The sequence below is a fragment of the Chamaea fasciata genome, unplaced genomic scaffold, assembly GCF_029207755.1.
Source record: "Chamaea fasciata isolate MVZ Bird 193981 ecotype frontalis unplaced genomic scaffold, bChaFas1.0.hap1 SCAF_63, whole genome shotgun sequence".
NCBI classification, from domain to species: domain Eukaryota; kingdom Metazoa; phylum Chordata; class Aves; order Passeriformes; family Sylviidae; genus Chamaea; species Chamaea fasciata.
In genome coordinates, this window is record NW_027094148.1 from 133,328 (window position 1) to 205,157 (window position 71,830).

At 47.1% G+C, this 71,830-nt stretch overlaps 2 long non-coding RNA genes across 2 annotated transcripts in view; both read right to left on the reverse strand.

Moving 5' to 3' along the window:
- Positions 1 to 8,781: 8,781 nt before the first annotated feature.
- On the reverse strand, positions 8,782 to 29,217 carry LOC136304245 (uncharacterized). The gene is made up of 4 exons (XR_010724446.1): positions 29,024 to 29,217; positions 10,062 to 10,386; positions 9,650 to 9,838; positions 8,782 to 8,873 (listed from the first exon to the last, which is right to left on the reverse strand). It is a non-coding gene; the product is annotated as an uncharacterized lncRNA (long non-coding RNA).
- A 41,141-nt stretch (positions 29,218 to 70,358) lies between these two features.
- LOC136304246 (uncharacterized) overlaps positions 70,359 to 71,830 on the reverse strand; it is a 20,436-nt gene continuing 18,964 nt past the window's right edge. Inside the window, exons 2-4 of the long non-coding RNA XR_010724447.1 lie at positions 71,639 to 71,830; positions 71,227 to 71,415; positions 70,359 to 70,450 (exon numbers count right to left, since the gene is read on the reverse strand). The exon at positions 71,639 to 71,830 is cut by the window's right edge and continues 133 nt beyond it. This is a non-coding gene — a long non-coding RNA (uncharacterized lncRNA). The remainder of the gene's footprint in view (positions 70,451 to 71,226; positions 71,416 to 71,638) is intronic.

A 71,830-nucleotide genomic window follows, 5' to 3' on the forward strand; every position in this document is an offset into this window, starting at 1 on the left:
AGTGTCCAAAGTGGGGTTTTAACCTTGCATACTTTTACTATGTAAACAAACCTTCATGGGATGAGACCATGACCACTCACCCGTCTAAATAATGGACAAGATGGGGACTCATATTCCTCTTCATGACCGTGATTTCAGTAACAATATCGTCCATCTCGCTCGGTCCCCGAAGATAGATTTTCTTGATAGCCACCTAGAATGACATTGAAAATCAGTAACTTTAGAAGTTGGAGGAATGAGACCAAAACACACATGGGGAGAGAGATTTTGCAATGACACCGCCAAGCCGTGCCAAAGTGCCTTGTAATTAGACAAAGGAGTAATTAGGAAGTGACATTCCTACAGCCCATTTCTCTGCTCCTTTGGGGGCCAGATCCAGGACACGTGGCCACTGACCACATTTTGCCTTGTCCACTTGTTAGCAATGGTGTGTCAACTCTCACCCCCCCAAAGCTCTGAGCACACTCTCTGTCTGTCTGTACTTGAGAAGAAGTAATGCGTGACTTGGTACTCTGTGGATACATCTCGGGCTATAGGCAGGGCTTAGGGCTTTTAGGGACACCTTGCAGATCTCTCCCTACGTGCAGTTCCCAAGTGCAGCACTGCAGGTGGCTAAGGAACTGCCAGGAACATTCAGATGTATTTGCTGGCAGCCAGAAATGAGAATTCAGGACTCTGAAGCCGTAGCCCCAGAGAGCAGTGAGATGCTCCTTTGTTGGAGCATCTGAGAGCCAGGGAGAGCATCCTTCTCTGAAAGGAACCGCTGCCCTCCTTGCCTTCCTTCTGGCAGCTGAGCAGGACAAAGACTGCCCCAAATGCAGTTGGCAGGCTGGCACCAGTCTGTGCTTCTTGTGCCTTTGCAGCACAGCTCTAGCCACAGCTGCAGCCGCAGCTGACACGAGACAGGAAAGCCCTGGAGAGCAGCAGAATCTGCAGGGGCTCTTGACATTTACCTCTCCGCCCGTGGCAGTGTCGATGGCTCTGCAAACCTCTCCAAAAGCCCTAGAAACAAAACAGCAGCAAAGAAAGGAGAAGCCATTTAGACCTTGGAGTGAAAGCCAGCCCAGACAGGAGATGTCTGCTGGAAATGCCTCCAACCTGCAGCATGCAGGAGGGCACTGCCAGAAGGCAGATGATGCATGTTCCTCTCCAGTGCATGGGCACTGGGCCTGTTTCTGAAGCATTGGGGTTTAGTGCCTCAGCTCCAAAGGCCAGGTGATTCTTTCATCGTGGATTTCAGTTTCTAAACTGGGCGGTTTTTATCCTCACCACAGACTATTTCCTTCAGCAAACTCTTGGGAAGAAATGCTCCTGAGAAGTGTTATCTGACTGCTATGATAGGGGGTAGGTTGCTGTTTCTGGCAATGAAATAGAAGTGTCTTTGATAATGCCTTCTGACCACACTTCCAAATTCTGGCCGGTACTGAGAGATGGGGCAGACTAACCCGCGTGTCTGAATATGTTTGCAGCTTGCCTGACTTCACACTTGACAGATATTCCAGCAGCAAATCAGCTGCCCCATGACTGTGTAGAAGCAACTGTGGTTGGACTCACCCTCTGCCAACAATTTCCTTTTCGGTGTATTTCCTCCGGGGATTTTCTGTGCTCACCATTTGCCCTGAGGGAAACAAAATGCAAAATGCTCACTTGAAAGCAGACATCCCACTATCCAAGAGATACAAAAGGCAGCCCTGCTGGGGCTCTACAGTCTGGCCTTCTGAGTCCTTTGTGGCCAGCTGGGTAACAACAACAACAACAACAACAATTGCAACAAGACAGGCAGCTCTGCAGTACAAGCAGGTCAGCACAGAGAATGATTTTCTACAGTCCTTTGAAGAGATGCCTTGGCAGAAAACAAAGCACAGGGAGATGCATTCCCAGGAGAGGAGGGCATCTTCCCCACCTTGCAGCAGTTTCCCAAAGGAATGCCTTTCCCTTTGTAAACCCAAGCAGCTCATGCTCTAACCAACCCCAAGGGGCCTTCAGCAGCAGGACCCTCACCCTTGATGAGCAGGCTGAGCTGGAAGACGCCCTTGCCCGTGGCCCACGTGAAGAACCACACTGCTTCTCCTCCCCCTGACAGCAGGGATCAGTCCCTGCCATTGCACTCGCCCTCTCAGCCCCGCACACGTGCCCACCTTCCCGCAGCGGGCAAGGGCAGCAAGGACAGCAGTGCTCCTCAGGTGCCGGCGGGACACGGACAGCTGCCCAGAGGAGATGCTGACCCTCTGTGAGCCCAGCCCAGGCCGTGCAGGAGCCGGCCCAGAGCAGGGGCTGCTGCCTCGGGGCAGCTCCGCGCTGCAGCGGCCGGCCGGCAGCGGCACTCTCCCAGCTAAGGAAGGCTCCAGCCTCGGCGCTCACACCAGCCCTCAGGGCCAGGGCAGCCACCGCCACAAAGCTGCCAAAGCCCAGGCACCAGCACTGACAAGCAATGGCAAGAAGGCACGGCCACACCCAGCCCCTTCCAAGCTGCTGCCCCCACTGAGGACACAGCAGGATTGGCTTGGAGAGCAGACACACCCAGGTGCACGTCAGTGCCCTTTTGTGCCAACAGGTGATGGGAGGCAGAGAGTCCGCTGGGCTCTCTTCTCAGCCCCACCAGGTCTTATCTGAGGGCACAGGACGGGCAGCTGCTCTGGGCAAGAAGCAGCTTCAATGACTTGTGCTGTACAATCACAAAGGGCACTGAGATGAGGAGGATCAATGGGTCCAGCTATGCTGACACGTGCTCACAATACACTGTCCCTCAGAGAAGAAAGACACAAGACGTACTCATGAACCCCAGGAAGTCATCCTCATCATACTCCATCTCCTGTTGCTGAGCAGCAGCTTTGTCAGTGCTGGAGATGAAGGAACTGCCCAGGCTCCACTGCTCAGCTGGGGCAGGCCAGGCCCCTTCAGGTGACACTGCTGCTCCTGCTGCTGCAGCTTCAATAGAAGAGCCTGTGGAGATCTGAGACAACAAAAGAGTTTGTGTCAGAAAAGTGGCTGGCAGAGATTAGCCCCAGATCCCATTTTAAATGCAAGCCCTTAGGAAGGTGCTGTCAGCCAGTGACTGGGAGCTGCTGTCAAGCTCAGCTTTTTCACCTTTCTGCCCACAATTCACATTAATTCAGCCACTTCTTTCTGCTTCCCTGCCCACCTCTGCTTCCATTTTACCAAAAGAACAACCTGGCAACCAAGGCACCAAAATCCCTGACTTGAAGCAGAAACTCCACGTCCCCAGTGTGTCTCTGAAATGCTCCCAGGTAAGCACAGCCAAGAAGCTCGTGGGGACAAACCGCCCCAAAAAGCTTGTGTTGTCACATCAATACTTTTTGTGCCTGTGGGTACTTGGCGAGTCTGTGGAGGGGGACAGGTGTCCCCAGACCACAGCGTCCCCTACGTATCCACCAAGGCTGAGCACAGTGCCTTTGACATGCTCCCTCCTCTGCAGACAGGGAGCCTTCCTGCTCCAGGCTGGCCTCTATCAGAATCCCAGCAAGCTGGGGCCTAAACATGGCAGCTCAAAGCCCATTTTCCAGCTGTCACTGGCTGAGGGGAATGGCTAGGTCTGGCAGGACTGCAGCACTCGGCATCCTCAGCCACCAACAGCAAGAGCTGGCTGCTCAGAAACTTGCAGCTCTGCCTCGCACTAAAGACAGCGCCCTCCAGAAGTGGCACTTACCGTCTTGGAAAGTTGCGGCTGTGGTGTGACCACAGCTGGAGCCCTGTGGTCATTTGGCTCCTCGTTGGCTTCTTGTCCAGGAGCAGAGGAAGCCGGAGGGGAGTCTGTTCTTCCTTCAGTGATCTGTGGACAGACAGGAGCGTGAGATACAGGCTCATTTAGAACCTTCCTTCTCTTCAGCTCTAGAACCAGCTCTACTAAGCACAAATCATCAACTTGGAGAGCAAGGATATTCTAAGTCCCTCAGACTAAATTCTAATGGGCTGATTCAACTGGACTTGGCAAATTGCTCTGAATTAGATATTCCCCCCTGGCTACTATCAGGAAGCAACGTTCTCTCAGCAAAACTGGACTTTTAGTTCTTTTAAAGCTCTGGAATGGAAAATTAGGAAATAGCCGGTGATGCCTTTGCTCTTGCTGCTGTAGACATGGAAATGGATTTTCTTGCAGCCTACTCAGCTGGCCCTCTACACTCTACTGCCACAGGCCAAGCTCACAGCTTGCTGCACAATTTTAAACACCAGGAACATCAAATGTGCCTTTCTTACTCACCTCAGCATCAGCACCTCTGAATACCCGGCTCAGGTGACCTGCAGTGGGCAAGGGAAAATTAAGCAGATGCTTTGAGAAAACTGGAGACAACCAGAGCATTTTTAGAAGATCTTCCAAGAAGGCCTCCCAGTCTACATTTTCAGAGTTGTCCTGCTTGACCCAGCAAATGGAGGAAATGACAGACTCTGCTGCCACAGACTCTCCCATGGAGGGAACGCAACCCCTGCAGGTTCCCTTGCAAATGCTGCCCGCACGGCCGTGGCTACAGACAGCCCGTTTTGAGCTGAACGTGTTGACAGCACCTTTACCCAAGTGGCATCCAAAAGGTCTTTCTCTTTCCAAATCAACTCAATGCCCAAGAAAGAGCAGGAAGACATACAAAAGGCAAGTTAGGTGACACCCAGGGAAAACCTCTACTTACGTGCCAGGTGAGTCAGGAAATAGGTGGAATATCCAACTCCATAAACGGAGCAAACTACAGCAGCCAGTTGCCCAATCATTGTGGCAACTGCTGTGCAAGTTTGCCAACTGTTCTCTAACACTATCAAAAAGCAAGTCTCCTGTCAGTGTTCACGTGCCCACTGACAGTCGCCTCAAGTTGCAAGACGCTCCTGCACTGAGCAAGCTCAAGAGCTGCTCTGACACCCCTGAGGCCTTCCATGCAGCAAGGCAACCTTGTGATGTCACCACGTCCACGTGGCAACCGTGCCCTGACATCACAAAGCAAACGCTCTGCCTTGGTCTGTGAGTTGATACAGATGGAGAGACTGATGTTTGTGTAGGCCTAGGCTGCATTTTTACCTCTTTCCCCGCTCAGCTGCCTGTTTCAGCTCTTGTTTCTCCCCCTGTGCCCCCTGTGTCCCCTGTCGCTGTGCTGGGTCCGAGCTGGCGGCCGGGCCGGGCGGAGCAGCAGTTCCAGCCCCGGGTGTCCCTGGAGCGCTGGGAGCTGCCGGTGGCCCCAGGCACTGTCCCCTGAGCCAGTGCCATCTGCTGTCCTTGTCCAGGGGTGCTGCTCTGCAGGGGGGAAAGCAAGGATGGAGTGAAAGGTTTTGAAGATGGGGCGGCTGGAATCCCTCTGCTTAGAGTTCTTTTTAAAGATATATGGACTTGAACATAGAGAGGGATAATTATATGGATATTTATACATGTGGGTATGTGCTATTTGTATGGGAATATTTCTATCTATATGTTGTTATATTTATAAATGTATGCTATGTATTTTTGTGTCTGTATATATGCATACGTCTTTGTAATAACATATGTATATATGGATGTAAGTATATGTATATGTAAGTACACTGTTCTATGTGTGTTTAATTCTATTTCCTATGAATACAGTGGTGTAGGTATTTCTATTTATGCAGTTGGAGTTATATGGCTCTTTAAATAGGTATATTGGTATTCCTAGAAGTAAATATGTTGAGGAATGGCTACATGACCAAGGCCACGTAGACATGAGAGAGCTTTGCTGAAATCACTTGCACAGAAGCCTGCGAGGTCAGCATGACCCTGAATGCAGCTGTGTTACCATAACAAAGCCTTGGAGTTGAGAAGTTTGAGGGAGAAGCTTAGTGATAACAAGTATATAGTTTTCTTTTACTGTAACCAATCAAATGTTAACAAGTGTGCATAATAAGAAGTAGCCTCAATATAATGTGTGCCTTTTGATCAAGAAAGTGAGGCTTGCTTATAAATCATATTGATTATGTGCGATCTTCCCACGTACGAGAAAGAGCAATATAAATATATCTAGCTTTATATTTACACATGTGCATTTACTTCTGTATTTTGAGGTGGGTGTATCTGGGTGTATCTTTTTATTTCAGCAGGTATGGAGATGTATAGTTGCATCATTGTATCGATTGAGATCTTCCTAGAGGACTGTTTAGATAGAAATACTGATATTTTTGTATTCCTAGATGGGCTTTAGGCTTGCAGTAATATGTAATAAATTAAGTTGCTAAACACCTAATTGATCTTTGTGTCTAAGTGAGTTGTTGTAGATGTTGGCAATAAATTAAGGTTTTCTTAACTGAAGTGGATATTTGTATATTTTTACATAGCATTGTTGTAAAAATCTAATAAATCCCTTTTTTAACTTAAATTGAGATATATAGTTAAATTAAATATATCGTTGTATATTGTCAGCACAGTAGAAGCAATTTGTAATAAATGACATTTTTCATGTGAAATCAATTCTTGTGCATTTGTCGATCAGCAGTGCAGCTGTAGGAATCTGCAAGAAATTACAATTGTCAACTGCGATGGGTGTTTTGTGATTTGTGCTGTCCAGAGCAATGAGCAGTTGTAAATATTGGAGGATTTTGGCTGTGAAAATCTCCATCCATGCCCAGCACATGCCCCACTTTCACTCAGGCTGGGCAGGGCAGCTGCAGATTTGGGATGGCAGCAGAGCCACACCTTGGCTGAGAACTCGCTGCAAAGGCAGCTGAGAAAACTCCGGGATTCCACGGAGCATCCAGCTCCAACCAGAGCCACCCAGGGAGGACAAATCCACCCGCCATGCCACAGGCAGCTCTTCAGGAAGCGCTCCAAGTGTCCCTCTGAAGGTCATCCTGGAGCCCAGGAGCCAACAGGGATCCTGAGCCAGCTCCGCTGCCTTTGGCAGCACTTGGCAAATGAGCTGCAGCAAGGGGGAGGCCGCAGGGCTGTGAGTGCTGCAGGCTGGGGATGAAGGAAGGGCCATGGACACCTGTGCTGACATGACCCAGAATCCACAAGGATTCTGGGGGAGAACTGGCAAGCAACAAGTTCCCACAGCCACGACAGTGATGGAAGCCCTTGCTGTGAAGTTCCCTGGAGGAACTCCCAGGGGAGTTGCTGCTATAAGAACTAGTACCAGAAGGCACAAATGTAGTAACACTAGGAGATGGCCTCTAGGACCCACAGGCAATAGCTTAGGAAAAGATCAACTATATATTTGATATATTCTTTTGATTATGGCATATCAGAATATATAATATGCAGCATTATATTTGATAAATTGCATATATGATACAAATAAATATGTACCATTGAGTGCATTTTCATAAATATTTTCATTTCATATAGATTTGATATATTCTTCCCACTTGGGGGAGTGAAGATGTACTGCTGTTGAGAACCTTCTGCCCACACAGCAGTCAGGCCACAGGGCTGTGCATGCACACCCACCCACCGTCCTTGTTCTTCTCGGCATCTTGGGGCTGCTGTTGGCACAGAACTGGGATGAATTGAACTCGACACACCTGTCCATGTCCAGCCTGTCATCAACGCTGATGTGACAGGGCACAACACACAGCTCTCAAATCACTCACATTATCACACATGCTTTCATTCCTGCTGGGGAATGGGGAACTTAGAAACACCAAAGACACAGAAAAGAGGTGGAAAAAGTTGGGATCTTTGGTACACTGCTGCTACCCTCATGGAGGAACATTTGTTGGGTTTTTTAAGGTCATAACTTTCCAAAAACTAGCAAAGCGGCTCAGCATCGGTCACCCAGTTGTGAACAGTTTTCTTGACTTGGCAAAACTGCAGTGCTAACTGCGGACTCCGTCCTTGGTTCAAACCACCTGCCCTGACCTGCAGACAAAAGCACCAGCACCAGCAGAAACTACATCAGCCACTTTTCTCAAAAAGCTCTCTTCAATATGTGAGAGGAAAGGAAAACATATCAGACAGTGTGGATTAATGACAAGACTCTGAGCAACAGTTAAAAAGCAAAGGGCCGCAGCTTCTCTGGGACACCCCTCGTGCTCCAAGGCAGCCAGGCCGCCCTGGCTGCCCGGGACCCTGCGCTCCACGGGCTCTGCAGAGCTGCACAGCGGGGAGGCAGCCTCGGGCACCTCAGGCCCTGGGCACCAGTGGCCTTCTTGGTCTGGACGGCTGCCTCTGGGCAAATGCAGCCTGCTGGCCCTCTGCTCTCGGCCCTAGCCTGGCCTTGCAGGGCTAATCCTGCTCCCGGTCTGAAACGTGCTCAAGGGGGATTTGTTTGTTTCCAGCTTTCCAGGGCATTGATTTGCACCACAACATACTGAAGGACTAAGGCCTGAACAACAGGTCCTGAGCTAAATCTGCCCTCTGGATGACCCTTCCAACCAAATGTTCAATGGATCTGCTCCTTAACCAAGTCTTACTATCAATAGGATCGATGCATTCATTCATTGGTGAAACACATCTTTATCTTTCAGCATGAAGAAATCAGACAAGGCTACATCTGGCCTTGCTTCCTCCTTGAGCCCTGGACAGGCTCAGGGAGAAAATAAGAGGAGAAGGAAATCAGATCTCCTGCCCCAGAAGGTCTGTCAGATTGCTCGTTCACCACTGTCAAAGCTGGGCTACTCTCACAGTGCAGTCAGAAGCCTGGTGGCCAAGAAAGGGGGAGGCAGTGTAGGATTTCCTAGTTCCTCGCAGTGACTTTCCCGAGCTTTGCTGGGACAGCTTTCCCCACCTGATGAGTGGATCTGGATGAAGGATAAATAAAAAGGGTGTCTGCTGATGTATCTTTCTTAACCACTAGAGGCAACCTTTTGTACCAGTGATAAGGTGCATTGCTTACCTTCTTCTTTTCTGATTTGCCTTTGCACTCCTGCATGATAGTAAATTACACTGTTGCTTCAGCTGGTGTCTGTGTCTGTGTCTGTGACTCTCCCTGTTGCAGACAAGTAAAAAATGTTATTAAAGAAAGGTCTTATGGAATATGGATGAGGCCATGCTACTTCAGCTAAGCAGCTAGCAATAGCCTGCAAGCTCCCAGTTGAAAACTGTTTAGAGAAAGAGAAGTTTGTTCACACAACAACCTATTCTTAGGGAGAAAAACAAGTGCATCTGCATAAATATTAGCTCTGTTCCATCAGAACCCACCAAGGAAAAATGTAAACAACCTGAAACTTAGCACATACACACAAATGACCTTCTGACCAATAAACGAGGCAGTAAGAAAACTACCAGTCAATGGGTGCTGCACATGAGGTCCCTGAAAACTGGATAAAATAAGTGATGTGAATAAAGAATTGGCTTTATCGGCATGAAGGATATGGAGTCTCGGCTGATTCATTACAACATCTCCCCACCACCAAAACAAACACACAGCCAGTTGAGCACAAGACCTGCCTCTCTGCCAGCCCATTTCTCGGAAAACACCCCTGATTGCCATCTCTGCAAGTGCAATCCCCACTTTCCAACTACCTTTTCTGCAGCCAGGTGAGAAAAGTCGTCGCTCCCAGCTCCGGACACCTCCAGAAACCAACTGCTTTCAGCAGTCACAAGCCTGAAATATCAACTTCCTTACTGAACCAGCCCACTGGGAGCTCACACAGGGAGGCCTTTTGTCCAAGGATACCCACACAAGAGCTCGAGGCTGGAGCAGTTTGAAATGCAACTCCTCCCGATGTTAAACCACCCTTTATCAAATGAGCACATACCAACCTGCCCCAAAGGGAAAGCCGGCAGGAAAGAGAAGCTCTTCTCCTGCAATAGCAAGCTCTGTGCTTCTTTCTGTTCCAGCTGGAGAGTGGAGGCCATGGGCTACTCCTCACTTTGGGAAGGAACCCTGGGAAACGGCCGGATCTGGGAGACCAGCAGAGGGAAGTTCCCCAAAAGGTACAAAAAGGTTCTCTGCAGAGGGGGAAAAAAAAAAAAATTAAAAAAAAAATTATATATATATATATATATATAAATGAAGCATTTCAAAAAGTTCTCAGACAGAAATTTCTGCCCCAACATGACAACCCCAAAGTCTCTGTGGTCTTTCAGGACACATCATTTTTGTCAGTCCCCCAAAGCACAATCAGCTCCCCAACAAGACTTCAAGACTAAAGGACAAACCTTGCCCCCTCACCTCTCCACACCAGCCGAGGGAGTCTCTGTCCATTGCAAGATCTTTGTCAGTCTGCATTGGCAGGAGCTGGCTGCAGGAGGCATTTGCATTGGAAATCTCCCCAGATGGGGGGAAAAACAGAAGAAGCGATTCCTGAGGAAAGAAAATGGCAACATCCTTTGGGAAGACACCGGTGTGAGCTCCCTACAAGTGAAGGCCTTTCATCCCTTGCATCAAGCAACATCCATCCATGGGGCAGCACTAGCGTTTTGATGACAATGCTGACAAAATCACTGCCCCTTCCTGCTGCTGTTGCTGACTCCAAATCATGAGAGATGTTCCAACTCTGCAAAAAACAGGCAGAGATGGCGAGAAAAAAACAGCTAGTCTGCTGAAAAGGTGACCAAAAGAATGCTTTCTCATGTCCCCTTTTCATCCTTTCCCCAGGCAAGACAAAGCAATGTCCTTTTCCTCCGTCACCGACGGTGACTCAGGTACAGGATGCAGCGTGGGGACAGAGTCCATCACTGCTCCCAGAGCCCGCCCTGGCCACGGGCTTCCCGTGCCCTACCGTGCCGAGCCGAGCTGTGCTGAGCCGAGCCGAGCCGAGCCGCGGCCATTGCCCTCCGGCCGTTGTGGCCACAGTCGGCGATGGACGCCATGGCGGAGCGGCCGCTGCCCGCCGGGCTCAGCGCCGGCACCTTCCCCGCCAAGCTGTGGCGCCTGGCGAACAGCCCCTGCGTCCGCTCCGTGCGCTGGGACAGCCAGGCGCGGGGGCTGCTCATTGAGCGCTCCCTCTTGGAGCGGGAGCCGCTCGGCCCGGGCGGCTCCCAGGGGCCAGCCCCGCACACCTTCCGGGCCACGCGGTTGCGCAGCTTCCTGCGCCAGCTCAACCGCTACGGCTGCCGCTAGGTGCCGGGCCGGCCTGGCGATGCCGGCGCCTGGCGCCACTACACCAACCCCTGGTTTCGCCGCGACCGCCCCGACCTCCTGCTCCGCATCAGGCGCCGGAGCGCGGCCAACAGGCAGCGGCCGGCGGCGGGGCGGGAGGGGCGCAGGCGCCCGCCCTGCGGCTCCCAGCAGCTCCCCAGGGCGCGGCCGCTGCCGGACGGGCGGGACGGGCGCGCTGGCTTCAAGCCGCTGCCCCGGTTTTTAGGTGTCCACTCCACTTCCTGTGGGCACTGCAGTCCCAGGGAGTTCTCTGGTTTGCGTGTCGCCGTCAGGGCTGTGAGGGGAGCAGCGGAAGCACGGCCCCACGGGAAGGAGACAGTTTCAAAATGGACACCGGTACGAAATGGGGGGTGAGGGAGAGTGGTAAAGGTATACAAATGAACTTATTCACATGCAAACTGGGAACAATAACGGATACAAATGAATAAGTCTTTAAATATGTCTTTAACCTAGTAAACGTGGAACAGTAACTTATGCCCCTACGGAATGGGGCATGAGCAGCTACGAGCATTAACAAGGGTACAGGTGTGACGTAGCATTAACAATTGATACAAACATTTACAACACGGAACACTGTGATTACTTAAGTAGACACTTTATATGAACCTTCTGTTTTGAGATTTTATTCCCCATAAAACCCTAACAAGCTCAAGGTCCATTTATAATAAAAAAAAAGGGTAGTCAAGCTTCCAGGACTGCAGACACATGGAGGTGAGACCACCCCCAAACAGGCTGAAGGTCCATTTGTAGGAGAAAAATGGGTAGTTAAGCTTCCAGGACTGCAGACACATTGAAGTGAGATCCCCAACAAGAAGCTCAAGGTCCATTTGTAGGAGAAAAACGGGGAGCAAAACTTCCAAGGTGTTCTCACTTTGATGTCTCTGCAGTTCAGGAGGTTTGACTATCCTTGTTTTTCTCCAAAAATTGGACCTTGAGCTTGTTTGGGGTGGTCTCACTTCCATGTGTCTGCAATCCTAAAACCTGACTACTTGATGTTTTCCTACAATAAGCCTTAAACTTGTTTAGGAGGGGGTCTCCCTTCCATATGTCTGCAGTCCTGGAAGCTTGACTACCCTTTTTTCTCCAAAAATTGGACCTTGAGCTTGTTTGGGGTGGTCTCACCTCCATGTGTCTGCAGTCCTGGAAGCTTGACTACCCTTTTTTCTCATACAAATGGACCTTGAGCTTTTTTTGGGGGGTGTCACTTTTCTCTGTCTGCAGTCCTGGAAGCTTGACTACCATTTTTTCATTTGTAAATTGACCATAAGCTTGTTGACAGCAGACACATGAAAGTGCCACCCCTCTAAAAAGCTGCAGGTGCAATTTTTAGAGAAAAAAGGGTGGTCAAGCTTCCAGGACTGCAGACAAATGGAAGTTAGACTGCCAAAAAGAAGCTCAAGGTCCATTTGTAGGAGATAAAAGGGTAGTCAAACCTTCAGGACTGCAGACACGTGGAAGTGAGACCACCCCCAAACAAGCTCAAGGTGTATTCATAGGAGAAAAAAGGGTACTCAAGCTTCCAGGACTGCAGACACATCCAAGTGGGTTGCTGCATGGGCCAGTGTTTTTTTGTTTGCTTGTTTTTCTTTTTTTTTCCTCCTCTTTTTTTTTTCTTTTTATTTTTCCTTTTTCTTTTTTTTTTTTTTTTTCCCCAACAACCTCCTGGAGTACTACAGGAAAAGGGCAGAATTGCTGGACAGTGCCCAGTCAAAAAGGGACCTGGGGGTGCTTGTTACAGCAGCTGAACATGATCCAGCATTGTGCCCTTGTGGCTACAAAGGCCAACAGACTTTTGCAAATATTAAGAATATGCTAAATTTTATTCAGAAAACATTTCCTTCCAAGTCAATATCAATTAAAATATAACAGTGTTAAGCAACTTTTGAAAAGCTGTAACTAAAGCTCCCAAGGTTTTATTACTTTTTATTACTGAGCTTTTAACAGAGCTGTTCCAACATTCCATAAGTTTTTGCCCGAGATTTTATCTTGCCCTCATTCACATGGAATGAAATTCAGGAGGATCAGAAGTTGTTCCACGAGTCACAGAAAGGCCACTATTCCCAAAGGAGTGCAGAGTTTTTAGGTTGCTTCTCATGTACCCCCAGGAAATATGCAAGAGTCTGGTTTAATAAGCCAGAGCATTAACTAGAAGCATGACATGTAAGATTTGATCTCTTCCCCTTTCCCTCCTCCTACATTTGACAGTCTGGAACGGGGAGAGTGGCAGGGTTGCCCTCTTTAAAGTTTCACTGAAATGAAGTCTACAAAACAAGCTCCCATTTTTATGAAATCACATTTCCCCACTCCAGATAAATCCTATTTCACCAGAAAACCTCTGCCCAGCTCCTTTTGTACATCCATTCTATGGGATATCTGCTTTCTGGTCCAGAAGCACTCTGGACTGATGAGGTAAAACAGGTAAGAGAAGAGATCACAAAGACTTAGTAAAGGAAGACCTTCCTAACCCATTTGAAGAGTTAGACATAACTAACAGCATCTCCCACGTGAGCATCAATTAAGAAGTGACAAAGGGACAACACCTGAAAAAAAGCCTTCAGCAGACTTTGCCTGTCAGCCCCATCAGCCTCACTAACATCATTTTTATAAGGAGGACAATCTGTGTTCAAGGTTGCTTCCTGAACTCACTTCTCCAAACTGTCTGACCTGCAAAGGTGATGGCTTTGTTGTCACTGACCGCACCAACTGTCCTGATGGATCACTAAGCTCTCCAGCAGCTTCTCAGTATTTTTTAATAGGCACAGAAATGGGAAAGCAAAGAAGCTACAATAAAAAATTTAAAACACACAAACAAAAAAAACACAAACAAACCGTGGAGAGTCTTTGAACTTCAAAAAAAAGAAGGCAAATTGTTGTTAAAAAACCATAGCAAGCACCCAGTGCCAACCAAAGTAATGCTTAGGAAAGCTTACAGAGTCTAAAACACAGTATTATTCTGGCTTCCTAATTTAGTGATACAGAGTCAAAGTTTCTATTTGACATATCCCACATAATTGCACTCAATTGTAGCACTGCCATTCAACAGAAGCCAAGGATCCAGAAATGGAAAGAATTGCCCAATGTGGTATATTCAAGAATCTCTCCTTAATATCGAACCAGATCCATGGCCTATGTTCTCATCACTTATGCCATGTGTTATACAATGCACTTAGGCTTAGGAAGTATTATCAGAATAGCTCTAAAAGTAGTATTTCTGAAAAGAAAGGGAAGAAGATTAAGACAAAAAGAACGTCTCTTCCAGGTGTTCCCAAACAGGGCCCAACTCTTCTGACAGACGCTTCAGTTGGCTGCCTTTACCTTGGTTTGGCTTTTAAGCAGAGATACTCATTCCAAGCTCTTCACTTCCCTCTAGCTCCAAATAATTTTTTCATTAGTGAACGGGACATTATTTTTTATGCAAATCAAAGGCCCAAAGGAGTTTATTTTATCACCAATACTTCTATCTGTACAACAGCTATTAAGAGAGCAGTACATCCACTCTAAACCTATCATCAAGGTATCCTGCTGTGCTGCTGATCAATGATACTCTCTCCAGTTCTGCCCCTCAAACAACACAGGGAAGAGTATTCCCAACAAGCTGAACTTTTTCAGGAGTAAAGTTGTCCTATTCCTTCCAATAATGAACTCTGGATCCCTGGTGAGTAACTCACATTTAACCGGCAGCATTCTGGGCTGCTCCTATTAACTGCAACAGCCTGGACAGCTTGAACCTCAACAAAACGTGCAGTAAGCAACTGAGCTAATTTAACCTCATTGATCCTCAAACCAGTAGAATAATTTGATGTCCACACAGCAGCTTGTGCACCGCCTCCAACATAAACGTGGCCCTATAGGAAATCCACACCAAAAATGTGCTGCAGCCCAGCTGCCAGAGCTATCAGGCTGGGAGAATCACTGCACAGTCTCCGAGCCCCCTCGCCAGCTGCACGGCATGAGTCACACGCTTTGTTTGTTCTTGTTAACAGTCAAGGGCTTGTTTCCAAACTGGATGTATCCTGACATCTCCCCAGTGCCGCAGTTTTATGGAGGAGGCTCCATTTTTTCTGTAAACTGTTTACCTCCAGTTTCGACATGATCACAAAAAGCATTGCTAGGAGAGGCAAACACAGAAAACCACGCAGCACTGGCACTTCTCAGGCAGGTACTGAGCTGGATTTAAGCTCCCTATTAATCATTAATTACAGCAGCATTTCAAAAATTTAGGTTTGGAAATAATTTCAGCACTACTTAATCACAAAGGATGTAAGGTCTCCCTGAATATTTAGGAACATCTACTTTCAGGGAGGCATTTTAAGAAATGTTCTTTGTATATAAACTATTTGTTATTTAAATTATTGCTGAAAGCCAGATGCTTTATTTTGTTCAATACAACACATTTAAAACAATAACATGAGATTTTAATAGCAAAATCACCTAGCCCACAAAACACCATTCTATGTTGACTAGGGTGGCAAAACAAGGGTAGTTTCTAAACACAGAAAAATAAATTTAAAAAAAGGATTTTTTCTAAGCATGTAAATGCAGGTCTTGGTACCACATACCAAGAACTTCACTTGCAAAGGAACTTGGTCTTGCTAGAGTTTTAAGTACGGTGGTTTTTTATCAGACCTGGCCTCATTCATGCTTTATGCCACTTGTAAAATGGAACAGGGCATTTTAGGAAAGAAGTACCTCCCTTCAACTCCTAAAAGCTGTGACTGAAGCCTGTTAAGTTTCAGTAGCATTTCAAATATACCAGGGCATCCTCAGCTTTACCTTCTTTATAGGACAAGGTACAGAAACCCACTGGTAGTTAGAGGAGCCACATAATCAGTGTTCAGCATTTCTACCAATCAAATTATCCCTGATAAATAGATACGACCTAGCATGAGAATTCACTTTTACTTCAGCATATTAAAAGTTATTTATTTTAAGGATAAATATATATCTCTTTCACAACTACACTGCAACACAGACATGAGTCCAACAGCGAAACAGCATAACAAAAATACATCCCCCTAATAGAGCATATCCACTGCTTTTTCTTCATCAGCCATACAATATTGATGGAAACAGGAGAGATTTCTCTTTCCTTCTAACACAGCAGGTTAAGCGTCTTGAGAGAAGTCAGATGTCACTATTAACTGCAAGCACACAAGAAAACAAACTCATGCCAAAACAAGGGATAATAAAATTGAAGTCTAAATGGAAGTTGAGAGAAAAAAAAGTCCTGCTCCAACAGGTTAATCTCTAGCTAATTCCTCTTGTGACAAGTAGCTTTAAATAGTCATTTCACTCAAATTCTCCTACAACAAGTTTTCCTTGGAAATGAAACAATTTCTAGAACAAGCATAACTATCTTTGACCACACAAAACAGCATTTCATCTTGAACTACTCTAGCAAAAAGTCAACCTTTTAAAAAAGATTGACTAAGAAGACAATTGGAAAAGTAACTTCAGTCAGAAGTGATAGAATCAGCTGTAAATACTGGATGGGAAATTCCTGAAGAGACAAGTTTTCCCTTAGAGAGAGATGAAATACAGCAATTTACATTTCCCAACAACAATACTGCCTTTCTTTCCAAGTTCACCCAGAAAACTCACAGTATAAATCAATAGCACAGATTTGGCTCTTACACGCACCCAACTCCCAGGACATTTTGTCATGCTCATCGTGCTGCATTCACTGCCTCTCCCAAATATTAATTGCCTTCACTTCTATCTTCAATATCTACTCGTGACTTGGGGGATTTTGCTTCAGGTTTTAATGCTTGGGATTTTTTTACATAGGACTATACACCTCAATAATTGTATCCAGGAAAGACTGGGTTTGATGCCATTTTTACAGTAGAACCCAAATTTTCAGTACTTTCTACCTACTTGTCCATTAACTGTTCATAGAACAGAAGGACAACAAAAGCCATAAACCTCTTACTTTAGTAGCCTTCTGGAGGTGTAATTCAATAACTTCTTGCAAAATAAAACAGCAGCTTACAAAAATTAAAAAAAGAGTCTTCACCACAGTAATCATTACAGCAGGGCAGATGCAACAACTATGCATTTGTTTAGTCCATCTAGACGTGGAAAAGGATTAAAACATGTAGACAGTAGCACAAGTCACCATCACTTATTATTTAAGCCATAAACCTAAGCATACTTCTGTGGGAAAATTAATTACAGACATGGGGGAAATCAGATCAGTCACTAATCAGGCAAAGTGAGCAGGAAAATACAGCTATGTTGTCCACTCCTGATTGAGTCGCAGGATCAAACAGCACTAAGTGCAAGTGGACTGAGGGGGAATTATTATTACGCCTTTTCATCACTGGAATCATGCTGCCCCAGACAACCCCGACTTCTGTGTCTGGGCTAATTACAGCCTGTTAAACGTCACAAGGAGACTGCAGCACAGCAGCACCTCAGAGGAGGGAGAAAGACAGTTTAAGGAGGGAACAAGCCAACGAGAAAATTCTGTCCTACAGCTGAAGGAGAAGGAAACAGCCAAGCTAACAGGACACCTGCAAAACAAACAAGGGTCCACACCAGGCTGTGTGCACACACCCACACGCACAGCCACACCAGCACTGCCTACTGGAAACACCTTCCCCTGTGATAAAATATCAATGCCAAAGGCCAAAGGCTTTGAGAAAAAAAATATAAATTCGGTGATAAGGCAACTTTTCTAAATCCATTTCACAAATACTTGTTATTTCAAGCCTCAAATCACTCGTGGTAGGATAATACAGCACACTTGGAGATATAGATTTATGCAATTTGCAGTTACTTAAGAAAAGGGCTTATTTATACCTGTGTATTTTCACCAAACCCAACAACTGCAGGTGTCATTAGGCTACACTAAAAACTGCTCCCCCTTCAGTTCAATCACAGCCATGTCCTACAACTCATGCAGTCTGTTCTACCTCTAGGTCCACTAAGGATTGATTTCCAAACTGTGTCACAACTTCAGGATGACACAGCATCCAAGTATTACCAATAAATAAATAACAAAAGCTCTGTTTTTGAAGATGAGACACTAATTTACCAGCACATAATTGTAACTGAGCTGTTTCATACTCCAGCTGAAACACTCCTGGTTTGGTGTTGGTAGAAGACATTCACTGCATATGAAGCTTTACGCATCACATTGAACTAATTTAACTGTAGGTGAGCAATTCTCTCAAGTTCCTGACTGAACTGCCCTATTGATCAGTTATTTCTCCTTAAAAAATATACACCTGAATTTTACTCTCCCTCCCAACTCCCATAAAGAGGGGTGGACTAAAACTGGTTATAAAATGTTAGTAAGTGTGCCAGCCAGCAAGTATCCGAGTGGCTTAATCATTAAAGCTGCCGTTCATTTCCACTAACCACGTGGATGCTTTCAAATGTCTCAGTCCCAACCAGAAACTGTAATATTTTTACAGACCATAGGAAAGCAAGATGGAAAATAACCTGCTGTACACTATGTTTATGCACGTGAACATGGATGCCATTGGGCATAACAACGGCAATTCTGGAGTTGGATGTCCTTTCTGCTTGTTCAGTGTACTCTATACAGCTGCCTTACAAACATGTCAATGTAGGGTAGCAGTTAGGTTTAAAATCAGTTGCAACATGGCTTAAGGAACGAGTTATTTTTGTAATCCAAACTCACTAGGATCCACATCTGTAAGAATTTCACAGAAAACCAGACAAGTGTATCTGCACATCAGCAGCTCCACAGCACAAACTGTGAGGAACAAAGGCCAGTGGCTGCTCAGGGACCCTTCCCATGAGGCAGCTGATGCACAGGAGCTGCTCTGTGTAGAGTGTGATGATTTACCCAGCCAGTGTTTAAAACGCCCATATTACCCGATATCTGCGCCCATTTTAAGAAGGGGAAGTACTGGGATCAAAGTCCCTCATGGATTCCATGCAGAATTACAAATTCCTCTGTTTGGGTGCAGAAAACTGTTTTTGCTAAGGTGACTAACTTAAATTTTTCCACATTTAATTTCACTGTTCCTCCTACATCCAGTATACTGACAGAATGAGAGAAAACTGCATTCTACCCTAAGTGCCATTGCTATGTCAAACAATTCTTTCAAATGCTGGTTTTGTTGAGCATCCTAGTAATTGTCCCATCTCAAAGACCGGCTTAATCCTTTCTGAAAACAGCTTCTCCTTTATGCTTTTAGAATTACTAAATTTTTTAAGTAATTAACATTTTCCCTCTGACTAGTTCTGTTGGCGGACATCAGCAATTTGAGGCTGTCCCCACAATTCACTTGCTTTGTTCTCTGCATTATCCCAGACTGACATTTAGGTTTAGTTTGCAGGAGGTTTAAATCCATCACTCACCACGAAACCCAAATCAGTGATTTCAATAATGCCTGAAACACCAAGGAATTGGGGAAAGGACAGGAAGGCACTCCCACACTTTAAGGGACCGGAGAGAAAGCTTTAAGCAGTTTCTCAAGCGTTCCCCCCTTTCTGACCACTGACATTTGGTCTTGCTTGCTCTATGCTGGGTGTTTCTCCTTGGCATTTCTGTAGGAATGGGCACTGCTCCAGTGAGAATAAATGCACAGTTGAGTGTCATTAATATACTGATCTGTAAACATCTAAAGCAGGTATTGAACCACCGTCTGACTGGAGAAAAACAGCCTGTGGATCAGAAATAGCAATTCATTACCAAGACTTTTTTTGCTGAATTGTGCATACAAAAAAAAAACCCTGAAAGATTCAATCAAATTCATTTTACTATAAGCCTTTCAAAGATGAACGAAAAGCCTCTTGGTCCATTTGAAAACATAGGGATAACTGTGCTTTCTTTTAGAGTATCACAAATTTACAAAAGTTGCCAGAGGAAGTAAGAAAACAGTAACAAAACCCACCACAGATAAAACTTCACAAATCTCAATTCCAAGACACTGACAGAAATGGTTTATATCCAGCTCTGCTACTAAAGGCTCATTTGCAAAAATTGTGACCACAAAATGCATCACAAATTGGTTTTCTACCTCATGACTGCTGATTACTAGGTAATAGAATATTAATGGTGCTTTTTCAACATCTACTTTTTCTCAAGGTGCATAAATCTCTGTAAAATTGCTTTATCTTACTTTCCAAACAGTTGAAAGGCTGGTCTTCAGATGTTTGAACAGCAATCTTTCCACTACAGGGCAGCACACTTCCTTTTCACACAAGTAACACACTCATCAGATTATTTCCACCTCCTGATACAAAATCAGATGCACTCTCCAAAGAGGGAAGTGATTCTCCAGCTTCTACGCCTGAAGTATATTTACAAATTATTTATGAGCGTGACCAGATTGTACCATGTCCCTTCCTAAGAGCTTCTAAAACATACAGTGAATCCAAAGGAAGCAAAACAAGATTTCTAAAGCAGCTGAGTCAACTTTCATAGAAGCTCTTTCTTTATCCAGAAATACAAATACTTTTTAGAAACCAGCAAGGGTATTGATGTTACCAACACAGGGCACATGGTTTGGTGTGACTTTTATGAATTTACAGCCTAAACTACTACTACCACTTGGGCATCTGGCTGAAATACTTCTCTCCACTAAACATTACTGTCTACAAAGAGATAAAAGTTAAACAGACTGTTTCCTTGAGGTTCTCAAGAAACCTTACTTCAAAAGGATAAGAAACTGAAGTTATTTTGTCAGCAGCAGCTCCCTCAGAAGTACCCATTTTCCTGAGCAGGGGATATTTGTCAAGAAAGCAAACTGCACAGCCAGAGCAGGGAGTAGTTCAGTCACACAATCAATAGTTTAATGATGAGAGACCCAGTGCTTTGGTACCAAAGCCCATCAGCCCAGTGAGAATCTGCATGAAGCACAACTGTCAGTGCTGACCGGGACATGAACTGAACAGGGCTGCCTTTCACTGTTCTTTCCTTACCATAGTTATTATACCTGGAAGTGAAAGGTTTTACACATTGTACAACCTACCCAAAAGAGTACCTCCCTGCAATGAAGCAAAACATGAAAAACTGTTCTCACAGTAGTACTCCAAGGGAGGAGAAACACATCCCTAAGAGCTCTCTCTGACCTCCTTTTTTTGCAAGCTTATATTGGGATGGGGTAGGGACAATACCTAATCAAATGCTATGAAGGATCTTTTCAGACAAAAAGGCAAACTTTGTCAATACCAGATAGAGAAGTTCAGACAGACCTTTTGAGCAAGAAGTAGAAATTTAACGGTAAATACCACCACTACATCTACTTTCAGATGAGGGTATTCATTGAGAATTTAACAGAAAAATAGATTTCAAAGACAATAAACCATAATCCTTAGCTCTAGACAAACTCCCCACAGTACCAAGACATGGCTCAATTCAAGTGATTTTGAGTGAAAAGCTCCTTTGAATGAGGCACATGAAAGGTTTGACCTCAATTTTGCATTTCACAAGGCAGGTTATTTTTCAGAACATCAAATAACCAACCAAAATACGGGTCAGTTGTTTGACCAGACTATGTTTTGTGAACGAAATCCAACAGCTCAATTACAACTTAGCAAACTCAAGCCATTTAATTCCAAAATCCTCAATCATGCTGGACATCTATGAATTGCAAAACTGCACAAGGTCAGGACCTCTCTTCTGATCCTTGGCCACTTGGAAGAAGGGAATTGCAGAAAACACCTACTGAACAGTACAAAATTTGAGCACTGTTTTCTTTTGCAAGCACACCATTCTCTCTCTTGTCTCACTGATGGCAACGAGCTTATTTCAATCAACATGTTTTCTGAAACACTTAAAAGATGAAGAAAAAACCTTATTGCTCGTGCTCTGAAGATACTACCATTCACTGCCACAAGACAGCCTGAACTCCAATAGAGTCATTAACAAAGTGGCCAACTTGCACGGAGAGTCAGTTTTAGAAAAGTGGAAGGACTGAAACCAGAAACAGGACTTGAAGTGCTGCCTAATCTGCCCCTAGAGCTAGAGAAAAGCAGACAGTATTTGAGCCTGAATGCTCTCACTGTGTCATTCGTGGCTTCAGGCAGTCCACACAAATTTGAGATTTGAATTTGGGAGTCAGTAAACAGGATTCAAGGCTTTGTAGCTACAGGTGGTCTCAGAGCTCTGAGATTTGACTTTCTTTGAAAGATATTCAAGAACTAAAAAGACGCAACAAAACTCAACTTATAACAACTTTCAAAGTTTTACTTTACCCTATATTTGCCTGGTCATTAAACCTGGAAGAGGATTTAAATTTATTTCCGCTCTTTTAGAACTATAAATGCTTACGCCAGCCAGGTTATTGTCCAATTTCTATTCCTAGCATTCTGAATGATAGTGATGACTTTCTTTTTACATTTATTATAATACTTACATGGACAGAAGTAGTGGTGATGCATAATTTTGGCTTTCTTAATTCGGCCGAGACTGTCTTATGGATTTAATTAAAATTCTGCTACCAAAGCTCTAAGTTTTTGACGTATTGGCAATGCAGAACTATCAGCTTTTATTCATTTAATTGTGTAACCACCTCAACCCAAAAGTATCTTTACCCACAATCTGCTTGGTCATTCCATCACAACTATTAAGGACAACTGAGTAACCTGTTCCCATAAAGCACAAAGATTAACAAATGTTTGGTTGGGGTTTTCTTTTACCCGCCACACAAAAAAAGTGCACATTTTCAACACATCTTTTGGGCAGAATGACAATTATACACACAGCATATGCTGTTTCCCTCTGTAAGTTGTAGCCAACATTTCTATTCTTTCCTCTAACAATAAATTTGAAGTGTGTGCTACATTCATATAAGAAGAATATATAACCCAAGAGTGCCGGCTGCAGCCCCACAAAGCCACCAAAAGTTTATTTTGTCTCGCAAAAGAAGGCAAGCACCTTTCAGAGGCACCACCATTTCCTTCTCTCCTGGATACAGATCCCTTCAGGCAGATTTGGCACACACGCTTGCAGTAAGAGGACAAGATGGAGCAGTTCTGTCAGTGCAGCAGATTAAAAAAACCTGCCACCAAGAGGCTTTATTCCAAAGGCAATTCTCTGATTCACAAAAGGTCTGCCTACCATACAGCCAAGCAGAGGCTCCCAGATGGTGCTGGCAAAGCAATCTCCACTTTTTCCCAACAGCACAGCAGCATGTTGATGTCTAGTAAAAAATATTTCTAGTCCTGATCCCTTTGCTGTCAGTTCTGTAACATGCACTGCCCTGATTAAATAAATAAAAGCCTATCAACCACCAGCAGTTTCAAGACTTACATGAAGCTCTCCTACTCTTAGGGGAAAAAAAAAAAAACCCATGAAGTCAGCATTTAAAACCAAGAGAAAGTGCTTGGAATTACATCTCTTTCTTAATGACAGTCCCACTATTCCCTAAAGTTTGGGGAAGTTCTTTAAAGCAGCAAAATATTTTTGGCCAGGTGATCAATAGCTTGCTCCAGTACGAGACAGGACGAACACTGGACAGGTACCTCTAAAGTCACCAGAAACCAGCAGATTGCAGTTGGCTTCTCTCACAGACACACCTCTAAGCGATCTTGGCTCCCAATTCCAGTCTCCTCCACCCTGGCATCCACACATGAACAAGTGGACTAAGCAGCATTGTTCAAATCCCGCTGCACTTGCTTAACCTCCATAAGATCTCCCAAGAGAGCTTTACTTTGTGTCACTTCTGCTCTCCTTCAATCCTGCAGCTCTTCTGCAAGCTTCTGCTCAAGACTTAGCACTGACTACTCAAAAAATCAGAACACAGGAACTCAGAAATATTTCAACAATTAAGCTTTCTTCTGGAGTAGAACCAACCATAGAAATCATACAATTAGAATATTTCCCTGATTTTTATTTTAAACTTCAAAAAAAAATCCACACTAATAAAAGGACCTTAATACATTGATAAAGTATTCACCAGGTCAATGAATAAAAAGGTTGAAGTTTCTCTCAAAGGAAAAAAAAAAAAAACACCAACCAAACAAGTCTAGGTGGGAGATAACAGGCACAGCACCCTGTGTCACATTTTCTGTCTTGAAGAAAAAATAATGGGGATGTTTGGACAAGTATTTATCAGAACAAAGCCTACAGTGGCCCCTGAGGATAAAGTCAAATTTTTCCAATGCCAGCTAGTCAGTAACTCATTGAGACTGTTAAAAAACTGAACTCAAGGACACCGGCAAAAGCAAGACTGGAGAACTGTAAATACACTATCAAATTTCTATCATGTGAAACCTATTTTGATGGCCACAACCAGCAAGACACATTCCCTAATGCACACATTTGTCATACTCAGGTTTGTTACACTGGGTGATTTAAAGTGACCCTGCAGAAAAACTGGTTTGCAAAGACAGCAGACAAGAAAAACTTAGAGGCCACAAAGAGTACAAGAGGAAAAACTGAACTTGCTAATGATAGTTCAGTTCATGCACTTGTGTATGCAGACCCAGCCAAGCCACCAGAAGGTGAATGAAAAATCTGAAAGCACAACTGAGCAAACCTTCAAAAAATACCTATCACTTAAGAGACCAATTTCATATGCACGTGATGCTGAAAATTTAGAAGAATCAAAAGAATTGAATACTTAAGCAGGAGGATAAGAGTCCATACCATTGACACGAGATCATTTTTTCCTCTTAAAACAATGGGAGAAATGTCTTGTATTAAAACAATTGTTTTCTTTAGGACTTCTGAATTGCACTAAATATTAACCTTCCTAAAACTGCAATGGCAACCCCAAATTAAAAAAAAAAAAAACTTGGGACAAGAAAAAACAGTGATATATATGAATACAGTTCAACAGATCTCCATAGACACTCTTACGTTTCAGAATTGAGTTCATATTGACTATCATACACATTAATTTGAAATCCCAGCTTCAGTCTTTCATACAAGTTCTACTTCTCAGCATTTTTAATGAGGAACTAAGATCTTAATAAAGCCATTCATTTCATTGTATCAGAAAGTCCTTTGCCTGCTGTACATTTTCTCTGCAGCTGTAGGCATGCATGAGTATGCCTAGCATGTGCATCTGCGTATTTCTATTTACACTAGGAGTACTTCAATATTCATCTGCAGTTATGTATTTATGTACACAGCTAAAACCCCATAGCTAGGTTAGACATGAAGTGATGTATTTTAATGGGGGTCAAATCTTCAATCCAGGCTGGGATTTTCTGCTATTTAAGAGAAACAGGCTGTGGAGCATTTGACCTTTTTCTCCAAGAGCAAGATAAAATGTCCCAGATGTGCCAAATTCTCGAATGCATTGTTTGTATCTCTTGTAAGAACAAGTCTCCAGGCACCTGAGCAAAGATAACCCACCTTACATGGATACCTCACAGACCGGCAGCAAAGTGCTGTCATCTTACCAACCAATATTAAAAGCAGGCTACTGCATGAGGCTGCCAGAGAGCCTTAGGCAGCGCTGTTACATCTCACATTTCACACTTGGTTTGCTACAAGAAGCAGCAAAAAATAGTATTTTTGGCTCACCAATATCAACAGGAAAAGACCAAGTGCTTTCCGTAAAGAAGGATTCTCACCTGACACCAGGAGCCCCCTGGAATCTTGGATACAATCAAGCTCTATCAAACACACTGCTGATATACCTTGCAGGTAAGACAGAATTTTACACCAATCTCAGTTTCCCATCTTAATATATTCTCTTTGCTGTGACAGGTAATTATGCAGAGCAGGACAGCCCTCTCAATTCCTGTCTTGTGAAACAAAGATCGCCTGAATTAACATAACCAGTACAACAAAACACTTTCTAAACTTCCACTCAAGAGAAAAGATTCCCTTCACAAAGACGGCCGCTTAAGGGCATTGAGAGGATTTTTTGGACTTGGGGGACAGGGACAGAGCAACATTACTTGTTTGTTTTCAGTTTTGTGCAGCTCCTCATCTGCTTCACCAGCTAGTGAGAACTGACAGAAATGCCACCTATCTTATCGAAACAGTTCTTATCTGACCTTTTTTGCCTTCTCTTGAGACAGACAGCAGGACTCTGGTACTGCTAAAGGAAAAAGTACTGCCTGGGATCTCTAAAAACACAGATTCTCAGAAAGAAAACAGTTTAATGCATCAAACAAGAACACTTTCTTCCCTCAATACTGCTTACATATTTTCACCTTTTCAAAGTCTCCAAATAAAGCTTAGAAATTAAACGCATCAATGCTACATTCAAATATTTCTCTCTTCTAACCTAAGCCAGAAAAAAAAGAAAACCAAATCAGGAAAAGAAATCCTTATTTTTACTGCAAGAAGTCTCGGTTTTCCACATGAGAAGCCACATTCTCAACAAACAGATGCCAGAAGAGTCAACATTATTGAAGAGGGTTGAAGTGAGCTGTCAAATTACCTTCTGTCCTCTGAGGATGTGCACTACACTTCCAGCATGTTTCCAGCTCTCACATTCAGAGTGTGAGAGCCAGGACTAAAACATCTGCTGGGCCTAACGAGGTCCCTGTCACATCTTTGTGATAACACATTGCTCATGTCTATCATGTAACACAGGCAGAACATATTCTCCTGGTTTTAGTCCCTTAGATTCCTCGGTCTAGGCAAGAAATTGGCAGCCTGCCAGGCTTCCTATGGACCATTCTGGGGTGGGACCACCAGGTAAATCTCCCCGAGTCCGGCCATGATATCCTAAAGAGAGACACTGCCCTCCTTCCCCATGGATAAATGGCATGATGAGCAGTGCAGCAGGAGCAGGAAGCTCTGCTAAGTTTCCACCACTGCCATGCATTTTCTCTTCACTAAACACCCATTTACTTGCAGGAAGAAAGGCTCCCCTAATAGAACCTGTTCTTTTTATTGCAACCAAGAGGGAAATGGGCAAAAAATAGCTTGAAACTATACCAGTGTCAAGCTATTATTAACTATCAGGCATACACTGACAGTAGGAGAGATGAGGGGGCAAGAGGACTTTCAATAGCCCAAGAGCCCTTTCATCATCTGACCAGCTTCATCTATTGTATTCAAATAAGTGTTAAAATACAGAGAAATCACACATATCTAGTGCCTTTACAATGAGTATCCAGTTGCAGATTTCTTTCTGCATGTGACTAAATTTAATGCATCCTTGCCGTGTACAAAAAAAAAAAAGCCTTGTGAAATGAGAGGTGCTTACATTTTCTAACAAATGGGATGACATTACAGAACAGGATCCTTTTTGTTACTCAGGAAAGCAACATGCTCTTGGTGCAATTGATTTCACACATAAACGGCAACAGTTTCAAAGCCCAACACCGCTATTTTGGGCCAGTTAGTAGAAACCCATTTCGAAAGCTGATAGCAGCTCTGACAATTAATTACAAGCTCAAGATCAAGCAGGTCAAATCCTTGTGAAATCCCTAGACATCAATCAGAATGACTCCTGAGGGCCTCCATAGAGTTCAGAGCAAGTATTCCCTCTGTTTGCAGATCATCTTTCAGTGCCTCTGAGCTGCACAGATTATCAGCATGAAGATTTTATGGAATAAGATCAAGGTAAATAGGGCCAGGAGGTGTACAATTTCCTGAGTTTAGGTACAACAGACTTGCCACAGGTAAATAACTGCTCACTTAGGCACTTATGCATCTTACAGCCAGGTGAGGGGTGAGGAAACACTCCCAAAGGAGACTAAAACACACTGCAGGGCAAACTGGAATTCCACCAATCCACACCTGCAAAACTCACTGACCACAACCGTGCTCAGCACTCCACAAAGACTCCTAATGAATTTATGCAGCAGCAGTACAAGTTGACAAATACATTAAAAACATTTTTAAAAAATAACTATTATGTCATGATGTTCCTCATGCTGATCTAAGTCAGGGTAAGAGCTGAAGGGCATTTCCTTGTGAGCTGACAGGCCCACAGAAATAACCCAGCCATGACTGTCCCCAAGGACAACAAATGGGGCAGACCCCACTCTTCCAACAGGCTGAGCTAATCAACAGATCTGCACATCTACTGCAGAATCTGCAGAAGAAATCGATTGAAACCATGTGTTGTTATGGATTCATTTTGCCAAAAAATTAACTGTGACGGGCTGGCACGGTAATGACTTGAACTTTTCCACAATACCATGAAGTACTGATGCTTCTGGAAAAACAAAGCAGATTCTGATGTACCATTTAGCCTTCCTAGAAAGAAACCACGCCAACAAGATGAGATAATCTTGAAATTGCCATCTCCAAGCTTCCTAAAACTGGAGAGAAGCTTTGAAATCTATTCGGACTCTGATTAAACTCAGCAAGCAACACGGTAAAAAATATATTAAATAGAGCTTTTAAATAGACAAACTGCAACAGTATTTACTTATTTTCTTCTATTTCTCCTCCCTGGAATCAAGCACTCAGGCAAACTTCTCACTTCTACAACAGCATATTGACTTTTTGACACTATGATCATTAAAGTCAACGTGGAAAATACATGCCCAAACAGAAAATCTAGATGCTGAAAGGAATATCAACCAAGTCAAATCCAACTTCTAAAAATAAAATCCTCAAGAAGTGAGTCACCCACCCCCAAAACTGTACCACTTATAGCTACTTTATAACAGAAATGCAGGAAATATCAAAGGCCTTTTTCCACTTTGGAGGTTTATGCACAAAGCTGAAGTCCAGCACACGTTTGTTTGTTAATGGTTGAGACCTCAAGCAGAAAAAAACCCCACAAATAATCCCCAGCCAACAGTATAAATCAACCTAAAGAAAGCTCATCATTTACTGAGTATCATGGCCATAAAGCTGCCCAACAAAGAGAGGGCAAGACAAACTTCATACTTGTATAGCAATCTAAACTGAAAAGCATCCAAACATACCACGTGGAATCACTAGTGCGACAACCAAGACAAAAAAAAATCTCTGCTATCAATCTTCAGCAGCCAGCTCACACTTTTTTACCCTCTTTTATAAGCCATTTCTTCTTACAGAGTCACTTCCAGGCCCTCACTTTGAGTCTACCGTGTTTGACAGATCAGCTACAACATTTTTCTTCTGTAAAACAACAGAACTTAGACCAGATTTTACTCAGCCACAGACTCTGCAAGCTCAGGTGTCGTTGCTTTACACTCACTGTTTCAGGTTCTCCTTCCACCAAGCCTGAAGGTGCCACAGTGAAGGAGCTCTGGAACTTGCTGCTCTGATGAAGGCACTTGGTCCAACTGCAGTGTTTCCACTCTGTCTAACTGCAACCTTGATTGATGCCAGCTGCACCTCATTTGTTCCATCACCAGGTTTTCCTGAAGAGTAGCACTCACCCTCCAAATTTTAACCCTGTAGGGGACAAAATTAAATTATATAAAAATATACAATAAACATCTATATTATTTATAAACTGGAATATTTATGATTTATTTAATGAAACTGGAAAGTTTAGCCCTCTAGGGGCTAAAATTAAGGGGACAACAAGTAGAAAGACAAGAGAAGCACGGTCTGTCCAAGAAGTAAAAATCACTCAAGGCCCATCAGGAGTTTGAAAGTTTCCCTCAAATAGTAAAGATCACACAAGCAAAACAGAAGTCTCCAAAGTATCTAACAGAATCATTTTGTATAGATTACATCACTACATCCACCATTTAGTTAATTCATTAACAAGTGCTAAAACCCCTCCTTTATCTGTACAAAGACCAATCGTGCACAGAAAAGAGGAACATATGGGAAAGAAATATAGTCTTGCAACATGCAGGCACGTGGGAGACAGACCTTTTGGGGATCCCGAAGGTGGCAGCACAATTACTAAATTACCTAAGCAAGAGTCAGCCGCCAAAAACTCCTGGGGAAGCACCACGGCCAACAGCTGCCCCTGCCAGTGTCATATGGGACAGCTGCAGCTTGTTTGGAGGAATACCTAAAGGTGATCCACCCAGAAGGAAAGTGATCCTGCTTTAAGATAAGTCTCTAGTTCTTAAAGGATTGCTGAAAGTAAGAGTACATTTATTTGTATGTTTTACACTTAACACTTGCTTGAATACCCCTCCAGAAATGTTGTTAATCTGATAACTAAGAACATGCCATTAAAAAAAATGGCATGTTTTTGTCTCTTTCTTTCAAAAGTAAAATATTCCTTGTTGTTTAATGGAAAAGCAGGCTCCTCTCCAAACACATCCTGTGAGGCCTTTTCCAGTGAAGCAGTGTGCATAATGATAAATGAAAAAGGGAAAGGTTCTTGCAAGTATTTTTATCTGTGTTATGCAGAGGTTGATCTGTTACACCCCAAAATTATTTTCAACTTCAACAATTCACCTTTGCCAAATCCCTAACTCACTGTAAAACTCTAATAGGTACACACAACATTTCTTGTGAATAAGTTTGCAACAAATCCTACAAGTTCACCCTCAGGAAAGGTGGCAAACACCCCGAGGGAGTATACAACACACAATATACACTCCTTGGAAGTGGAGGGAGCGAGATTTGTCCTTCCTCCTCCTACTTTTTTTGCCAAGAGTGAGGGAGTCCCAAGGAACCATTTCAACACTTCAAGGAATGGCTCACATGCCAGGAAAGGCTCTGACACACTGACTGAAAACACTGGGAGGAGGGAGGACACACAACACATCAGCCAATGCAGATTTTCGGCTGCCTTGGACATTATCCCTTCACAACAGCCACAATCTTTTTCCATAGACATTCTCCCCAGGTAAAAAATCCAGGCGTGATGGTGAAGGGGCTAATTCTTTACCCCATTTAGAATTAGTCAGAGATCTTCACTGTGTTTGTGACTCGTGCTCTCTTCACTTGAAACAGCTCCCACAAGACCTTGAGGGACAACTTGCTTCAACTGCCAGGAGGTCAAACTTGATAAAATCTTCAATATTGTCCTTTCCGGTGTATTTCCTTATCCTCCTGCCCTTATGAGATCTGCCTATACTGCAGGACCAGCTATCTGCTCTAAAAACATGGTTCTTGTATGAAAAATACAAGCCAACATAGAAAATCTAGATGCTGAAAGGAATATCAACCAAGTCAAATCCAACTTTAAAAAAAAAATCCTCAAGAAATGAGTCACCCACCCCAAAACAAATGCAGCAGGAGAGGCAACTTATTCATCTCACAGAGATCATTCTCCTATCTCTCCATGCTCTGCTCCAAAGTGTGTTCAAATCAAAGGATCTCATTTTTTTCCTCTTCCCCTCAATTGTATTTAATTAGGCTTTTTTTTTTTTTTTCCTTTGAAGTCAAGGGAAAGAGGCCTATTTATTGCAAGGAATATTTAGCCTGGCCTTTTCCTTCCAGTGGTCTACCTCACTGCATCTTCAAACCCATTGTTCCATGGGGACAGGGAGGCATCCAAATAAAGATTAAGAAAAAGGCAATTCCTGTGGTGTTATCAATTGAAGAAACAGGATCACTTTTCCCAGTGTCAATCAACTTCAATACACTAATAAAATTAACAAATATCAAAGTGGTTTGGGTCTGAAATAGAAACATTTCCACTAAACCTGAGTAGCTTTTCCAAATACTGGGCAAATAGTTTGATACACTTTGAAATACTAAAATATCTCCAGTGCTCCAAGATGAAGCTGAGCAAATTTCACTGAGTGAAATGAGAGTAGACATTGTTTGCACCTTCGAAGCATGCATCATATTTTCATCTTGGTGTTTAAAACAAGGCCACTACAAGGAGAATTTCCACTGGCCCAGCTGTCAGTAACTGGTTTTGTGACTTACCTGCTGGGGAATTACTCACTTCCCATTGCAAATCTGAAATCACTGTTCATATGGACAAATTGCTCCTGACTGCACCCTGATGATGTGTCCTCAGTCCAGCTCATGGCACTGGCAAGATAAATGTGTAGAATGAGATTAGGGGCAAAACACTAACAAAATTTGCTTAGATCAAAGAGATGCACTCACACCCTGTCAGTACTACCTGACATCTTCCTGACAATATTATGAGGCAATTAATGTCTGTATGTATTGGCTGATGGAGGTGAATTATGGTAAGTTCTAGGAGGCAACTCTCTAAAGCAGGGGAAGCTGATTAATTACCCAGCAATAATTCATTATTGAGACATTTAGGTCGACTTGTGCACCACAAAGTCAGAGGGAGCAGGAAACAATCAAACCGATGAATACTGTTCAGACTAAACTCTTTGCAGCTATAGCCATAGAGGCACATTTACAGAGAAAATGACACCATCTCAGAGAAATTAGGTGCCTGGAAGCAAATCCTCAAACCAAGTGGGCAGTCTCCATCCCATACAAGGGATGTATCAGCACATGCAGCAGGAGCCCCTGTGCTGGCATTCTCACTGTTTCTCAGGTCTACCTGTTCCCTGCCTCAAACAATGATCACACACCCGGGGCACAAAGGAGGAGCCAGTCTGCAAAGCCTTGGGCTTTCATCTCACACTGCTACACTGAAGCAAATGGACAGGAAAATAGAAGAAGCCTGAATACACCTCTGCTGATAAAGATCTGTATGTTAATACCATTAACATTGACTACATCTAATTTAAAGCTGATATCTGCCTGCATATCACATCCAAGTCTCTTTTCAGGTGTACAAAAAATGTGTCCATTTCACAGCATTTCTTCCTTTACTTCTCCACCTGGATCATACAGAAAATACACTTCTTGGCCACCAGCAAATCATTACCCCTTATGGGGACTGTTCCCCAAAGAGTTTAAGTACCAGAACAATGGACTACTGCACACCACCAAATTTCAATTGTGACTTAACCATTCCACAAAGGGGATTTACTGTAGTGACACCTCTCAGGAAGACACAATTATTGCAAATTTCACTGACATTTTCCACTAACAAAACACCACTTCTACTTTAGCAGTGATTCGAAGATGGAAACTTTCCATAAAGCCTTTTCTTTCCTCTGGGTGTCAGAGTTGTCCTCAAAGTCCTTCTGTGTTAAAAATTAATTGTCTGGTTTGGTCTAACACACCCAATGTATTAGTTAGGGAGTACGTGCGCAGTAATATTTCAGAAAGGTTACAACCCTCCTCCCCAAGATCTTGGATGGCAATTTTGGGTTACTCTGAACCTCTCTCCAGCTTTGGCTTCTGAACTTTTCCTTTATTTTACTTTTCAATTCACTTCATGTACACCGACACAGTAGTTTTCCTCTTTTTGTAACCTGGTGTCCAAATACCAGAACGACCGCTTGACCATTTCCATAAGCAAACCATCCTCTGCAAAAGCCTTCAGTCAGAATCTTATTATTAAAGCAAGTTTTTCCAAACAGTTTCTGCTGCAGAGTCAAAGGGCCCTCTGCTCAGAATCCTTTTCCTTAAAAGCATGGGGATATGGATGATTTCTGTGCCTCGCAAAGGTCCAGTGCCATTCACCTCTGGATACCAACCTGTTCTTCCATCTGACTGGGGATGGAGTCGCGGAAGATGAGAGGATTTCTCTCTAGCAATGATATCCTGCCCCTTCGCAGATATCAGGCAGTTCAAATCAAATTTCAGGTTTAGCTCACAACACTCATGCTGGAAGCACTGTCACAGCAGCTCTAGCTTGACTTTCTGTCTAAACTACCGCACATCTTAAATCACTTCTGAACAGGATCACTAGAAATGGGCAGCCATCCCTAAATCATCCATGAAAACACAATGGCATCCAACAGGTGTTTGCTTGAGTTATCCCCCTAAGGGAAGGCAGTACTTCAACAGGCATATAGAGGATAAAAGGAATAATTCTGTTCCTAAGAGCTGCCTCCTTCCCCTGTCTCCTCATTTCACATCAACATCTAAGAGGTCAACATTCAAGAGCTTTTCCTACAGTCTCTTCTTGAACCCCTCGGACTTGTTCTCGTCTCAGGATATCCAGGTAACTCAGTTTAGAGTTAGTATATCTAGGTAACTCCATTTAGAGTTACTGGAGATTTGTTCATCACCTTTATTATCTTCCAAGCTACTAGGCAAACCAAGTGGGCTATCCTGTCTTATAAATTCCAGCTCTGCCCGACCAATGTATGACAGACATTCACTCCAGGAAATACTGCCAAAAAGAAGACATTTGCCTGATCTTCTGGCTAGAGTGGACACCACGTAAAGGTACTAGAGTAGAGCCATGAAAACCAGAGCATGGCAAACAATGCCTGGCCTAAAATTGTCTCTCTCACACAGAAAAAAAGTCAGAACAATTAGGAGGAAGTCCAAGATTATTTAGAAGATAACCATGCGTCCACCAAAACACTGCACTGGGGAAATGGATGGAGTCGAGAGAATTAGAGCAGCTGCCAACATGAGACTGAAGTTTGTAAACACACTTTTCATTGCAACTCTCCACAAAAAACCTTGGGGCCTTTCACTACTCTCCCCAGAGGTTTTGGCCTTGTTATTAGTTTGCTTGCTGCCAGTTTGAGTGCCACTGAACCCACCTTCTAATTTCTCTTCAGAGTATTTAATTAGATCAATTTTGTGCTATATTATCATGCTTGGGTTTAACTTTTTGCCTTACTGACCATTATAAAGTCGAGAAAGGATAGGGCCTATCATTGTTTACTTCATATTAGGCACAATTTCTGCATTCTGTGAATGCTTCCTCATCAGCCTTTCTCTGCTTGCTTAATTTATCCACTCCAAAAGACTGAATTCATAAACTACAATTACCATGCTTATTGTCATTGGAATATTTTTATGTACTTATAATTAATGTCTTTTAAACATACAGTCAAAGGTTATAGATTGGAAATCATGTGTAACCTTCTGTATTGATCTCAAGATTTAGCTCAAGAATATGATTGATCATTTAAATATTTTCCTTTCTCAAGTCATGGAGCATAATTAAATAATTACCAAAAAAAGATATACTGCCATATCATCCTATCATCATGCCTATTCTATTATTCCTGTGGATTGTTTGAGTAATCCAGAATAATTAAAGTTCTAAAGAGCAAGAATTAAGAGAAAAGATACAGGATAGTTCCTCCCAGTTTTGATTCCATGAGACCTGTAAGGTTGACTCTGAAGGCCTCCGACGGGGGTTCAGAATAATTCATTCTGTGTATGATATTCCTTATTTATAGCCAAAGCAGGGATTATGCTTCAGCTTCTAAACATTTACAATCTCTAATCCATTTTTTTCCAACAGGAGTAATTTACGTATCCAAGTCCAAACTGAATGAAAACTACCTTTTGATTTACTAAAATCTCATTATTCTTCTAATTGCAATAGGCACGAGATTGTACAGTAGTAAATCCCTCCAATTTCCACTAACTTCACTGAATACCACACCTTAACTTGATGGGGGATAAAGATATTGAAGGAATTCTCTACTGTTTGACAGTTCTAAGATCACACTTTTGCCTTTGCAAACTCTATTCCAACTGCTCTTTTCAACATCACCTCATGCTACACAAAAATCACAATGCAACCTGCACAATGCCGGGCCCCAGCTTCTCCCGCTGGCCCCGCTCACTCACCAGCTCGCCCCAGTGCCGGATGCGGGCCCGGGGCACGCATTTGATGGCCACCTGCGAGCAAAGGCCAGCAGCGGGCTCAGCTCGCCGCCTGCCCCGCCGCGCCCCGATCTTCTCCTCCTCCTCCTCCGCCCTCCTCCTCCTCCTCCGCTCGCCGCCAGCCCCGCCGCTCACCGGGGCGCCGTCCGAGAGCCGCGTCCCCGAGCAGACGCTGCCGAAGCCTCCGCGCCCCGGCAGCGAACCCAGCCGGGACCGGTCCTGCAGGGCCTCCCGCGCCTCCCCTGCGGGCGACACGCGGCCCTCAGCGCTCGGCCCGGGGCCAGACACGGCCCCCGACCGCCCCCCGAGCGCCCCGGCCCGGCCATCCCCACCCGCCCCGGGCCCCGGCGGCTCGAGGCCGGCGGCTGCGCTGCCGAGCGGCGGAGCTCGGGCCGGGCAAGCCGCGGCGGAGGCGGCGGGAGCGGCCGCGCCGCGTCGCGTGTGTCCTCCGCGGGGCCCGGGAGGAGCCGGGGCGGGGCCGGGGGCGGGGGCAGGGGCGGGGCCGGGGCATAGCCGTGGGGCGGGGCCGGGGCGAAGGCGGGGGCGGGGCGGGGGCAGAGGCGGGGCCGGGGGACGAAGCGGGGGCGGGGCCGGGGCGGGGCCGGGCTCGGGACAGGCGCAGCCAAAGCGCAGCGATGCCGCCCTGGCCCCAGGCACTGATGCCCGCCCAGCACCGCCACAGCCAGCACCGCCAGAGCCGGGCGGGGCCGAGACCGCGGCGGGACGCCCGGGGCCGGGGGCGGGCCCGGGGTATGGCCCAGCCCTGCGGGGGGAGAGGGACAGGCCGGGACGGGGACGCCGAGAGGGGCCGGGGGGGTCGGGAAAGGGACACCGGGAGAGGCTGCGGGACACCGAGACAGAGTGCGGCACAGCGGGAGAGGGAGAGGAGGAACAAGAGAGGGACGGGGAGGGGTCGTAGGCGCCGTAGACTCCGTAGACTCGCTGCTGCCGCTGCCGCCGCTGCAACTGGAGCCCTGGGGCCGTTTGTCCGCGTGTCCGTTCCACGCTCCAGCCCCGCGCTCCCCGGGGGCAGCCCCCGAGCCGCTCCAAACACGGCAACTTGGCCGTGCTGAGCCCAGATCCAGAGGCCTGACTCCTGCGCCGTGGCGGAGGAATTCCCTCGGTCGCTGCTGTGCATTGTCCCTGCTGAGGGTCAGACACTGTCAGGACGCATTCCCTGGTTGTAGGATTCGTGCCCGACCCAAGCACTACGCTTATGTCTCCAGCATTACTTTGCAACAAAAACAGGGGAAGGCAAACTCTGTGTACGGCCCACGGTATTTTCGAGTGTCTAAAACTCACTAACACCACTCGTGTTCCTCTGGCTGTCCAAATCCAGTCCCGTAATGTTGCTGTCTGTCCAGTGTGGGGCTCTGGTTCCATCTCTGAGGTGTGTGATGCATCCAGCTGGCAGTGCTGACTGACAGCTGGAGTCAGCAGAGGCATGGGTTAGTTACTCTCCATTCCATTGCAAAGGAATTCCTCTGCCGCAGCCAGGTGTCGGAGGCAATAACTGTCCTGTGCTGCTGATGCACTGCCTTCTCCAGCTTATTTAGTGATCTGTCAAAAAAAAAAGATCATTTCGCTGATTTGAAAAGCAACACGCTGAACAGATCATTCAAGGTAGGAGGCTATTTCACATTTGGGAGAATAAATGTTCTTTCAATGTTGCAGTTCTGAGTAAACTAAATATAAACATGTTTTCTTCTAGCTAGAAGGAATGTCACTCTCTATTTTCATACAGTTGATAATAAGTTGGAAAATAATGTAGTCTCCTAACGTTCAAGGAATGTCAGAAATATGGCAGGATTTTCTGTGGTTTTTTATGCTCATTTCTAGTGTAACTTGAATGTATTCCAAAATTACATGTTGGTGGTACATTCAGGCCAACATTGAATTGACTGGATTGTGTTGGTGTGTCCATGTGTAGGTTTTCCATATATTTACATACACCTTTTTCAAGAAGGGAGTTGTATTTTGCATTTCCATATACCTTCTAAAAGAAGGGAGTTGTATTTTCTGTGACTCCCTGCATAAATCCATAAATCTGGAGATTCTGTAGGGCTTAAAGGACAGTCTGGGGAGCAAAGCCCTCTGAACCCTGTGTCTTAGACTAAATTGACCATTAATCCTCCTGGTGTCCATATCTGAGAGCCATACCCTCTGCTTGCTGCAGGTTTGTCACAGCTCTTTGGGGTCACGATGGCCTTCGTGATCTGAGTAATGCTGTACTGCTCATGCCTGCTCACCTCTGCTCAGAGAGGTTCAGTATTTACTAGCTCAACTCTTATGCAGAAATTTACCAAAAGTTAATGTTAATTAACCCCTTCTGATGGGGTTAAATGGAACTATGGGCCTGATGGTACACTTGCATTCCTAATGAAAACTAATATTTGTTATCAATATCTTAAGTGTTAGTATTGTTTCTTTCATGTTGGCTATTGGGTTTGTGGGTTTCCTGTTGTTTAAATGACTTCTGCCTTTCAACATTATCAAGGTACATTAAGGTGTTTTCAAAATTTGTTCCCCCCATTCTTGTTTCTGTATCTTTGAGATATATATATATATATATACACACACACACACATATATACATTATTGAAATACTACGTAGTTCCTTAAAAATGCAGCTGCTAATTTCCCATTTTTCCTAAGCAACTGTTAGGATTTCCTGAATACATTTGTGAAGCCTGCTTTATGTTAATATTTCCAATTTTTCTTTTTCTTAGTGTATTTTCATTTTGATTTGTTTGCTGTGTCACCTAATTTACAAGAGCATTCACATTCAATATCCATAATTTGCGTGCCATTTTTTGTGTTTGTTAAATTGCACAGTTAACCTAAGAGAGAGAGAAAAATATTGCATGTAGGCCTGGCAGGCTAAGTTTTAGTTGTACATTTGTATCCATGTGTTTGCCATAGTTTTTTTTTTGCATTTGAAATATTCTGTCTATGCATTTAAATATTCTTTTAATGTGAGTTTAAAGGGATTGAATAGAAAGATGAAACTGAGATCACTACACAGTCTTGATGCTGAAATCAGTCCTTTCTAGTCTAAATAATATAAGTGTGTAATATAAATGATACTTTCTTAGGAAGTGTTAGAAAAAAGCAGATAAATAATTCCTTTTAATGGTGGAGTTCTTCAAAACAGGATCAGAAATACTGCTTACTGTGTGCTTTCCTTAAAAGGTCTTTACATGAGGTAGCAGGAATAGGCATCAAGAATCCAAGCTTCTGGAATGTAAATTTCTTGAGTGTGTTTTGAAATATTTTATGGAGTGGGTTTCTGTTATCTTGCATATATCTGGGAGCATATGAAAAGTCGTACACCCTTACTAATAAAAGGTAAAAAATAAAGGGTAGTTTTTTAGCAGCTCGTCTCCATGGTGTTGTCACAAGGTGCAGCAGTCTGTACCTTAGCAATGTGCTGAGGAACAAAAATGTTCTATTTGAGCGTGTACAGTAATTTAAATGCTCTTCTCTCTGAATTGTCTCCTCAGCTGGTTAAGGTTATGTTGGAAACTGTTGGAAGGTGTTATTTTCTTTGTTGTACCCCGAAAAGAACACTTTATAGATCACTTGTGTTACCAAAACCACGTCTAACTGAAGGTATGTGTATCTCTATTCTCCAGCAAGCAGGAAAAACGGGCATTTTCTTTTCTCGTGCAACTGATGAGCAAAAAGAGTACGTGAAAAGGACTGAGGAGGGTGGTATTTGTTTGGCTCAGGTTTCTTCAGTGTGACATTAGGGGACACTTGCCAGCCTTGGGGTCTATGTATGAAATTTATTGCACTTAATTGATTTTGTCCAAGACAATAGTCTGCTTCAATTGAAAAGTTTTACATCTGAATACCAGTAGCTTTGCAGCTGATCTGATCCTAACATTAACTCTGGGGAGAAATTCGGTCTAGGGAGAGCATTTCTGTATTTTGGATGCTGTGCTTTGAAAGTTTGGACGTGTAATCTTAACAAAATGATGGAGAAAGAACATCAGAAAGTCTGCACTGCATAAGCCATTGAAATGTACTCTTAAATGTCAGTTCAGGGGTGAAATTCTCTGCTCTGTTTGGCATTTATCCTAGGCTACCTATGTCCTGTGCTATCAAGCTGTACTGAAGGGGCTGCCTCACAAGAATTTTGGATATTAGTTGTTTATATCCATCGTGGTAATGGCTGATGTGTTTTCCAGATCAGCCACTAGAAGGTGTGAAAGTTGTAAACTGATGAGCACAGAGAGGGTCTGACAGTTTGTCCTGCAGAAGGCAGTGATACATCTGTCCTCAAGCAAATGCTGCATAATCCATACAATTTATTAGTGAATCATGCCTTGAGCTTGGGAATTTCACAGGGGCGGAGCTATTCAGGGGTCTGACATGTCCATACAGTGTTTGTGGAGAGTCTCTTTGCATCCTCAGCAACCCCATCCATGCTTGTCCAGCCTTCTCCTTCCTCCAAAGCAGGGAAGAGATCTCTGAACCCATTGCTGCAGGAATTTACCCCGTTTGATTTATGATGGAAGCAAGCTCAGGTCTGTCAGAAGATCTACTTTCATCCCTAAAATGTGGGAGTGAGGGAAATGTGATTAGGAACATTACCTGCCCTCAGACAAAACTAATTGTGTCTAATGTTTGCTAATACTTAATGGCACTTTTCAGCAGTCAAACTTGAATGAGTTGATGATTGCTTAATGTACTTTGTGTAGAAAAGCTGTCAGTGGCCAGCGCAGGAGATGGGAATTACGTGGTCAAGGACTTGTACAGTAGGAATAGAACATGTGGAGAGTGTGATTGATAACTGGCTAGCTGCAAAAGGTCACGTAGACATGAGAGAGCTTTGCTGAGCACACAGGCACTCTCATGAGAACCAGCAAGGCGGTAAGCTTCGCATGTCCTTGAGCACAGCTGGGATACAATAACAAGACCTTGTAGCTGAAAGATATGAGGGAGAAGCACGGTAAAACAAAAAACTTACTCAAACTATGTACCACAAAGAAATGTAGAAAGAGGCATAGCTGACTTTTAGTCTGAGCACCAATCCTGAGCTTAACTTTTGCAATATGCATGAGCTTATTAGTGTTATTATAAAAGCATTGTGTGAATTATCAATAAACGAGATTTGCCGATCACTCATATTGAGTGCTACATTTCTCCCACCGCGGATTTCCCACAAGAACGGACTTTCCAGTTCTTAAAACCTTCTTAGTAGGAGGTGTGACGGTGCACTTTGACTGAATTGTGGTCAATTCTGTCTCCTAATAGCTGGCATCTTCAGATTCTACCGGCGGTGTTGGGAATGTCTTTCCAAGAGTTGAGAAGGAAAGTTTCTTTTAAGGATTCTGATCTTCCAGTGTGATGCGTGGATACCAGTCAACATGTAGTCAGATGACAGGCACAGACAGTATTCTTGGCAATTGCTTAGAAAATAGAAAAACCTGTTTGTTTTGTGAAGTAGTTAGGATTGCTGGCATTATCCGTCTGGAATTTTATGCCAGTGGCAGATCCCTGACTGTGATGGTAGAAGGGTAAGGACCTCATCCAAATGCATCAAGAGGAATAGTGTTTCACTGTGTAACTGCCAAGTATTTCAGACCGGTGCCTAATACGGCAAAAACTTGTTGCAATTATGTGTAAAGTGTAATTTATCTAATGTAATTATGAGATGTTTAGAGCCAGTCATTTGAAATAGACTCCACTCCTCTGTTAACTTTTGACATTGGAAAGACTGTAATCATATTGCAGACCATCAGCCCTTGGATTAAAATTTAAACGTACAGTGAGCTTCAAACTGCTTTGCATTTACCCTTAGAAGAAAAGGGAGGTTGAATAATTTTGCTTATGTTGATTTATCTTAGGAAAATGGGTGTCAAGGTTCTGAATTACAGTAATTATTGTAAGCATGTAAAATATTATCAACTACAAGATACGTCTGATGTGGTGTGGATGGATTAGTGCACATGCTAAGACCGATTTGAGAACATTTCACTTTTTGCTACGTTTGCTAGGGCTAGTTAAATCCACTTAAAATACAGATTGTCTCTAAAATGGCAGCGGTTTGCAGGTCCTATGTGTTAGGACTTTGGTTAAAGCAAAAGGAACAAAATAATTCTTTTTCTTTTAGCTTGTCATGCAGTTTGTGCTAAGGCTTTCAGTAGTACTTTATTGTGACAGCTCATTTTCCTTTTCATTTGATGCCCTCGTATACACCTTGTAACTCTATTAAACTAGAAAGATTTAGTTTCTTAAAGAGCCTTCAATGAAGCTGTTATAAAGCCTTTTCTCAAAACAACAAATATGGAGCCTGAACACATGAGATTACATTGTTTTAGTTTATGCTGCTTTTTTGAGGAAATAAAAACAGGAGAGAGCAAGAGTTTATTTCTTAATAAGTATCAGCTATTTTCATAAAAAGGGTTCATAATTTTGAGTTTCATTTTTATTTTGACCAGAACATTTTTAGATAATAAATGTTGCAATTGAATCTTGTTTTTTTTTAGGAAGTTGTTAAAACAAGCGAAATGCTTTCCATTTATGGATAACAAACAAGCACGGGAGCTTCCCACAGGCATCAGCTGCGTCAATCATCAGCTGTGCCTGGAGCTCCGGCTCCTCCGTCTCCAGGCGGTCTCATCTTCTGTGGCCCCTGAAGGTCTTCTAAGGCCACCGGTTCTTCTGAGCTAGCAGATGACTGCAGTTCTGCAATTCGCTCCTCGAACATCAGCTGGACAAAGAGGCTTATCTGGGAGGGGCTGTCGTCGTCTCTCAGGGCCTGAAGAGCTGGAAGAGACAGGCACAGAGCCCCGGTCAGAGCCCGGATGTGCGGGAGTCCAAGGAGACCCTCCTGCCAAGGGCCATCCGAGCCAGCTCCTGCCGTGGCCACCACAAGAGAGGAGAGAGGGGCCAACGGGATTCGCCGCAAGGTGCTGAACACGAATCGCCCCGCCCGCGTCCCCGAAATCTCTCCGTGTTCTGCGCACGCCAGCCCTTGTCCGCACAGGGAGCCAGGCCCTCCGCAGCCAGGACAGGGATTGCAGCCCCCTGCGCGAGCATTGCGGCTCCCCCCGGCAGCCCCGCTGAGAGCCCGCTGCCCTCACTCACCCTCGCTGAGGGCCTGGAGCTCTTCCTTCTGCCTCCTCAGGCGCACCCCGGCGATCCCTGGGAACACAGAGCCTGTCAGGGCCCCAGCGGCACGGCGCCCTGCCAGCGGCGCTGCCAGCCCTGTGGCCACACGGCCTCCTGCCCCGGCAGGGCTCGGCCCGGGCCCTTGCCGCATCCTGCCGCCCAAGGGCACGGCCGCAGAGGGCGGCAGCAGCCCCGAGGGCAGGCGCGGCTCCACGGCGCCGGGCGCGGATGCCGCTGCCGGGACGGGGGCTGGGGCTGGGGCTGGGGCTGGGAGGGAGCCCGGGCTCGTGGCTCACCGATGAGCTTGATGGCCGCCTCTCGCAGGGGCTCCTGTGGGTGCTCCAGGTAGGGCAGGGCCAGGCGCAGGTGTTCGGCCGCTCGGCTCCTGTCGTCTGCCAGCTGGAGAGAACGGCAGGAGGGAGGGAAGGGTTGGCGCGGGCTCAGCCCCTCGGCCGGGCGCTCCCGGCGCCCAGCCCCAGCCTGCGCTGCCCGCACAGCCCCAAGGCCCGGCCAGCGGGCGCCGGGCTCCGGAGGGGGCGGAGGGCCAGGTGCTGCCCGGGGAGCCGCGGTGCCGCCCCGCCCCGCGGCCCCGCTGGGCCGGCGCTCCGTCGGCGCCCGACTCGGGGCACAGGAGCCTGGAGAAGAGCCCGCGCGGCCCCACGGAAGGGAGCGGCGTGTGGGGCGCAGGCCGGAGCCCCTGCGTGCGGCGCTGGGCAGGGGCCACGGCTGCCAGCCCCGCACACCGAGCCCCGCCGTCAGGGGGCTTCTCCAGAGGCCGTCCTTACCACGCACTCGGCGAACTTGAACAGCTTCTCCATCTTCAGCACGTGCTCGAGGTCGCTCCTCTTCAGGAAGCCGGCCGCACAATGCAGCGTTTCCCGAGAGGCCTGGAGAGCAGCAGAGACGGGAGCTGGCAGCGCAGCCCAGCCCAGGGCACGGGCCCTGCGTCCCTGCGCCAGGGCCAGCAGGAGGCTGCGAGCCGGGAGAGGTGCCCGGGCAGGAGGCAGCCGAGCCCCCTGTCAGGGATGCACCGGCATCACACAACGCCTCACCTTGGCCACGCGCTCGTTCACCTCGTGGCAGTGCAAGTAGAGTGGGAGCAGGCTCTGGCTCACAACTGTGTTCAGTGGCTCTTTGCCCTCATCCGCTACCAAGCCCATCACCTTTTGGAAAAGCTGAATGGAGAGCAGCTGCACGTGGCTGTTGTCCTGAAGGAAAGGAAGCGGAAGAGACCTCAGCGCCAATTTCTCCAGCCCAGCCGGGCAAAAGCCTAATAATCCCCAGGGCACAAAGTTTCTGCGCAGCAGCTAATGCCCGTGGCACGCAGAGCCTTACGTTTCCAAAGAGCGACAGGAGGAGGTCGGCTAGCTTCAGGGCAGTGGTCCTGCCGATCACGGCGTCCTTCCGCTGGCACACATTGGTGAGCACAGAGAGGGACATGGCGACCACCTCTCCGTCGGCATCACCAAGCTGCTCCAGGAGGCTTGGAAGCAGGCTGCGTACACCTCCGGCCTGTATGGAACACAAGGCTGTGCTGGGAAGCCACCAAGAGCTGCAGCGCCAACACCGCCCTGGCTCTGCTAGCCCACCCTGCCGCTGCTGGGCCCAGAGGCCAAAGGCCTGTCCCGAAGCACTCGAGCAGCTGGAGCAGGAGGCAGGAGAGCTGGGAGCAGCTGCCTCAGCTCCTGAAGCCCAGCCAGCCCAAGGGGCTGCTTTCCCCAGCGCAGCTTCAGCCGCTGCCCCCTTCTCACCATCGAGGGCTCCTCGCTGAGCCGCACAAGGCCTTTCAGCGCCAGGTGACGTCTCTGCCTGCACGTGCCCCGCAGGTGCCTTGACATCTCCTCCAGGACACGGCCTGCGCATTCCCTCAGGTCCAGGAACTTGATGACCTGAAAGGCACAGGGCAGTGACAGGTGACGCGAACAGCAGGAGCCCAGAAGCGCACAGGGCCGGGCCCAGGCAGCAGCAGCAGCAGCAGCACAGGGCTCGGGCACCGGCCCAGGCAGCTGCAGCTACGAGAGGGCAGAGGGCTGAGAGGCAGCTGAGCGAGGCAGCGCTGGCTCACCTCCACCAGGAATGCCAGGGAGGGCAGATCCCAGCGTGGCTCCTCCCTGCTTAGTGGCTGGAGTAGGTAGAAGCCAATGCGGGAACAGGTGTGGCCCAAGTGACGGCGCATCTCCCTGTCAGGGGGAAAAAGGCAGCAAGAGCCTGAGGTGGGGGGACAGTCTTCTCCCAGGAGGTCTAACTCACAGGTCCGGTCTTTCCCCAGTATCTCTGGAGGGGGATGTGGGCACTTTGGGAGGCGGCCCCTTCTGGGCACCCTCCTCTGCCAGCCTTTTCCAGTCGGCTTGGCCATCCCTCGGTGACGAGGCCCTCGAGGCCATGAGCACAGGGACTGTGTGGGGCACAGGGGACAAATGTGGGAGAGAAGGGGTTCTCACCTGGCCAGCAGACCCACGGCATAGTGCTGGGTGTCAGCACAGAGCAGCGTGTCCCAGCCACGCTTGCGCTCCATAGCCATCATCTCTGTGTTCCACCACATTTGGCTGAACAGAGCCTTCATGGCCTGCACTGCAAACCTGTGTGCAGAGCAAAACCCAGGTCACACGGCGAGCGCTGGCGCCGGCCACAAGGACATTGAAAAGACAGGAGGACTGGCACCTGTTGGGGTTGCTGGGAAGGCCGTGTTCCTCCTGGCACGCTCTCCAGAAGTCAGCAACTTCCACTGGCATCTCTTGTGTGGTGATGACAATGTGGAAGAGGAGAGCAACAAACAGACGGGCTGAATGAAGGAGCACTGCCCTGTGGCATTTGGGCACCTGGACAGTCAGCCACAGCCCCAGAGTTGCCTGCAAAAGAAGCAGCCCGAGACAGAGCTCAGTGCTAAGATGTCCGTGTGGCAGGGCCCGAGGGGAGACGCGGGGGGAGCGACGGGCCTGGAGCCCCCTGAGCCTGCCCTAAGCCAGTGCCTGAGGCAGGGAGAGGACGGAGAGCTGATGGAGAGGCGACCGGGGAGCGAGCAGAGGCCGGTTCCAGAAGCTCACCGCCAGGGCAAAAACGTCCTCGTCGTCGCCATCGGAGGTGGTCGTTGTATGCAGAGGCCAATCCTCCATCACGCGGATGAGTGCTGGCAGCACCTTCTCCGCTGTCACAGCCGATGAGCCTATGGCTCTCCACATGCTTGCAGCAGCTCTGTGGGATTGGAGCTCTGTGTCAGGGCCGTCTCAGTCACAGTAGCATGCCCTGTGCAGCTGTGGAGGCCCAGGTGACAGAGCCCTGGTGCCCTGAGGGGCAGGGAGGGAGCATGGCAGCAGGCTGGTGGAACAGAGGGGCCCAAGGGTCCTGGACCGCTCCGCCTGTCTGGCAGAGCCCATTGGACAGGCTCTGCAGGGCAATGGGCCCTAAAGGCTGCTGAGCCCTGAGCTCTCAAGGCAAGTGGGCCCCATACCTGTCACACGTTGGGGCACAGCGCAGGAGGGTCAGCACAACATCAGCAGGTTGCTCTTCGGCCAGCCTCAGAAAGTCCAAGCGCATCCTGGCATCCAAAGTGACACAGGCTGCCAGTCTCTGGTGAAGGTCCTTCACCATGGCTGGCACCTGGAGGAGACATGGGGAAGACCTGGAGCGCTGTCCAAGGGAGCAGCTTTCCCCAAGAAGTGCTTCCCCTCCCGCCACACTCTCCTGGCCTCCAAGACTCAGGGTCTCTTTTGTGTTGGTATTTCTGAAGGCCACGCACTCAGTCACTGCCATGTCTGTATTTGCTGCGTCACTGATTGCAGCATCCAAGCGCTGAGCCAAATTCGGGCTGACATTGGGCTCTGCCTGGAGCTCAGTCAGCCTGCGGTCAGGCTCAGCTGTTGCACGGCTTCTGGTCGTCCTACGCCGAATGGGCACGAGCCTCCGGAACATCTGCAGAAGAGCAAAGGACAGGGAAGAGAGACACGTTCCATGGAGTGCTCCAAGCGCGGAGCTCGGCCGAGCAGTGACAGCAGGCCCAGCCCAGGCGGGGATGGCTGCACGTACCTTCAGTGATCTGCGGAAGCGGCCACGGGTGGGCTTCTTCTCCTGTGTCTGCTCCATGGTTGCATCTGGCAAAGAGCGAGCGCAGCCAGAGCTGAGGGGTTGCAGGAGAGGCCAGAGAAGCCAGCCCTGCTCTCCCCAGGCAGGGACAGCCCCGGGATGCCCCAGGGGATGGAGCACAGCTGCTGCAGGGGCAGCCTCGGCCCCTCTTCCATTCTGTCAGTGGGCGGAATGGGAACGGGGATGGGATGGGATGGGGCCAAGCTGTCCGCAGCCATCGGCCTTGTGGCCCGGCTCTGCCACTCACCATCCTGCTGTGGCTGGAACTGCTCCAGCTCTTGAGGGGGTTTTGCTGGAGCATCTCCAGGGCTTGTATTTCTTCTCCTCCAGCAAACTGTGAGGAGGTCGTGAAATCTGCCCGCCATGTCAGCGTCTGGCCTCGAGGGCACCTTCAGACAGATGCCTCTGAGGAAACTAGGGAAAACCCTGAGGCAACAAGTTGTGCAGTTGTGCCTTGAAGGCACCTGCGACAAAGAAGCCTCAGGAAGGCTGCAGGACAGCAAGTCCTGCACACTGGTCTTGAGGGCTCCTGCCACAACGACAGGAGACTCCTCGTGGTGCTTCAGGTCACCAGATCCTGTGGTCTGGCCGTGAGGGCACCGACCGCAGGGTTGGGAGATGCCTCGGGAAAGCTCCGAGTCACCAAGTCCCGCAGTCTGGCCGCGAGGTCAGCTGCAGGAGCAGCGCTTCGGAAAGGCTCCGGGTCGGGCACAAACGAGCGGGCTGTGTGGGAACTCCTCACAGCACCTCTCCGGCGCGTCCTGTCCCGTGGCGTGCTCCGAGCACTGTGGCGTGGCTGCGTTGTTGCCAGCACCTATGTCACCGCGTGTCACAAAGGCTCCTCGGGACACCCTGTGCTGTTCCCTGCCACGGTGACCACGCTGCTGCACCGTGTCACAAAGGGCCCATGCACACCCTGCCACCTGCCCCGGCCCTGCCCCCGCTCCACCCAAAGTGGCCCAGGTCGGAAGGAATCCCTCGGCCCAAGTGTCTAAGAGAGCCCAACAGGACCTTGAATGATTTGATGGCTCGAGCCATCGGCAACCGCTGCCCTGCTCTGCGGGCTCAGGGCGGCAGAAGGAGCCCCCAGGGCTGCCGACGCAGCCGCAGCGGGAAGGGCACGGGGCCTGCCGCAGAAGCTGGCACGGCCTCCCTTCTCTCAGCTGATAATTGTCTTCAACCAAAGTCAGGCTTTCACTTCAAACCCAGCTCAGTGCAGGCAAACCCTTGGGCAGCTAAGATCTCCAAAAGGCTGCTCGATCCAAAATGACCAATTCCTCTTTAATTTCTCTTTTTGGGTCACTGCTGATCCTCTCCTCCTCTTCCCCCTTCCACTCAGCTGAGTTGGCAAAGGCTGGATTAGCCACTTTATCCTTATGGATGAGCATGGCAACTTGTTTTGGTTTGGGAAGACAGGTATTTGCTAGGTAAAAGTTGGAGGTTTTTTTGGAATGGAGAGCGTAAACTTTTTTTTTGCTAAATTATAAATTTACAATTAGAGGTTTTTAGGCAAAGATTTGGGAAATAGGAATAGCAGTTTTTTATTAGTATGTATTACAAAGTAAACAAACAAACCCCCTTCAAATAACTACAGTGTTAATAACAAAAGAAAAACAGTATTAAGAACTTTGAGGGCTTTGTTTTACAAAACTTAGGGCAGTTTGGTTTGGGTGTTCTTGCAGGATTTTTAGAGCAGCAAGCTGAAAGAGTGGAAAGTTTCGGGCAGGTAGCTGGGATGGCAGGGTGTCCCGGCAGCGCGGGGCTGCAGGGTCACTCTGCAGCAAGAGGAGCAGCGCTGAAGAAGCCGAAGGCGGGGCAGGGCTGGCTTAACTCCTGCGGGTGGCAGAGAAGGCTCCGGATTCCGGCTGAACTGGCCAGAGTAGATTTTTGAGGACTGGATTTTTTTTGGCTACAGTGAAACTTTTCCAGTTAGCAACAGTTTAGCCGGTTTTTTTCTTTTTTTTTTTGAAGGTCCGGAGGGGGGGGAAAAAAAAAAAAAGGACAGCTTCTAGCTGCTTTAAGCTTTGTTTTTTACTTGCGTGGGGGTTTTTTGTTACTTTGTTTCTGTTTTTGTTTCGGCTAAGTATTTTGAAGTGTTTAACCTTTGGTCTCTTTGGTAACTTATGGGGAAAAAATTCTTTAGAGAAAGAAGGAACAAACCTAACTCCCAACATTATCTACTTTGAATTTTTTTTTATACTAACATATTATATTGAGTTTAAACTGTTAAAATATATATATATATTTATATATATATACATGCAAATATGGATACAGTCACATTGTCATGGGTAGTTTACTTTAAGACAAGGTTTTTTTGAGGTATGCATTGGGGTTTTTTTATTATTTTTTTGCATTATTTGCCAGGTGCAACTTGGTTTCTGAGCAAAGACAATTTCACGGATGGGATTGTTTTTGCTGGAGGCAGGATTAATTTAAACAGGTTTTCTCAGTATACTTTTCATGTGTACTATTGGAACTTTATTTTTTGTTGTTGTTTGCACGGGCTTAGATTGGGCAGGATTTGCTCGGTTGGTGGAACTTTGAGTGTTTACTAGCTATGTGGCTTTTGCTAAATTAATACTTTAGTTTTTGAAAGTTTTTTTACTTAGTGCTTTTAAGGTAGCTTTAAGCAGGTTATTGCACTGTTTAATTTTTTCGACCGCTGGTGCATGATAAGGAATATGGCATACTTACTTAATGCCATGTTTTTTAGCTTAGGTGCTTATAAGACAATTTTTGAAATGGGTTTTATTGTTTGATTTGATTTTTTCAGGGGTGCTGTGTTTTCACAGGACTTGTTTTTTTAGGCTCAGGATGGTGTTTTGGACAGTAGCATGAGGCACAGGGTAGGTTTTTAACTATTTAGTGATGACTTTTCCTGTGGTTAGTACATAGCACCTGCCCTGGCGGGTTTGGAGAAGGCTGATGTAGTTAATTTGTTAGGGTTTTTTATATTTATATTTGGACTACTGCTTACTATACCATAAGGGCTTTACTTGCTTGGCTTGCTTGATTGCAGCACGTGTTTTATAGTTATGGATAACTTGAGAAATGCTGTCTATGGTTAAATTTACTTCTTGGTTTTGGGCTCACTTAGAGGTGGCATTTTTGCTTGGATGATTCGAGGCATTATGGGCTTATTGAGCTAGGAACAACTTTTTTCTGTCTTGCTAATTTAAATTTTGATACTTTTATTTTGGCAGCTTGATTGACTTGCTTATTATTTTGGTGGTTTTTATTAGCTTGATTCTTGGGAACATATGGGAATTACGTGGCGGATTTTTACAGGTAGTTTTTTACGCGAGTGGCAATGTTTTTTTATTCATCAGCAGCCTAGATTTTTTTTTTTTTTTATGTTGCAAGTTGGCCTTTTTCTACTTTTTTAGCCAACTCTACGGAGCATTGGCTACTACTTACGAATTAGTGTAGAGGTAGAGCTTTGGCTACTCTTTGTTTTTAGCAATGTCAAGGGTTAATTGGACAGCTTTGAGTTTAGCAAGCTGACTTGATTTTTTTTTTTCCTTTCAGTGGCTTTTGCAACTTGTCATGTGGGGTTTTATATGGCTGCTTTCTACTTATGGTTCATTTTTACAATGCGACAGGAATCGTCAATGAAAAGGGCGTAGCGTGGTTTTTTCGCCGGCAGTTGGTTGTACAGAGGAGCTTTTTTGCTTGTGTCACTTGTTCTTGCTTTTCTTTGTCTGTGAGACTAAAGTTGGTTTTTTTTTCTCTTTTCTGGTCAGTTTGTAATTATTTTTAAAATTTATGGGTGATTTGTGTTTTTAATACGGGTGCGCTGTGTGATGAGGGCAGTCTATTTGCTCTATGTGGCGTCGGTGGCATGGTGGGTGGAGGCAAATGAGGATTCGGTACCTTCAAATGTTCACAGAACCATGGAATTCCACGCTGGATGGGTTGGAAGGGACCTTAAATCTCTCATTCCCAAGCCCTGCCATGGGCGGGGACACCTCCCACTGTCCCAGGCTGCTCCAGTCTAGCCTGGGACACTTCCAGGAATCCAGGGGCAGCCACAGCTTCTCTGGGAATTCCATCCCAGCCCTCACCACCCTCCCAGGGAGGGATTTGGGTTATAATATTTGGGTTTGGCTTAGGATATAAAAGCATGTCCAGGACGGGTTAGGTAATTTGGGTTTTTTTCCAAAACAAAAATCCCTTCAGAATTGTGGAATTTTATTCTTCCAGGTTCTAGAATGTGCTGAACTATTTGTATGGATGAAATGAATGAAATTATCCCAGATGAAATAATTTGCTGCCAGTTAAGAGCCTGCTGCTATAATTATTTATTAAGCATAGATCTCTTTAGATTGGTGATGTGTTTACCAACACCACAGTGCCACATCTACATAAATTATAAATAAATACATCTATATACATAGTGTAACCCATGATTGAAGTGATGTTGTGCCTGAACCCCTGATATCACCCACCTTTCCCTCTGGAAGGATTTTTAATTTGAGTATATAAGGGAGAACTTTCCCCTTTCTGTGTGTGTTAGCCATTGCAGAGTTTCCCTGCAGAAAGCTCCAACCTGTGTTGACATTTTGCTTTCCTTTTTTCCCCTGATCCTGCCTGCCCTTGATTCCAGAGGAGAACAATGGGAGGGGAGTGAGTGCTGAGGGTATTTACAGCACAATCATGGCAAACGCTCCCCTCACCACTGAGCCCTTTTCCTTCCCCTGGCAAATCCTCTGGCTCTGCTCCAGCCTCGGGATCCACGAGCCTCTTCCCTGAGGGAATTGTTATCAACCTGGAAAACTCCTGTATTCCAGTGGCACAAGGAGACATCCGAGATCCACCTTCCTGGTGCATTCAGAAGGTGCTGCTGGGGGAGTTACACTGATCTGAACAGCTCCAAAGGTCAGAGATTTCTTTGTAATCAATTCCTTTTCCCAGCCTTCTTAAGTCTAATGATCAGCTTTCCATGATTGTTGTGGTGGTTGCAGGGTTTGAGGGGCAGCAGAGTAAATTGGATTTAGGGATAAATTGCCATTTCTTCACAAGACTCTGAAAAGGGAGGGGAGGGATGTTAATATTTCATGTGGCTGGGAGAGGAAATGCCTGGCAGTGCCAGGGGAAGAGTCACAGCACCTGGGCTGAACTCACCCAGGTTTTTTTGGCAGCAGTGATCTCATTGCTCATCATGAAGGGAACAGAAAACAATTCTGCCCCAGGGCAAGAGAAGCCTGGCTCAGGAGGGGCCATCACTGCAGTCACAGAAGGTTTCAGTGAGCTGGAGAAGGCAACAGAAATGGGATGTGTGCTAAAAGAAATGTGAGGGGGTAGAAGGTCAATACCAAAAATCAAACCAAATTAATCCTTCCTTCTTTTGTTTTTGCTGTGTTTCCATCTGTTTCCATCTTTCCATTTGCTGGGTTTCCAAAGCAAGGAAGGGGCAGGAGTTTAGGAGGGGCTGGTTCAGCTCAGCCTTGCTGATAAAGCAATTTGGGTTTTCCCTCATCAATCTGTTTCATTAACTAAAAATGCAGAATTGGAGAAGTTGTGGGATATTTTTGCGTTTTTCTGCAGCTGGCTGCAGGAGACTGCTCAGACCGGGGGTTGGGGCTGTCCAGCCTGGAGAAGAGAAAGACCTGGGGAGATTTCATTGGGGCCTCCCAAGACCACAAGGGAGCCTGAAAGAGCTGCAGAGGCACCTTGGACAAGGACCTGGAGTGCCAGGACAAGGGGGAATGGCTTTAAACTACAGGGGGAGAGATTTAGATGGGATCTTGGGAAGGAATTCCTCCCTGGGAGGGTGGGGAGGGCTGGACTGGAATTCCCAGAGCAGCTGTGGCTGCCCCTGGATCCCTGGGAGTGTCCAAGGCCAGGTTGGAGCCCCTGGGACAGTGGGAGGTGTCCCTGCCCGTGGCAGGGTGGGGCTTGAAGGTCCTTCCATCCCAAATTCCATGATTCCAACCCAAAGATAACCTGGATTGGAGGCAGCAGTGCCTGGGGGCTAAAGCACCTTCCCAGCTGTTATCAGAACAGGAGTTGCAGACATTTTATCCCTGGGTTTTCTTCCTTGTCCCTCAGCTGGGAGGTGATGGGAACGACCAGCAGGAGCTTCCCCAGGCCCTGGGAGTGGGACACTGGGAAGGGGACACTGGGAATGGGACACTGGGAGTGGGACACTTTGGGAATGGGATACTTTGGGAGTGGGACACTGGGAGTGGAACACTGGGAATGGGACACATTGGGACATTTTGGGAGTGGGGACACTGTGGGAATCAGACTCTTTGGGAATGGGACTCTTTGAGAATGGGACACTGGGAATGGGACTCTTTGGGAATGGGACACTAGGAATGGGACACTTTGGGAATGGGACACTGGGAATGGGACACTGGGAATGGGACATTTTGGGACAGTTTGGGAAGGGGACTCTTTGGGAGTGGGACGCTTTGGGAGTGGCACTTTTACAACCACTATTGGCTTTGTGGTTTATTCTGAGACAACAGACCCAACCATAAATTGTCACTTCAGGGCCAGCATTTAGTGCCAGCTCAGGGAAATGCAGGGTGGTTGTGGCAGGTATTAAACACCCCCAATAAATCCTGGAGGAGGATCCCAGGGTAACCATGCCTGCTTACCAAATCTGTTTGCAGAGCGCACAAAAGCAATGAGGAAAACATTGCAACAGCACAAAGGTTTTCTCACAGCTCCACCACAGGCTTCTGCCTCAGCAGAGCTGATTGTTGGTGCTTTTCTTCCAGCCCCAAACTGGGATTGAGCCAGGCCCTGCATCCATTGGGACTGGGATGCTGTGGCTGTAGGATAAACCCCCAGCCAAGCCCTGCAGGGAGCCATTTATCCTGTTTGGAGCCTGTTTATTTTTCCTCCTTCCCCTGAAGATGTGTGTGAGGAGCAGAGATTCAGCCAGGCCCTCTTCCCAGGTCCATGGGATGTGTGTTTCTTTCCCGTTTCCTGGAAGCGCTTGGTGTTTGGGGAAGGTTGCTGGGCCACGAGGAGCTGCTGGACACCATCCACAGCCCCTCTCAGGCATTTTCTGCTGGGTGGGACTCCCTGAAAATCCCTTCAGCTTTGTAGGGAAAGCACTTTTCCTACGGGGCACACAGGGTGTGAGGCTGGCTCTGGGAAAGAAATATTCCCAGGGAAGAAAGGCTGGGAACGTGCTGACGGCAGCACTGCTCTTTCAGGTGTCACTGTAAGAAGCTTCTAAAAAGCTCCATTTCTGCTTAGTGGGCAGAAAGTGCAGGAAAAAGTGCTGGGAATGTCCACATGGACTTCAATTAGCATCAAGCAGCATCACAAGTGGTTTCGTCCAGGCAGGAGTCACAGTCACTGTGAGGTGATGAAAACGGAGATGGGATCTGCTTGAGGCGGATGGTGCAGCGGCTGCGCACCTGCGACGTGTATCCCTCAGGGTACCTATTTCTTTAGAACACTATGAAGACTAGAGGGAATTGAAAGTCCACTGCAGTTTAGGTTGTTCTTCACGAGATTGTTCAAGTCGAGCACAGCCATTCTGTTCAGCAGACACACGGGCAGGGGCTTCTTGGAGCGCTGCTCTGGCACCCATTCTTTGGAGGAGGGGATTGCAGGAAAGAAGAAAAGAAGCTCATCAACTACTGAAGAGGAAGAGTCACTGACAGGAAGCAGTGGGTTAAGAAATGTGAGGGGGAAAAAGGCAGAAAACATGAGGTGACAAGTGTGAGAAATGGGAGAGGAAAAAGGAGGGAAGTGTGAGGGAAAAAAGGGAAGGAAACCTGAGTGGGAAAGGCTGAGAAAACTGAGGGGAAAATGGTGAAGACGTGAGTGAAAGTAGGAGAGGAAGGTGAGAGGAGGAAAAGGCGGGAAATATGATGGGAAAATTCTAAGAAACATGATCAGGGAAGGCTGAAAAACATAGAGGAAAAAATGGAGGGAAATGTGAGGGGAAGAGAGGAAGAAAATTACTGGCAGAGAGAGAGAAACAGGCAGCAAATGTGAGGGGAACATTGTGAGAATCCTGAGGGGAAAAGAGGGAGAAACCAGAGGGCAGAAAAAGGCAGGAAACATTAGGGGGGAAAAAAGGGTGGGAAGTTGGATGGGAAAAGTGGCAGAAAACAGGAGTGAAAAAAGGGCAGAAAATGCTAGAGGAAAAGTAGAAGCAACATGAGGGGGAAAGAATGATAAACGTGAGGGGAAAAGTGGGAGAAATGTAAGAGGGAAAGCCTGGGAAACATGAGGGCAAAAGTGAGAAACATGAGGAGATAACTTGGAGAAAAATGACTGAGGAAAGGAGAAAAGCATGAGGGGAGAAAAGGGCAGGATAAGTGAGGGGAAAATTGTGAGAATCGTGGGAGAACAAAAAAGCAGGAAAAAGCGGGAAGTTGGGGAAATGTGAGAGGCAAAGCGTGAGGAAAGGGAGCTGAAAAGGGTGGGGAAAATGAGTAAAACTTGGGAGGCAAACATGAGAGGAAAACTGTGAGACTCGAGAGGGGGAAGGGGTGGAAATGTGAGAGGGAAAAGAACAGGAAATGTGAAGGGAGAAAAGGAGAGAAGGCAGGATTGGCATGACAGCTGAAATGATTCCTAACACATTCCCCCATGCATTTGCCCATTTATTGCACTAGCCCAGGGCTTCTCTGTATGTCCTTCTCCCCCTGTGCCTTGATTCCTGTTTGGAAGCAGTAGAAGTGCAGGATGTGCCCACCAGCAGGAGCTGCTCCAAGCTGGGAAGGGGCCAGGTGGTGCTGATTTCCAGAGGCTTCTGTGTCCCAGGTGAGGCCAAGGCAGGAGCGGGTTGAAAGGTGCTGCTGCTGCTCCTCTGTGCCAGAGAGCCCTGGCCGGGCAGGGCACGGCGCCCACTGCACTGCGGGCTCTTTCTCCTGCCACAGCTGGGCACACCTGGCAACAAATCATGACGACTTGTGGGGAAACCAAGGGCTTTGTGGAGGCTGCCTTGCTCTGCACACACCCGGGCCACCTGCAGCACAGAGCTTTGGCCCCCAGAAAGGCAAACCCGAGGGGAACAGCTGGAAAAGGTTTCATTTTCACCTGTCAATAGATGACTTTATTTCAGTGCTGGGTGCGTGGGGAATCACTTTCCTAACACGTGCTCAGCCAGAAATCCCACCTACTCATTTGTAACCATGGAAATAAGACCTACTCATTACTTTGCTGAAACTCACAGGCTAAACATTCCCTCAAATTAGTTGACATATTTAAATCACTTCTCAGAAGTTACTGACAGGAGAGTAGGGCTCTCTTGAGAGTCTCGGCTGGTCATTTGGGGAACATCCCATTCCTGCAATTCTCCTCTGATGCTCAAGAGCCTCCCACAACCACTCTTTTCCCCCTGAATGCATTCCAGCTACCTTCTTAGGAAGACTACTCTATTCTCAAGGCTAAGGAAGCCACTTGCACACATCAATCACTGCACTGGGGGAATAGAGGGTTCAACACTGTTAATGGGAAGGGAATCCATGATTTTTTACAGTTCAACATTTTCTCAACACTTTCTTTCTCTGGGCATTGCTCACAAGCATTTCCTCAATGCACCTTGAAAAAGTTTTTCCTGATTGAAGCCACATTGTGTCTTTCCTTCAGCAATTCAGAAAGAAAAACACAAATTGCCTACTGAAACCTTTCTACTCCCAAATCAGTTCACTGCTCAAGCACAAGCCTCAGGCTCCTGCCCGATTCCCTCTGTGAGATAGGAGGTAATATTTTGCTTCAGCTGAAGGGTTATTAGAAGAAAGAAGGAAAGTGGTTGGTTCTAGGTGTTGTTAATAAGGGTTTGGATTTGTTCTAGTTAATTCGTTGGGTGTTGCTGTGAGCTGGGAGAGGGGCCAGCGTGAAGACCAAACTAAAAGGGAAGTAGGAGAAGAGGGGAGGGGACAGAAAAGGAGGCGGTGGGGACAGAATACAAGTTTCCTATTTCCCGGCCAAAGGGAAAGGGGACACGGTTCACCCTGGGCTGGGAAAGGCAATAAAAAGCAGCATTTTCTGTGTGTGTTGTGTGTGTGTTTGGCTCTTGGGAGAGGGAGATACACACCCAGCTCAGGTGAATCCTTCCTAAGAAACAGTTCTCTTTGGCTTTGATGACGTTGTCACCCCATTAAATTTCATCTGACAGTTGGCTCCTCTCTAACACCTCTCTATCTCCCAGCAGCTCAGGGCTGCATTGCACAGTGCTTGCTGTGTGCCAGAGAGCTCAAAGCAGGCTGGCCTGGCGCCCCGGAATATTTCTGCAGAACACTCTGCATTTCACTCTTTTGCTCTGGCTCAGTGCACAACTCCAGCACTGCAGGCGCTTCCTCCCAGAGCCGTGTGAGGCCCCGGCTCCTGCAGATGTGAGCTGACAAGCTGTCCCTGCCTGCCGCTGGCCTCGCTTCCCCCGGCAGAAGCGCCGTGCCTGAAGGAGGCTGCCCTGTGCCGGAGCCTGCGGAGCAGCCCGGCTCCCTCCCCTGTGCCCAGAGCGCTGCACACACTGCTCACCTTGGCCAGGAGTTAGAGGGCAGCCGGCACAAGGGTGGCAATCCTCAGCCAGGCCTGCAGCCCTCGCCTGTGGTTTGCCTTTCTCTGCTCCTGTGCACGCTCCGGACGGCCGATGCCACCGGTCTGTGCTGTGCCCAGCACGGCCACGCTTCCCCTCGGGAGAGCCTTCCCCACTTTCCAACCGTACCAAAGAAGCCATCAATGTCACTCTCCACCTCTAAGAAAAAACTGACACTTCAGAAGAAAATGTTGAGCTTTCTCAGAGGCTCAGAAGGAGGGGAATCTTTGAAAGGAGTTGAGGTTTCACAAACTTTATTTCCAATCCTATGCTACTATCCTACTCCACTGTCCTAGCTGCAATCCTACTCTACAGTCCTATTCTACAATCCTTCTCTATACTGGTGTTGGAGAAAACAGTTGTCTGATTCCTGTCTCCTCCTTCCACTCTTTCACTGAAGTGATCAGTGGCACCAGGCTGGACACAGGCTTGGCTGATGTTACAAATGGATGCTGCACAAAGAAAAAAAAAAAAAAAACAAGAATGAACCATTACTTTGCAAGCTAAGAGCCTCAAAGGCAGGGCAATATTTTTCAAAGGAAAAGGAGATTGAATCAGAGTACGTCTAAGGAGCAACAGTGGGGCCACATTGGCACAGCTTGCTGCAAGAGCTGCTATGTGCCCCAGGCCTGGAAATATCTCCGGTCTGAGCATCCTGATCTCTTGAAAGAGGTCCCTGGTCATATTGCAGGGCACTTGGAGCAGATGACCCTTACAGGCCCTTGCCAGCCCAGCCCAGTCTAGGATTCCTGACTGTTCTCATTTGAACAGCACCAAGAGTGGAGGTGAGGAGGAGGAGGCTCCCCTGATGCCTTGCACTTCAGTGCAGGAGGAGCCCGTCCCTGGGACACTGTTTCCCCTGCAGCCCCTTGGCATTTTACCTGCAGCAGCTCCTTGGCAGACCAGCGCCGCGCCTCGTCTCTCTGCAGGCAGCAGCTCAGGAAGTCACACAGAAAAGGGGAGCGGAGCTTGGGCTGCTGCAGCTTTGGGATCCCTTTGGTGGCTTTCAGGAGTTGAGCCTGGAGAAAAAGGAAACACGAGTTTCTCACCCGCTTCTTTCACGTCTGGAACCGCTCTCCCAGATCCCATTGTTTCAGGTGCACTCTGCAGTGGCACTTTCTGCCGTGGCACAGAGGCAGAGATGACTTTCCTGGACCAACAAAACACCCAAAGCCCAATGCAGCCACAGCTTTTCCAGCATCCAGCAGCTTTTGCCTTGGCAGTTGATTTCATTGACTGGCCTTGTTAGTGGAAACAATAGCAGCAAAAGCAGGTTTCCTTCTCTGAGGGTTCACCTGAGCAGCTTGACAGGCTATTTGGAAGAGGCACTTTGCTCTACTAATTCACTCTACTATTTCCAAAGATAATTACATGAAAAGCATCTCTGCAGCGCTTGTTGGTCCCTTAAGCACAGCTGCCATCAAACCAAAGTCATCAGGCTTTTTCCTTGGTTCTTGAAAACAATGGGAATTGCAAGCAAAGAAAGGAAATCCCTCAGTTATTCCTCAGGTAAGGAAACAAACATTTGGAATCTCATCTTCCACACAGACACATGAAGATGCATGCACAAATGTCTTGGGACGAAAATGCCTCTTTGGGCACACAGGAAACACCTGCACCTCCGTCTCTCATCAGACTGCAAATTTCAGCTTCCCTTAGGCAGCAAAAGGAAAATTTTGGTGGTCAAAGCAGAAGAGGGAGAAACGCCATCCATGTGGTAGCCCTCTGCTCATTTGGACACTCAAGTCAATGCATTAATGGCATGGCCATCCTAGAAAGTGCCTGGAAACAAAGGGGTGGGTTTGGCCGGCTCTCCACATGGCCAGGCTTCATCTTAGTGACATGGAGGTGACGGCTTGGGTTAGGAAAGAAAGACGGTCACTGAGTGTTTCAGCAGCACCGCACAAGAAGCACAAGAGACTCTGTGGCCTTCACACCCTCTTGTTAAGGTTTCAGGCAAATTTCCTTGTGAGAAGAATGGGGGTGCACTTCTTCTCTCCAAACCACTGTTTTATAAACATCCTCGCGTTTGGGTTACTTTCCTTCATTTCAGGAAAGATAACACCACTTCTAAGATGCTTGTTTGCTGCTATTAGGGCTGTCTACAAAGCCAAAAGAGCTGGAACGACTTCTAAGCCAAAGCCCAGTGTTGCCTGAGAAGGGAGATTGTTTGCCTGGGCTAAGGCTTGAGTTCCCCCACGGATGCAACCAAAACCCCAGCAGATGCTGATGTGCTGCCGGGACATTTTCAGAAAGGGACTGTGGTGGAAGTAGTTCCAGCGGATGGCAATGGCATTTTGTCCAGTGGCACACACAAAGTGGGATGGGGGAGAAAGACAGCGGGATCAGAGAGTATTTACACCTTACCATGGCAGAATTTTCCTCCCAGTCAGGAGCTTCTCCTTCCACCATTTCAATGACCACGATTCCCAAAGACCATATGTCCACTTTGGGGCCATAGGGTTCACCGTTCACTTCAGGTGCCATCCACTGAAGAGTCCCGACCACCGATCTCCGTCTACTCTGCTCAGGGGTGAGTTGAGCAGAGAGGCCAAAATCAGCTGGGGAGAGAGCAAAAGACCGTTTTTATTTGAATCCTGTGCAATTAGGAAAGCACGCAAAAGAATTTCCCGGTAGAAGTTTGAGAATGTGCTCTTGAATCTCCTGGACAACCGTCCCTGCCTTGTTTCCTCAGGACTTTAGCCAAGGAAATATGGTGCTGGCTGCTTCAGAAATCCCCACATTTTTTACACTGCCTCCAGCAGGGGCTTTTCAAACTTTAGACATGTAGCTCCCTCCCTCTGGAAGGGACACGCACAGAGCAATGCCACTGTGGACTGCTCGAGCCTTGCCATAGGTCTGTGCACGTTGCAACCGCGTGGTCAGCTCACAACAGGCTCCCTGCACTGCCACCAGCGCCATTTTGGGGGGCTGGCACTCACTCAAAAGCAGCCCCACAGCCCACATATCCCTGGAACGCTGCACCTGCCCAAGAATATACTGACCCAGCTTGACAGAGCCATCCGTTTTGAGAAGGATGTTGAGGCTTTTCAAATCTCTGTGCATCACATGGTTGGCGTGGAGAAAATGCAGTCCTTGCAGGCACTGAGAGAGAAACCAGAAACAGGAGGGCAAAAATCAGTGATGTGATTTCATCACACAAGAAAGGAAACAGCTCTCCAAGATTCCCTCTCCAGGGGAATGAGGAGTAATGGCAGAACACAGTGCCACTGAGGGGAAGAGCTCGCTGCTCCAACACAGGCAGAGCAGCACCTTTCTAAAGAAAGGCATGTCAGCTTGCCAAAGAGCAACAGCAACTGCTGGTGTAGACTCTGCCCTGCAAACCAGCCAGGATGACTGCTGCTGCAGTGGATGTGCTCAGAAGCACACAGCACTCTGGCTGCACTGCTAACCTTTCCAGCTGAGGACTCAGAGAAATGAGTCTCTCTTTCTTCTTTGCTGTTCCTTTCAAATGCTCCCACCATCACCACCTTTGCTTTTACAGGCAAGGAATGCAGTGCCAACAGACCAAAGTTTAGAGAGGCAAGATGGAGAAGAGCAAATACAAGAGCCAAAGTGAGAATGCAACAGCAGGAGACAAGAGGACAAGAACAGAGTCCAGTGAGTGCAGGGGCACTGGCAGGCAGTTCATTTGAGAGGCTCTTGCTTGCCCAGAGCATATCAGCCACACAGAAACAAAGCCTGGCTCACGGAATCGCTCCTGCTCTGAGCCCCTTTCCCAGACAATCCTGCCCAAGCTCTGGGAAGCACAGCTGGGATCCCCGACTGACCTCCCGACTGATGATGGCAATCTCGTCTTCTGTCAGGCGAGTCTTTTGGATTGTGTCGTAAAGACTGCCTCCATCCATGTACTCCATCACCAGCCACAGTTCTTCATGCACAAGGTAGCTGAAAGAAGGGAACAAGGCCATGCAGATGAACATGCATTCGTTGGCTCCTTTGCTTGATTCTTGTTTCCGGGTCGCTTTGTGACAAGGACAGAATTAAAAGAATTAAAGACATTCCCTCCGGGCTGTGGGTTGTTTGCAGTCTGTGCAGTCTCAAGGAGAACAGCACATCTGTCAAAAGGAGATGTCTCTGATGGCCAGCAATCAAAAAGTGCAGTTTAGTAACAGCCAAGATGAAAAACCTGTCCCGCGTGGTATTTCTGGAAAGAAGCACCTAGTGTTCCTGGCATGGCCAGCCCTGGAAAAGAGGGGCAACAATCCAAGGGAAATCCTCCCTAGCATGCTTCATCAGCATTGAAGAAACCTTAAAAAATCCATCCTGAGACAACATGGAGGCAGCCAACTTACAGGGTACTGACTTCTTATGGTAGAGTTGATGCAGGTTTTTGAACAATTTTTCAACTATGTGTTGGAAAGCCAGGGATGACTCACGGAGATAAACTGCACTCTCTTCCCATCCATTGGAGATGAGTAGAGAAATAATAATGAAGCAATAATTAACAGCTTTCTTTTCTGCTAGTGTCCAAAGTGGGGTTTTAACCTTGCATACTTTTACTATGTAAACAAACCTTCATGGGATGAGACCATGACCACTCACCCGTCTAAATAATGGACAAGATGGGGACTCATATTCCTCTTCATGACCGTGATTTCAGTAACAATATCCTCCATCTCGCTCGGTCCCCGAAGATAGATTTTCTTGATAGCCACCTAGAATGACATTGAAAATCAGTAACTTTAGAAGTTGGAGGAATGAGACCAAAACACACATGGGGAGAGAGATTTTGCAATGACACCGCCAAGCCGTGCCAAAGTGCCTTGTAATTAGACAAAGGAGTAATTAGGAAGTGACATTCCTACAGCCCATTTCTCTGCTCCTTTGGGGGCCAGATCCAGGACACGTGGCCACTGACCACATTTTGCCTTGTCCACTTGTTAGCAATGGTGTGTCAACTCTCACCCCCCCAAAGCTCTGAGCACACTCTCTGTCTGTCTGTACTTGAGAAGAAGTAATGCGTGACTTGGTACTCTGTGGATACATCTCGGGCTATAGGCAGGGCTTAGGGCTTTTAGGGACACCTTGCAGATCTCTCCCTACGTGCAGTTCCCAAGTGCAGCACTGCAGGTGGCTAAGGAACTGCCAGGAACATTCAGATGTATTTGCTGGCAGCCAGAAATGAGAATTCAGGACTCTGAAGCCGTAGCCCCAGAGAGCAGTGAGATGCTCCTTTGTTGGAGCATCTGAGAGCCAGGGAGAGCATCCTTCTCTGAAAGGAACCGCTGCCCTCCTTGCCTTCCTTCTGGCAGCTGAGCAGGACAAAGACTGCCCCAAATGCAGTTGGCAGGCTGGCACCAGTCTGTGCTTCTTGTGCCTTTGCAGCACAGCTCTAGCCACAGCTGCAGCCGCAGCTGACACGAGACAGGAAAGCCCTGGAGAGCAGCAGAATCTGCAGGGGCTCTTGACATTTACCTCTCCGCCCGTGGCAGTGTCGATGGCTCTGCAAACCTCTCCAAAAGCCCTAGAAACAAAACAGCAGCAAAGAAAGGAGAAGCCATTTAGACCTTGGAGTGAAAGCCAGCCCAGACAGGAGATGTCTGCTGGAAATGCCTCCAACCTGCAGCATGCAGGAGGGCACTGCCAGAAGGCAGATGATGCATGTTCCTCTCCAGTGCATGGGCACTGGGCCTGTTTCTGAAGCATTGGGGTTTAGTGCCTCAGCTCCAAAGGCCAGGTGATTCTTTCATCGTGGATTTCAGTTTCTAAACTGGGCGGTTTTTATCCTCACCACAGACTATTTCCTTCAGCAAACTCTTGGGAAGAAATGCTCCTGAGAAGTGTTATCTGACTGCTATGATAGGGGGTAGGTTGCTGTTTCTGGCAATGAAATAGAAGTGTCTTTGATAATGTCTTCTGACCACACTTCCAAATTCTGGCCGGTACTGAGAGATGGGGCAGACTAACCCGCGTGTCTGAATATGTTTGCAGCTTGCCTGACTTCACACTTGACAGATATTCCAGCAGCAAATCAGCTGCCCCATGACTGTGTAGAAGCAACTGTGGTTGGACTCACCCTCTGCCAACAATTTCCTTTTCGGTGTATTTCCTCCGGGGATTTTCTGTGCTCACCATTTGCCCTGAGGGAAACAAAATGCAAAATGCTCACTTGAAAGCAGACATCCCACTATCCAAGAGATACAAAAGGCAGCCCTGCTGGGGCTCTACAGTCTGGCCTTCTGAGTCCTTTGTGGCCAGCTGGGTAACAACAACAACAACAACAACAATTGCAACAAGACAGGCAGCTCTGCAGTACAAGCAGGTCAGCACAGAGAATGATTTTCTACAGTCCTTTGAAGAGATGCCTTGGCAGAAAACAAAGCACAGGGAGATGCATTCCCAGGAGAGGAGGGCATCTTCCCCACCTTGCAGCAGTTTCCCAAAGGAATGCCTTTCCCTTTGTAAACCCAAGCAGCTCATGCTCTAACCAACCCCAAGGGGCCTTCAGCAGCAGGACCCTCACCCTTGATGAGCAGGCTGAGCTGGAAGACGCCCTTGCCCGTGGCCCACGTGAAGAACCACACTGCTTCTCCTCCCCCTGACAGCAGGGATCAGTCCCTGCCATTGCACTCGCCCTCTCAGCCCCGCACACGTGCCCACCTTCCCGCAGCGGGCAAGGGCAGCAAGGACAGCAGTGCTCCTCAGGTGCCGGCGGGACACGGACAGCTGCCCAGAGGAGATGCTGACCCTCTGTGAGCCCAGCCCAGGCCGTGCAGGAGCCGGCCCAGAGCAGGGGCTGCTGCCTCGGGGCAGCTCCGCGCTGCAGCGGCCGGCCGGCAGCGGCACTCTCCCAGCTAAGGAAGGCTCCAGCCTCGGCGCTCACACCAGCCCTCAGGGCCAGGGCAGCCACCGCCACAAAGCTGCCAAAGCCCAGGCACCAGCACTGACAAGCAATGGCAAGAAGGCACGGCCACACCCAGCCCCTTCCAAGCTGCTGCCCCCACTGAGGACACAGCAGGATTGGCTTGGAGAGCAGACACACCCAGGTGCACGTCAGTGCCCTTTTGTGCCAACAGGTAATGGGAGGCAGAGAGTCAGCTGGGCTCTCTTCTCAGCCCCACCAGGTCTTATCTGAGGGCACAGGACGGGCAGCTGCTCTGGGCAAGAAGCAGCTTCAATGACTTGTGCTGTACAATCACAAAGGGCACTGAGATGAGGAGGATCATTGGGTCCAGCTATGCTGACACGTGCTCACAATACACTGTCCCTCAGAGAAGAAAGACACAAGACGTACTCATGAACCCCAGGAAGTCATCCTCATCATACTCCATCTCCTGTTGCTGAGCAGCAGCTTTGTCAGTGCTGGAGATGAAGGAACTGCCCAGGCTCCACTGCTCAGCTGGGGCAGGCCAGGCCCCTTCAGGTGACACTGCTGCTCCTGCTGCTGCAGCTTCAATAGAAGAGCCTGTGGAGATCTGAGACAACAAAAGAGTTTGTGTCAGAAAAGTGGCTGGCAGAGATTAGCCCCAGATCCCATTTTAAATGCAAGCCCTTAGGAAGGTGCTGTCAGCCAGTGACTGGGAGCTGCTGTCAGGCTCAGCTTTTTCACCTTTCTGCCCACAATTCACATTAATTCAGCCACTTCTTTCTGCTTCCCTGCCCACCTCTGCTTCCATTTTACCAAAAGAACAACCTGGCAACCAAGGCACCAAAATCCCTGACTTGAAGCAGAAACTCCACGTCCCCAGTGTGTCTCTGAAATGCTCCCAGGTAAGCACAGCCAAGAAGCTCGTGGGGACAAACCGCCCCAAAAAGCTTGTGTTGTCACATCAATACTTTTTGTGCCTGTGGGTACTTGGCGAGTCTGTGGAGGGGGACAGGTGTCCCCAGACCACAGCGTCCCCTACGTATCCACCAAGGCTGAGCGCAGTGCCTTTGACATGCTCCCTCCTCTGCAGACAGGGAACCTTCCTGCTCCAGGCTGGCCTCTATCAGAATCCCAGCAAGCTGGGGCCTAAACATGGCAGCTCAAAGCCCATTTTCCAGCTGTCACTGGCTGAGGGGAATGGCTAGGTCTGGCAGGACTGCAGCACTCGGCATCCTCAGCCACCAACAGCAAGAGCTGGCTGCTCAGAAACTTGCAGCTCTGCCTCGCACTAAAGACAGCACCCTCCAGAAGTGGCACTTACCGTCTTGGAAAGTTGCGGCTGTGGTGTGACCACAGCTGGAGCCTTGTGGTCATTTGGCTCCTCGTTGGCTTCTTGTCCAGGAGCAGAGGAAGCCGGAGGGGAGTCTGTTCTTCCTTCAGTGATCTGTGGACAGACAGGAGCGTGAGATACAGGCTCATTTAGAACCTTCCTTCTCTTCAGCTCTAGAACCAGCTCTACTAAGCACAAATCATCAACTTGGAGAGCAAGGATATTCTAAGTCCCTCAGACTAAATTCTAATGGGCTGATTCAACTGGACTTGGCAAATTGCTCTGAATTAGATATTCCCCCCTGGCTACTATCAGGAAGCAACGTTCTCTCAGCAAAACTGGACTTTTAGTTCTTTTAAAGCTCTGGAATGGAAAATTAGGAAATAGCCGGTGATGCCTTTGCTCTTGCTGCTGTAGACATGGAAATGGATTTTCTTGCAGCCTACTCAGCTGGCCCTCTACACTCTACTGCCACAGGCCAAGCTCACAGCTTGCTGCACAATTTTAAACACCAGGAACATCAAATGTGCCTTTCTTACTCACCTCAGCATCAGCACCTCTGAATACCCGGCTCAGGTGACCTGCAGTGGGCAAGGGAAAATTAAGCAGATGCTTTGAGAAAACTGGAGACAACCAGAGCATTTTTAGAAGATCTTCCAAGAAGGCCTCCCAGTCTACATTTTCAGAGTTGTCCTGCTTGACCCAGCAAATGGAGGAAATGACAGACTCTGCTGCCACAGACTCTCCCATGGAGGGAACGCAACCCCTGCAGGTTCCCTTGCAAATGCTGCCCGCACGGCCGTGGCTACAGACAGCCCGTTTTGAGCTGAACGTGTTGACAGCACCTTTACCCAAGTGGCATCCAAAAGGTCTTTCTGTTTCCAAATCAACTCAATGCCCAAGAAAGAGCAGGAAGACATACAAAAGGCAAGTTAGGTGACACCCAGGGAAAACCTCTACTTACGTGCCAGGTGAGTCAGGAAATAGGTGGAATATCCAACTCCATAAACGGAGCAAACTACAGCAGCCAGTTGCCCAATCATTGTGGCAACTGCTGTGCAAGTTTGCCAACTGTTCTCTAACACTATCAAAAAGCAAGTCTCCTGTCAGTGTTCACGTGCCCACTGACAGTCGCCTCAAGTTGCAAGACGCTCCTGCACTGAGCAAGCTCAAGAGCTGCTCTGACACCCCTGAGGCCTTCCATGCAGCAAGGCAACCTTGTGATGTCACCACGTCCACGTGGCAACCGTGCCCTGACATCACAAAGCAAACGCTCTGCCTTGGTCTGTGAGTTGATACAGATGGAGAGACTGATGTTTGTGTAGGCCTAGGCTGCATTTTTACCTCTTTCCCCGCTCAGCTGCCTGTTTCAGCTCTTGTTTCTCCCCCTGTGCCCCCTGTGTCCCCTGTCGCTGTGCTGGGTCCGAGCTGGCGGCCGGGCCGGGCGGAGCAGCAGTTCCAGCCCCGGGTGTCCCTGGAGCGCTGGGAGCTGCCGGTGGCCCCAGGCACTGTCCCCTGAGCCAGTGCCATCTGCTGTCCTTGTCCAGGGGTGCTGCTCTGCAGGGGGGAAAGCAAGGATGGAGTGAAAGGTTTTGAAGATGGGGCGGCTGGAATCCCTCTGCTTAGAGTTCTTTTTAAAGATATATGGACTTGAACATAGAGAGGGATAATTATATGGATATTTATACATGTGGGTATGTGCTATTTGTATGGGAATATTTCTATCTATATGTTGTTATATTTATAAATGTATGCTATGTATTTTTGTGTCTGTATATATGCATACGTCTTTGTAATAACATATGTATATATGGATGTAAGTATATGTATATGTAAGTACACTGTTCTATGTGTGTTTAATTCTATTTCCTATGAATACAGTGGTGTAGGTATTTCTATTTATGCAGTTGGAGTTATATGGCTCTTTAAATAGGTATATTGGTATTCCTAGAAGTAAATATGTTGAGGAATGGCTACATGACCAAGGCCACGTAGACATGAGAGAGCTTTGCTGAAATCACTTGCACAGAAGCCTGCGAGGTCAGCATGACCCTGAATGCAGCTGTGTTACCATAACAAAGCCTTGGAGTTGAGAAGTTTGAGGGAGAAGCTTAGTGATAACAAGTATATAGTTTTCTTTTACTGTAACCAATCAAATGTTAACAAGTGTGCATAATAAGAAGTAGCCTCAATATAATGTGTGCCTTTTGATCAAGAAAGTGAGGCTTGCTTATAAATCATATTGATTATGTGCGATCTTCCCACGTACGAGAAAGAGCAATATAAATATATCTAGCTTTATATTTACACATGTGCATTTACTTCTGTATTTTGAGGTGGGTGTATCTGGGTGTATCTTTTTATTTCAGCAGGTATGGAGATGTATAGTTGCATCATTGTATCGATTGAGATCTTCCTAGAGGACTGTTTAGATAGAAATACTGATATTTTTGTATTCCTAGATGGGCTTTAGGCTTGCAGTAATATGTAATAAATTAAGTTGCTAAACACCTAATTGATCTTTGTGTCTAAGTGAGTTGTTGTAGATGTTGGCAATAAATTAAGGTTTTCTTAACTGAAGTGGATATTTGTATATTTTTACATAGCATTGTTGTAAAAATCTAATAAATCCCTTTTTTAACTTAAATTGAGATATATAGTTAAATTAAATATATCGTTGTATATTGTCAGCACAGTAGAAGCAATTTGTAATAAATGACATTTTTCATGTGAAATCAATTCTTGTGCATTTGTCGATCAGCAGTGCAGCTGTAGGAATCTGCAAGAAATTACAATTGTCAACTGCGATGGGTGTTTTGTGATTTGTGCTGTCCAGAGCAATGAGCAGTTGTAAATATTGGAGGATTTTGGCTGTGAAAATCTCCATCCATGCCCAGCACATGCCCCACTTTCACTCAGGCTGGGCAGGGCAGCTGCAGATTTGGGATGGCAGCAGAGCCACACCTTGGCTGAGAACTCGCTGCAAAGGCAGCTGAGAAAACTCCGGGATTCCACGGAGCATCCAGCTCCAACCAGAGCCACCCAGGGAGGACAAATCCACCCGCCATGCCACAGGCAGCTCTTCAGGAAGCGCTCCAAGTGTCCCTCTGAAGGTCATCCTGGAGCCCAGGAGCCAACAGGGATCCTGAGCCAGCTCCGCTGCCTTTGGCAGCACTTGGCAAATGAGCTGCAGCAAGGGGGAGGCCGCAGGGCTGTGAGTGCTGCAGGCTGGGGATGAAGGAAGGGCCATGGACACCTGTGCTGACATGACCCAGAATCCACAAGGATTCTGGGGGAGAACTGGCAAGCAACAAGTTCCCACAGCCACGACAGTGATGGAAGCCCTTGCTGTGAAGTTCCCTGGAGGAACTCCCAGGGGAGTTGCTGCTATAAGAACTAGTACCAGAAGGCACAAATGTAGTAACACTAGGAGATGGCCTCTAGGACCCACAGGCAATAGCTTAGGAAAAGATCAACTATATATTTGATATATTCTTTTGATTATGGCATATCAGAATATATAATATGCAGCATTATATTTGATAAATTGCATATATGATACAAATAAATATGTACCATTGAGTGCATTTTCATAAATATTTTCATTTCATATAGATTTGATATATTCTTCCCACTTGGGGGAGTGAAGATGTACTGCTGTTGAGAACCTTCTGCCCACACAGCAGTCAGGCCACAGGGCTGTGCATGCACACCCACCCACCGTCCTTGTTCTTCTCGGCATCTTGGGGCTGCTGTTGGCACAGAACTGGGATGAATTGAACTCGACACACCTGTCCATGTCCAGCCTGTCATCAACGCTGATGTGACAGGGCACAACACACAGCTCTCAAATCACTCACATTATCACACATGCTTTCATTCCTGCTGGGGAATGGGGAACTTAGAAACACCAAAGACACAGAAAAGAGGTGGAAAAAGTTGGGATCTTTGGTACACTGCTGCTACCCTCATGGAGGAACATTTGTTGGGTTTTTTAAGGTCATAACTTTCCAAAAACTAGCAAAGCGGCTCAGCATCGGTCACCCAGTTGTGAACAGTTTTCTTGACTTGGCAAAACTGCAGTGCTAACTGCGGACTCCGTCCTTGGTTCAAACCACCTGCCCTGACCTGCAGACAAAAGCACCAGCACCAGCAGAAACTACATCAGCCACTTTTCTCAAAAAGCTCTCTTCAATATGTGAGAGGAAAGGAAAACATATCAGACAGTGTGGATTAATGACAAGACTCTGAGCAACAGTTAAAAAGCAAAGGGCCGCAGCTTCTCTGGGACACCCCTCGTGCTCCAAGGCAGCCAGGCCGCCCTGGCTGCCCGGGACCCTGCGCTCCACGGGCTCTGCAGAGCTGCACAGCGGGGAGGCAGCCTCGGGCACCTCAGGCCCTGGGCACCAGTGGCCTTCTTGGTCTGGACGGCTGCCTCTGGGCAAATGCAGCCTGCTGGCCCTCTGCTCTCGGCCCTAGCCTGGCCTTGCAGGGCTAATCCTGCTCCCGGTCTGAAACGTGCTCAAGGGGGATTTGTTTGTTTCCAGCTTTCCAGGGCATTGATTTGCACCACAACATACTGAAGGACTAAGGCCTGAACAACAGGTCCTGAGCTAAATCTGCCCTCTGGATGACCCTTCCAACCAAATGTTCAATGGATCTGCTCCTTAACCAAGTCTTACTATCAATAGGATCGATGCATTCATTCATTGGTGAAACACATCTTTATCTTTCAGCATGAAGAAATCAGACAAGGCTACATCTGGCCTTGCTTCCTCCTTGAGCCCTGGACAGGCTCAGGGAGAAAATAAGAGGAGAAGGAAATCAGATCTCCTGCCCCAGAAGGTCTGTCAGATTGCTCGTTCACCACCGTCAAAGCTGGGCTACTCTCACAGTGCAGTCAGAAGCCTGGTGGCCAAGAAAGGGGGAGGCAGTGTAGGATTTCCTAGTTCCTCGCAGTGACTTTCCCGAGCTTTGCTGGGACAGCTTTCCCCACCTGATGAGTGGATCTGGATGAAGGATAAATAAAAAGGGTGTCTGCTGATGTATCTTTCTTAACCACTAGAGGCAACCTTTTGTACCAGTGATAAGGTGCATTGCTTACCTTCTTCTTTTCTGATTTGCCTTTGCACTCCTGCATGATAGTAAATTACACTGTTGCTTCAGCTGGTGTCTGTGTCTGTGTCTGTGACTCTCCCTGTTGCAGACAAGTAAAAAATGTTATTAAAGAAAGGTCTTATGGAATATGGATGAGGCCATGCTACTTCAGCTAAGCAGCTAGCAATAGCCTGCAAGCTCCCAGTTGAAAACTGTTTAGAGAAAGAGAAGTTTGTTCACACAACAACCTATTCTTAGGGAGAAAAACAAGTGCATCTGCATAAATATTAGCTCTGTTCCATCAGAACCCACCAAGGAAAAATGTAAACAACCTGAAACTTAGCACATACACACAAATGACCTTCTGACCAATAAACGAGGCAGTAAGAAAACTACCAGTCAATGGGTGCTGCACATGAGGTCCCTGAAAACTGGATAAAATAAGTGATGTGAATAAAGAATTGGCTTTATCGGCATGAAGGATATGGAGTCTCGGCTGATTCATTACAACATCTCCCCACCACCAAAACAAACACACAGCCAGTTGAGCACAAGACCTGCCTCTCTGCCAGCCCATTTCTCGGAAAACACCCCTGATTGCCATCTCTGCAAGTGCAATCCCCACTTTCCAACTACCTTTTCTGCAGCCAGGTGAGAAAAGTCGTCGCTCCCAGCTCCGGACACCTCCAGAAACCAACTGCTTTCAGCAGTCACAAGCCTGAAATATCAACTTCCTTACTGAACCAGCCCACTGGGAGCTCACACAGGGAGGCCTTTTGTCCAAGGATACCCACACAAGAGCTCGAGGCTGGAGCAGTTTGAAATGCAACTCCTCCCGATGTTAAACCACCCTTTATCAAATGAGCACATACCAACCTGCCCCAAAGGGAAAGCCGGCAGGAAAGAGAAGCTCTTCTCCTGCAATAGCAAGCTCTGTGCTTCTTTCTGTTCCAGCTGGAGAGTGGAGGCCATGGGCTACTCCTCACTTTGGGAAGGAACCCTGGGAAACGGCCGGATCTGGGAGACCAGCAGAGGGAAGTTCCCCAAAAGGTACAAAAAGGTTCTCTGCAGAGGGGGAAAAAAAAAAAAATTAAAAAAAAAATTATATATATATATATATATATAAATGAAGCATTTCAAAAAGTTCTCAGACAGAAATTTCTGCCCCAACATGACAACCCCAAAGTCTCTGTGGTCTTTCAGGACACATCATTTTTGTCAGTCCCCCAAAGCACAATCAGCTCCCCAACAAGACTTCAAGACTAAAGGACAAACCTTGCCCCCTCACCTCTCCACACCAGCCGAGGGAGTCTCTGTCCATTGCAAGATCTTTGTCAGTCTGCATTGGCAGGAGCTGGCTGCAGGAGGCATTTGCATTGGAAATCTCCCCAGATGGGGGGAAAAACAGAAGAAGCGATTCCTGAGGAAAGAAAATGGCAACATCCTTTGGGAAGACACCGGTGTGAGCTCCCTACAAGTG